The sequence below is a fragment of the Eucyclogobius newberryi genome, unplaced genomic scaffold, assembly GCF_026437365.1.
Source record: "Eucyclogobius newberryi isolate DKJ021-1_F unplaced genomic scaffold, fEucNew1.0.hap1 SCAF_1, whole genome shotgun sequence".
Taxonomy (NCBI): Eukaryota; Metazoa; Chordata; class Actinopteri; order Gobiiformes; family Gobiidae; genus Eucyclogobius; species Eucyclogobius newberryi.
In genome coordinates, this window is record NW_027315723.1 from 30,699,672 (window position 1) to 30,771,760 (window position 72,089).

The 72,089-nt window shown below is 41.7% G+C and overlaps 2 protein-coding genes and 1 long non-coding RNA gene across 3 annotated transcripts; 1 reads left to right on the plus strand and 2 right to left on the minus strand.

Annotated features, from left to right (window-relative positions):
* The first annotated feature begins 6,729 nt into the window (after positions 1–6,729).
* On the plus strand, positions 6,730–22,779 carry unc93a (unc-93 homolog A). The gene is made up of 8 exons (XM_072443494.1): positions 6,730–6,932; positions 7,647–7,828; positions 8,791–9,020; positions 12,599–12,724; positions 18,863–19,074; positions 19,912–20,047; positions 21,729–21,860; positions 22,490–22,779. Exons 1-8 carry the CDS (start codon positions 6,843–6,845, stop codon positions 22,774–22,776), a joined length of 1,395 nt encoding a protein of 464 aa, XP_072299595.1. The 5' UTR covers positions 6,730–6,842; the 3' UTR covers positions 22,777–22,779.
* Positions 22,780–23,231: 452 nt separating this feature from the next.
* Positions 23,232–28,936, minus strand: LOC140358589 (uncharacterized). The gene is made up of 2 exons (XR_011926718.1): positions 26,416–28,936; positions 23,232–26,375 (listed from the first exon to the last, which is right to left on the minus strand). It is a non-coding gene; the product is annotated as an uncharacterized lncRNA (long non-coding RNA).
* Positions 28,937–29,254: 318 nt separating this feature from the next.
* On the minus strand, positions 29,255–57,202 carry ncoa1 (nuclear receptor coactivator 1). The gene is given in 21 exon segments (XM_072443506.1): positions 29,255–29,964; positions 29,967–30,111; positions 30,190–30,358; positions 30,505–30,913; positions 31,105–31,227; positions 31,892–32,200; positions 32,409–32,577; positions 32,683–32,797; positions 33,057–33,218; positions 34,027–34,288; positions 35,551–35,766; positions 35,901–36,807; positions 36,898–37,045; positions 37,230–37,370; positions 37,502–37,591; positions 37,802–37,981; positions 39,218–39,395; positions 39,979–40,085; positions 40,285–40,445; positions 46,620–46,725; positions 57,044–57,202. Coding segments are annotated over 20 exon segments (4,383 nt in total). The 5' UTR covers positions 46,709–46,725; positions 57,044–57,202; the 3' UTR covers positions 29,255–29,661.
* Between the last annotated feature and the right edge of the window lie 14,887 nt (positions 57,203–72,089).

Below are 72,089 nucleotides of genomic sequence, written 5' to 3' on the forward strand. Positions count from 1 at the left end.
GTGCATGTATAGTGCATGTGTAGTGCATGTATAGTGCATGTATAGTGCATGTATAGTGCATGTATAGTGCATGTGTAGTGCATGTATAGTGCATGTATAGTGCATGTATAGTGCATGTGTAGTGCATGTATAGTGCATGTGTAGTGCATGTGTAGTGCATGTATAGTGCATGTATAGTGCATGTATAGTGCATGTGTAGTGCATGTATAGTGCATGTGTAGTGCATGTGTAGTGCATGTATAGTGCATGTATAGTGCATGTGTAGTGCATGTGTAGTGCATGTATAGTGCATGTGTAGTGCATGTATAGTGCATGTGTAGTGCATGTGTAGTGCATGTGTAGTGCATGTATAGTGCATGTGTAGTGCATGTGTAGTGCATGTATAGTGCATGTATAGTGCATGTGTAGTGCATGTGTAGTGCATGTATAGTGCATGTATAGTGCATGTGTAGTGCATGTGTAGTGCATGTATAGTGCATGTATAGTGCATGTATAGTGCATGTATAGTGCATGTGTAGTGCATGTGTAGTGCATGTATAGTGCATGTGTAGTGCATGTATAGTGCATGTGTAGTGCATGTGTAGTGCATGTGTAGTGCATGTATAGTGCATGTGTAGTGCATGTGTAGTGCATGTATAGTGCATGTATAGTGCATGTGTAGTGCATGTGTAGTGCATGTATAGTGCATGTATAGTGCATGTGTAGTGCATGTGTAGTGCATGTATAGTGCATGTATAGTGCATGTATAGTGCATGTATAGTGCATGTATAGTGCATGTGTAGTGCATGTGTAGTGCATGTGTAGTGCATGTATAGTGCATGTATAGTGCATGTGTAGTGCATGTGTAGTGCATGTATAGTGCATGTGTAGTGCATGTGTAGTGCATGTATAGTGCATGTATAGTGCATGTATAGTGCATGTATAGTGCATGTATAGTGCATGTATAGTGCATGTGTAGTGCATGTATAGTGCATGTATAGTGCATGTATAGTGCATGTGTAGTGCATGTATAGTGCATGTATAGTGCATGTATAGTGCATGTATAGTGCATGTATAGTGCATGTATAGTGCATGTATAGTGCCTCAGCCTCATATCACAGAGCGGCACATACCTGACTGTCTGCCTCTCTAATACCTGTAATCCCTCCTCCCACAAAGACATACCAAACCATCCAATCAGGAGCACCTGAAGTTCACATCAAACGCTCCAATCACAATAACCCTGTGTGGTCACATGACTCAAAGGGCATTTCTTTTTGTGAGGAGTTTGAACAATGCTTTTTTATTGCACTGAGTAGATAAAAGCCTGAATGAAAGTGAGTGAGAGAATGAAGTAAATCAATTTATGTGATTTATTTTACCAAATTGTTATGGCACAGATAATTTTGTTTGTTGTAAACAAGGTGCCAAAAAGCTATAACCACCACGCAGACTAATACATTATTTGTATGTGTGTGTGTGTGTGTGTGTGTGTGTGTACGTGTGTGTGTGTGTGTGTGTGTACGTGTGTACATGTGTGTGTGTGTGTGTGTACATGTGTGTTCAACATTCTGTGCAACTGTATTAATATCACCAAACACCCTCCAAGTGTGCTGTTCCTAACAACAACAACAACAACAACAACAACTACTACTACTACTACTACTACTACTACTACTACTTACTAGTACTACTACTACTATTACTACTACTACTACTACTACTACTTACTAGTACTACTACTACTATTACTACTACTACTACTACTACTACTACTACTACTACTACTACTACTACTACTTACAACTACTACTACTACTACAACAATTAACAACAAATGCAAATGATTTATAAACATAACACAAAGGTTTTCTAAAAGCAACAAGTAACAAGCAAAAGCCTGTAACACTTCAAAACAGCAAATAAAACTACTAGTATTTAAGATGATGTACAGTCCACATTGGCCTGTGTCTCCCCCTAGTGGCCAACACATTTGCAAAGATGGTATATACATCATATACTCTCTGAATGTGTGTGCGAATGGATGGTGCATTTTTGCTCTCAGAGCTTACAGCAGCTCTTGCTCATTTGTTAAAGTTATAAATATATATTGTGAGAGCACCTGTGTGTATGTGTGCATGTGTGGCCTGCTGCCCTTAGAATTAAAATGAGTTTTTTCACCAACTCTCACACATCATTATTCAGAAGTGTCTCAGTGTGTGATTTGGATCATGTGTCATGTGATCTTAAGCCCCGCCCTCTGAAGAATGGCCCCTAACAGACCTGAGCAGTTGACCATATTCTATCCCCTAAATTCTATTAGTTTTTGAATAGAAGTGATAAACATAAAACGCAACATGGATATTTTGAAGCTAATATGTGGATGTTTAGGACATAAATGTGTAAAAGCTGTTGTAAAAACCCAGTTCAAGAACAGTCTAAGATTCAACATGAAAAAGATAATGCAAGATTAGCATTCTTAAAAAAAAAAAAAAAAAAGGATACAAATATGAAACAAACTTGAAAGTCATCGACACTGGAATAAATAGATTTATGTATTGTGTACAATGTGCAATCTCAAATACATATTTAAAAACGTCAGTCTGAGAAATAGGTCCTTACATAAAGTGTGCACAAACACACGAGGAACACATTTCAGCCTTTGACATTATGGCCAACAGAAGCTGACATGACCCACATTTCACAAAAACACCTGTCTCTGCCTATTGTGTAGATATTGACAGTGAAAATGGTTTAGGAAAGAAAAGTGACAAAACACATTTGTTACAAAATGACACACTTTCAAAATCACAATCTACAAACACCAAGAAGGCTTTGCACACCGACTTTTAAAGATTATTATGATCACTTTCACCATAATTTAATCAATCACACACTGCATTGTTCACTTCCTACTTCTACATCTGTAAATTAAACTGTACATTTTGTGTACATACTAAGCCTATTTTTGTGCTGCGCAAATGTGTATGTAATATGTAAATATGTAATCTTACACTATCATGAATTATTCTTACTTTTTGAGTGTGCCATGTATCGTGATATGTCTTGCATGCACGTTTCAATAGTGTTGTTAGGTCATGTATACTGGTCATGTATACAGAGTGGCCTCTGTCAAATGATGTTCATGGGTTTTGTTTGCACTGTATTATTTATTCATGTGAATCAGGGACTGCAGATGGAAATGAGCTACTAGTGCGGAACATCTTTGTTTTTACTTAGGACATAGTCCTTTAAAAAAAAGGGAATGTCTACAGAGCCGCGAAACTGCCATGTTATTTTGTGCCGCGGCTCCTGAAACTGCTGAGCTATGTGACCGCGCCGCGGCTCTGCAGCCACGGCCTAAAAAATGCGCATGCGCACATTCTGCCATCAAACCCCATGCATGAGCGCGCTACAGCTCCTACTTACACGTGTGTTTGTTTATCAGAGAGAAGTTGGACTGAAGGGTATGACGTCATCAAATTAAACAAAAAGTTGAAGAACAGCAGAAAACCACTTCTGCAGCAGAAGCTTCAAGCGTTGGATTGTTCACCCACTGGGAACGGTCCAGACTCCATGGAGGCTCCAGGACCCCGCTCTGACACACCCTCTGGAGGCTCCAGCTCTGACACACCCTCTGGAGGCTCCAGCCCCTCAGGCTGGGACCCCGCTCTGACACACCCTCTGGAGGCTCCAGCTCTGACACACCCTCTGGAGGCTCCAGCTCTGACACACCCTCTGGAGGCTCCAGCCCCTCAGGCTGGGACCCCGCTCTGACACACCCTCTGGAGGCTCCAGCTCTGACACACCCTCTGGAGGCTCCAGCCCCTCAGGCTGGGACCCCGCTCTGACACACCCTCTGGAGGCTCCAGCTCTGACACACCCTCTGGAGGCTCCAGCTCCTCAGGCTGGGACCCCGCTCTGACACACCCTCTGGAGGCTCCAGCTCTGACACACCCTCTGGAGGCTCCAGCTCTGACACACCCTCTGGAGGCTCCAGCTCTGACACACCCTCTAGAGGCTCCAGCCCCTCAGGCTGGGACCCCGCTCTGACACACCCTCTGGAGGCTCCAGCTCTGACACACCCTCTGGAGGCTCCAGCCCCTCAGGCTGAGACCCCGCTCTGACACACCCTCTGGAGGCTCCAGCTCTGACACACCCTCTGGAGGCTCCAGCCCCTCAGGCTGGGACCCAGCTCTGACACACCCTCTGGAGGCTCCAGCTCTGACACACCCTCTGGAGGCTCCAGCCCCTCAGGCTGGGACCCCGCTCTGACACACCCTCTGGAGGCTCCAGCTCCTCAGGCTGGGACCCCGCTCTGACACACCCTCTGGAGGCTCCAGCTCTGACACACCCTCTGGAGGCTCCAGCTCTGACACACCCTCTGGAGGCTCCAGCTCTGACACACCCTCTGGAGGCTCCAGCTCTGACACACCCTCTAGAGGCTCCAGCCCCTCAGGCTGGGACCCCGCTCTGACACACCCTCTGGAGGCTCCAGCCCCTCAGGCTGGGACCCCGCTCTGACACACCCTCTGGAGGCTCCAGCTCTGACACACCCTCTGGAGGCTCCAGCCCCTCAGGCTGGGACCCCGCTCTGACACACCCTCTGGAGGCTCCAGCTCTGACACACCCTCTGGAGGCTCCAGCCCCTCAGGCTGGGACCCAGCTCTGACACACCCTCTGGAGGCTCCAGCTCTGACACACCCTCTGGAGGCTCCAGCTCTGACACACCCTCTGGAGGCTCCAGCTCTGACACACCCTCTGGAGGCTCCAGCTCCATTCAGAGAGACCTCCACACAGCTGCGAGCCTTTTGGGAGCTGGATTCAACTTGTCAGGCAAGTTCATGACGACTCCTCAGAGCTACAGATAAAAACTATTCCTTTAGGAACTGTAGTTGTAGTGCAATCTTTTCCTCCAGCTTGTGAGTCTGATCATATTAATGTTATTCTAATTAATGCTCACAATTCATGGTTGATCTCTAACATTTGAAACATGCTGATACTTAGAAGAATATCTTCAGCAAACCAGAGTTGAGTTTTTGATATAATTAAATATACACATTTTTCCCTTCTGTAGAACAAGTAGAAAAAAATACTTAATCAGCCAGAGATTAAATACAAAAGTTCTTTTGCAATGTTGTTTACTACCGAAGACCAATTTATCCATATTCAAATGTAGTCATTTGTGTTAAATATCTATCAGATTAAAAGTTTATATTTAGAAAATGTACAAATAAAGGCATGAAAGCAAATTCTGTCAAAAATATATCAATATATAATATGAGTTATGAATGGAAATTCAAATGATGGATAAATAAACTCAGTCTTAACAAGTACATATAATATGTCCAGACGTCAAACCAGATATTTTCTGATTCAAATATAAATGTTATATCCCCTGAATCTGAGGCCCACAAAGGAAAAGGAACCAAACAACTAGAACTATTGATTAGTTCCATTTGTCTTCCTGGGTATTAGGATCTTAACAGAAATCCAAAGACTCTTCTCCCTGTTTGACCAGGAGCAGTTGTTTGGCCTGGGGACAGGTTCTCCCTGTGTGTAAAATGACACAACAAAACTAACAACGTGATGCCTAAAGGTGTTTTTGAACTATGATTTTAAGAGCAGAAGATGTTCATTACCCTCCGGTTTATTGGTCACACACGACAGTCCTCGATCACTTGATCATAAAACAATAAAGGGATGAGTCCGTGTGGAACCGCCCAGTATTAAAACATCAGGTCAGACGAGGTCAGGAAATGTCACCAATCACATGGGTCAGCTTATTCAATACTAGTGACCCAGTACTTCTGTAATGACACATCATTCTATTCATGTGCGTGATTGTAGCGTATACTATTTGTAGTAGAACAGAAAATGTAACTGCTACTGCAATAACAGCAGTTGCATGGCACCCATGGGTGCAGCTAGAGTCGTGTTGTCATTCATTACTCTGCTATACATGAACCTCTGACCTTTGACATTGCTTTTGTCCATGGCAACAGAAACACAAACAGACTTCATGAAAACAACAAGGAAAGAACTAAAAAGAAGAAGAATAAACTGTAGCGTGTGTTCTTACTGTTTTAAAAAGAATCACAACTGAAGCTGGGCCTTAAAGTGTCTGTACTAGATTGTTTTACAATGCAATGTTTTTTAATGCAGATAATTAAGAGTGAAATAACATAACCAATGCAATTTGCAAAGCATTTTCTTGGATATAACCATTGACTGTAATAACTAAAAGAGTGAAATAGTTTACAATTGTTCGCTCTGAATCATGTAAAATCACTTTCCTACACATTTGATTCTCTGTCATTTCCATTTAAACATGACAAGGCCAGTTTAGTGTGAGTGGAAACACCAGCATGAGACTCTCACAGACAGTTTCCATGTCAGTGTGTGGCCAGCTCAAAACTCAAACACGTTCCAGGATCTAATAAACCAACAAGATTCTAACATTGAAAACCCAAATAAGGCTCATTCTGCTTTCTGATTGGCCAATCGCCTTGAGAAACAAAACCCCCAACGAAGACATCAACAACACATGTATCAGTAAAAGCTATATTTGATTTGAACATGTTTACCTGGAGAGAGCTCATGTTCATGACATTTAAAATGTGGTGGAAGCCTGTCATTGAAGAGATAAGAGTTTCTGTTCTGTCGTGGACTTTGTGCTCCCGTTACAGAAAGTCCAGCTGACAAGCCTCATCCGACTCTCACTGTGTCCAGACCACTCACAGCGTTCGGTTCTCCTGTTTGGTTCTCCTGTTTGGTTCTCCTGTTTGGTTCTCCTGTTTGGTTCTCCTGTTTGGTTCTCCTGTTTGGTTCGACACTTGTTGTCGACACTTGAAGAATATACAATGATCAGCCGAAACTTCAAAAACGTGCTGGTGGTCTCCATCGGCTTCTTGTCCCTCTTCACAGCTTATGGTGGACTTCAGAGTTTACAGGTAAAACACATTTACTACACGCAGTCATTTCCACTAGTGGTTCTACTCAAATAAACACTAAAATGGCATTAGAGTGACACATTTCACAACATTTGTAGAAACTGTGATGACGTTCACTTAAGTTAAAATATAGTATGATTAGGGCTTATTTATATGCTTCATATTGTACTGTTAAAGCACTTGTATTGTCATTTCTGTTGAGGAATTTGTTAATCTCTTGTACTTAGTTTGCTCCATCTATGACCGTGTGATCTAATGTTCGCTCTCTAGCATCAGTTTTCTTGGTCAACAATGCACTTTACAAAGTCCCTCCCATTGTCTCCCAGCGGCCCTTCTATTGTTTAAACTGTTTAAACAGGATTGTGTGGAGGCACAGAGAGACTTGCATAAACAACAATACTACCACCATATTCTATGTCTGCATTGATGCTAAATAAACGTCTCCTGCCTGATTCTCTACAACACTTATTTCCCCTTAGAGTGTTGTGTAGTGTTCTTCATGCTCTCAAACAGGAGCGCTGGAGCCACAGATGAACTGGGCCTAACCCTTTCCTCTGTGTCCTCTTCTCTCTCCCTGACACTCCTCACCTCAGCAATGTCTTTGTATTTGCATTATCACTTCTCTCAGAACCAAGAAGATGGAAGATGTGAAACCGTCCTCGATGAAATAAGACAAGTGTTACCAGCTCGAGAGGCCCTGTGTTTTCTTTGCAGAGCAGTCTGAATGCAGAGCAGGGCATGGGCGTGGCCTCTTTGAGCGTCATCTACGCCTCCATCATTGTGTCGTCCATGTTCCTGCCGCCCATCATGATCAAGAACCTGGGCTGCAAGTGGACCATCGTGTTGGGCATGGCCTGCTACGTCTCCTACTCTTTCGGCAACCTCTACCCCGGATGGTAAATGCTCCACTACGTGAGGCACATGTGTCAGGTCCAGGGCAGTAACCAAACTCTCACTTTATAGAACTCTAGATCCAAATGGCTGGAGCAATGTTTAGAGAACATAAGTGTAGTTCAACAGGATCTCTATGTTACACCTACTTTACAGGACCTGATGATGTCATACGTACACAAGGAAATGTCTTCTTTACCTCGGACAAGTCTAAAAGTTCTACTATGAACTGAATTAAGTTATTATATTAACTGAGGTTCATGTGCAGGGCCACACACACACACACACACACACACGCACACATGCACACGCACACGCACACCTACACACACACACACGCACACCTACACGCACACGCACACCTACACACACACACACACGCACACCTATACGAACACGCACACACCTACAAACACACGAACACACATGTACACACCTACACACACCTACACAAACACACACGCACGCACGCACGCACGCACACACACCTACACGAACACACACACACCTACAAACACACCTACACATACACACACCTACACACACACCTACACACACACGCACACCTACACGAACACACACACACCTACAAACACACACACACACAAACACACACGAACACACAAACACACACACACAAACACACACATACACACACGCACGCACACACACACCTACACAAACACACACACACACACCTACAAACACACCTACACACACACACACCTACACACACACACACACACACACACATACACACACAGACACACACACACACAAACACACACATACACAAACACACACACACACACACACACACACAAACACACACACACACACACACACACACACACACACACACACACACAGTTAGTTAAGTCTTATCTCCATTTGATTGTATTGTATGTATAGTTTGACCTGCACTTGCCCTGAGCATATTGGTTTTAGACTGTATTTTATTTTGAAGGTACACCCTCATCCCCACTTCTGCCATTCTGGGTTTGGGTGGCTCCCCCTTGTGGTCGGCCAAGTGCACGTACCTGACCATTGTGGGAAACGCTCAGGCGGCCAAAGAGGGCAAGAAGGGCTCTGACGTCATAAACCAGTACTTTGGGATCTTCTTCTTCATCTTCCAGTCGTCTGCGGTTTGGGGAAACCTCATGTCCTCACTCATCTTCGGACAGGACACAAACATAGGTAACGCGGATATGTGTATTCGATTTTGTAGTAATCAAGTATTAGAACAACAACAACAAAAATCGACTTTAATTGTTCAGATTTTTGGTCAACAAAAGCTACAGAAGTTATAACTCTAATTTAATTATTTTTTTTTTAGTAGAAAGTATAGATACCTGTTCAAATATCCCCTGTAACATGTAGTAAACTAGAAAAGTACTGATACCTGAAAATGTAAATACTTTTGTACTTGTTTATTTTGTTCGTTTGTTCATTTCTTGCAGTGTTTTTTTGTTATTGCTAAAGAATTTACTGTGAGCAGAGTTGCCTTTCCCTTGATCTGACCTGTAACTAGGCCCGGTACTGTCTCCATGGAGATAGATACGTTTAACACACAGTCCACACACTACACAGTCAGTCCACATACTACACAGTCAGTCTACACACTACACGCTCAGTCCACACACTACACAGTCAGTCTACACACTACACAGTCAGTCCACACACTACACAGTCAGTCCACACACTACACAGTCAGTCTACACACTACACGCTCAGTCCACACACTACACAGTCAGTCTACACACTACACGCTCAGTCCACACACTACACAGTCAGTCCACACACTACACAGTCAGTCCACACACTACACAGTCAGTCCACACACTACACGGTCAGTCCACACACTACACAGTCAGTCTACACACTACACGCTCAGTCCACACACTACCCGCTCAGTCCACACACTACACAGTCAGTCTACACACTACACAGTCAGTCTACACACTACACAGTCAGTCTACACACTACACAGTCAGTCCACACACTACACGGTCAGTCCACACACTACACGGTCAGTCCACACACTACACAGTCAGTCTACACACTACACAGTCAGTCTACACACTACACAGTCAGTCTACACACTACACGGTCAGTCCACACACTACACAGTCAGTCCACACACTACACAGTCAGTCCACACACTACACGGTCAGTCCACACACTACACAGTCAGTCCACACACTACACGCTCAGTCCACACACTACACGCTCAGTCTACACACTACACGCTCAGTCCACACACTACACGGTCACACACTACACGCTCAGTCCACACACTACACAGTCAGTCTACACACTACACAGTCAGTCCACACACTACACGGTCAGTCCACACACTACACAGTCAGTCCACACACTACACAGTCAGTCCACACACTACACGCTCAGTCCACACACTACACGCTCAGTCTACACACTACACGCTCAGTCCACACACTACACGGTCACACACTACACGCTCAGTCCACACACTACACAGTCAGTCCACACACTACACAGTCAGTCCACACACTACACGGTCAGTCCACACACTACACAGTCAGTCTACACACTACACAGTCAGTCCACACACTACACAGTCAGTCTACACACTACACAGTCAGTCCACACACTACACGGTCAGTCCACACACTACACAGTCAGTCCACACACTACACGGTCAGTCCACACACTACACAGTCAGTCCACACACTACACGGTCAGTCTACACACTACACGGTCAGTCTACACACTACACGGTCAGTCCACACACTACACGGTCAGTCCACACACTACACGGTCAGTCCACACACTACACGGTCAGTCCACACACTACACAGTCAGTCCACACACTACACGGTCAGTCCACACACTACACGGTCAGTCCACACACTACACGGTCAGTCCACACACTACACAGTCAGTCTACACACTACACGGTCAGTCTACACACTACACGGTCAGTCCACACACTACACAGTCAGTCCACACACTACACGGTCAGTCCACACACTACACAGTCAGTCTACACACTACACGGTCAGTCTACACACTACACGGTCAGTCCACACACTACACAGTCAGTCCACACACTACACGGTCAGTCCACACACTACACGGTCACACACTACATGCTCAGTCCACACACTACACGCTCAGTCCACACACTACACGCTCAGTCCACACATTACACGGTCAGTCCACACACTACACGGTCAGTCCACACACTACACAGTCAGTCTACACACTACACAGTCAGTCCACATACTACACGGTCAGTCCACACACTACACAGTCAGTCTACACACTACACAGTCAGTCCACACACTACACAGTCAGTCCACACACTACACGCTCAGTCCACACACTACACGGTCAGTCCACACACTACACAGTCAGTCTACACACTACACAGTCAGTCCACACACTACACAGTCAGTCCACACACTACACGGTCAGTCTACACACTACACGGTCAGTCCACACACTACACGGTCAGTCTACACACTACACAGTCAGTCTACACACTACACGGTCAGTCTACACACTACACGGTCAGTCCACACACTACACAGTCAGTCCACACACTACACAGTCAGTCCACACGCTACACGGTCAGTCCACACACTACACAGTCAGTCCACACACTACACGCTCAGTCCACACACTACACGCTCAGTCCACACACTACACAGTCAGTCCACACACTACACAGTCAGTCTACACACTACACAGTCAGTCCACACGCTACACGGTCAGTCCACACACTACACAGTCAGTCCACACAGTCAAGTCATAACTGTCACGTTAAGTTCCCTCGTCAGATAACTGGAAGAGGAGTGTCGATAACTGGAACTGACCAGAACAGATTTATTGAAAAACAAACATTAACTTCTTTACTACTTCCTTGGGTGTGTAAGTTTGTGATAAAAGTCATCATCAGGTTTAATCTTCATTTAAAAGTGAACAAACTGTGACACATTCTCATTGTAAACGTTGTAAACTGAAAGTTGCACGTCTTGGCAGATTTTAGCTACTTGATAAGATCAAACAAGACACATTTATATAATGTCCCTAAAAGATACAAAAACAAAACCATGTTTTATCCAACATGTATTTCTATCTTATATTATCTTGTGCTGACAGAAAAGAGAGTTCATTGTGATTTAATTGTTCTTAATCTAGTTTAAAGTTGCTCTGTGGAACTTTTCTGGCAGAGGGTACGCTGCCACCTGCTTGTTTCCATGGAGATGTTTTTCAGTTTCAGTTTGTGTATTTGAGCAACAAATAAACATATTGAAGTGTCAGAGCAATAACAGCAGATTCTCTCATTGAATCCTTCATGTGTGTGTGTGTGTGTGTGTGTGTGTGTGTGTGTCTGTGTGTTGTGTCTGTGTGTTGTGTCTGTGTGTGTGTGTGTGTGTTGTGTCTGTGTGTGTGTGTGTCTGTGTCTGTGTGTTGTGTCTGTGTGTTGTGTCTGTGTGTGTGTGTGTGTTGTGTCTGTGTGTGTGTGTGTGTGTCTGTGTGTTGTGTCTGTGTCTGTGTGTTGTGTCTGTGTGTTGTGTCTGTGTCTGTGTGTTGTGTCTGTGTGTTGTGTCTGTGTGTGTGTGTGTGTGTGTGTGTCTGTGTGTGTTGTGTCTGTCGTGTGTGTGTGTGTTGTGTGTGTGTGTTGTGTCTGTGTGTGTGTGTGTGTGTGTTGTGTCTGTGTCTGTGTGTTGTGTCTGTGTGTTGTGTCTGTGTGTGTGGTGTGTGTGTTGTGTGTGTGTGTGTTTCAGCTGACATATCTGATGAGCAGCTTCAGACCTGTGGGGCTGCAGACTGTGGGCTGAACATCACCTCGAACAGCACCAGCACCCGGCCGGAGCAGGAGCTGGTGTGGACCCTGGTGGGAGCCTACATCGGTAAATACAACAGTCAAAGGTCATAACACACCCGCACACACTGACAACACACTGAGTTTGGACGCCACATTTACACACTGGGGGTAGAAAACAGATGCCAGAACATCCGACATTATTAACCCTGTTGTATGTGCTTCAGAGAACATTATTATTCACACACAGATAGATCCTCTCGACCCGGCAACGCAGGAGAATGAGAAATAGTCTTGGCTTTGTTCACACATGACCCTGATCTGGCAAAATGCAGGTAAAGTGTCGTGTCACGGACAAGCTGCACGTGTGAAAGAGGCTAATGTGTTTTTACCTGTCCAGATGCCTGTACATTCTACTGCGCACTCTACTGCACACTCTACTGCACACTCTACTGCACACTCTACTGCACACTCTACTGCACACTCTACTGCACACTCTACTGCACACTCTACTGCACACTCTACTGCACATTAAAAGTGCTTCTTTTTGTTATCTGGACCAGTTCAGCCTGAAAGCCTGAGGGCCAGCACAAAAAGCACTAAGGGCCACATTTGGCCCCCGGACCATAGTTTGGACACTGGTCTGGAAGATACAGGCTGAGGCTATTAGAGGTGAAAGAGCTGTTGGTTAATTATATATTATATATATTATTATAGGCTAACGTTGATATACAAGTATTTTACAGGTTATTCACACAAACATTATAAACTCTAAAATGTGTCTTATCACTTACTCATGTTGTTGACTTTGATTTTACCAATAGTTTGTTAGAAAAACTATAACTTTTACAAATACCACTGTGTTTTGCTCCACGGTAACGTAACGTTAGCTTAGCTGCTCTCTAGCCTTCACAAGCTAACGAGCTAGCAGCTAAACCAAACAAAGCTAGTTAGGAAACTAGAAAGTGCAAATAACATTAACAACTGTTTATATTTTTAGGTTTAACTGAACTTTATTTTTACTCTTTCTAATAAACAAGTCCACACTGTGGCTGTAAGCAGAAATGTACTTGAGCCCATTTTATAAGATAAGACTCACTTTATTATCCTGGACTAAGTCAATTAAAGACTAACAGTAATTATAACATGTTCTATATGAAACACACAAACCACTTTGAGTTATAACTTACCATAAAATAAAACACTTGTCATCAACTGTCTCAGGAAACAAACTCTCACTCTGCTGAGCTCACCTGTACTTGAATATACTTCTATAACACATAAGAACTCAACTGTACTTGAATATACTTCTATAACACATAAGAACTCAACTGTACTTGAATATACTTCTATAACACATAAGAACTCAACTGTACTTGAATATACTTCTATAACACATAAGAACTCAACTGTACTTGAATATACTTCTATAACACATACTTGAATATACTTCTATAACCTGTACTTGAATATACTTCTATAACACGTACTTGAATATACTTCTATAACACGTACTTGAATATACTTCTATAACACGTACTTTAATATACTTCTATAACACGTACTTTAATATACTTCTATAACCTGTACTTGAATATACTTCTATAACACGTACTTGAATATACTTCTATAACCTGTACTTGAATATACTTCTATAACACGTACTTGAATATACTTCTATAACACGTACTTGAATATACTTCTATAACACGTACTTGAATATACTTCTATAACACGTACTTGAATATACTTCTATAACACGTACTTGAATATACTTCTATAACACGTACTTGAATATACTTCTATAACCTGTACTTGAATATACTTCTATAACACGTACTTGAATATACTTCTATAACACGTACTTGAATATACTTCTATAACACGTACTTGAATATACTTCTATAACACGTACTTGAATATACATCTATAACACGTACTTGAATATACTTCTATAACACGTACTTGAATATACTTCTATAACACGTACTTGAATATACTTCTATAACACGTACTTGAATATACTTCTATAACCTGTACTTGAATATACATCTATAACACGTACTTGAATATACTTCTATAACACGTACTTGAATATACTTCTATAACACGTACTTGAATATACTTCTATAACACGTACTTGAATATACTTCTATAACACGTACTTGAATATACTTCTATAACACGTACTTGAATATACTTCTATAACACGTACTTGAATATACTTCTATAACCTGTACTTGAATATACATCTATAACACGTACTTGAATATACTTCTATAACACGTACTTGAATATACTTCTATAACACGTACTTGAATATACTTCTATAACACGTACTTGAATATACTTCTATAACACGTACTTGAATATACTTCTATAACACGTACTTGAATATACTTCTATAACACGTACTTGAATATACTTCTATAACACGTACTTGAATATACTTCTATAACACGTACTTGAATATACTTCTACAACACGTACTTGAATATACATCTATAACACGTACTTGAATATACTTCTATAACACGTACTTGAATATACTTCTATAACACGTACTTGAATATACTTCTATAGCACGTACTTGAATATACTTCTATAACACGTACTTGAATATACTTCTATAACACGTACTTGAATATACTTCTATAACACGTACTTGAATATACTTCTATAACACGTACTTGAATATACTTCTATAACACGTACTTGAATATACTTCTATAACACGTACTTGAATATACTTCTATAACACGTACTTGAATATACTTCTACAACACGTACTTGAATATACTTCTATAACACGTACTTGAATATACTTCTACAACACGTACTTGAATATACTTCTATAACACGTACTTGAATATACTTCTATAACACGTACTTGAATATACTTCTATAACACGTACTTGAATATACTTCTATAACCTGTACTTGAATATACTTCTATAACACGTACTTGAATATACTTCTATAACCTGTACTTGAATATACTTCTACAACACGTACTTGAATATACTTCTATAACACGTACTTGAATATACTTCTATAACACGTACTTGAATATACTTCTATAACCTGTACTTGAATATACTTCTACAACACGTACTTGAATATACTTCTATAACACGTACTTGAATATACTTCTACAACACGTACTTGAATATACTTCTATAACACGTACTTGAATATACTTCTATAACACGTACTTGAATATACTTCTACAACACGTACTTGAATATACTTCTACAACACGTACTTGAATATACTTCTACAACACGTACTTGAATATACTTCTACAACACGTACTTGAATATACTTCTATAACACGTACTTGAATATACTTCTATAACACGTACTTGAATATACTTCTATAACACGTACTTGAATATACTTCTATAACACGTACTTGAATATACTTCTATAACACGTACTTGAATATACTTCTACAACACGTACTTGAATATACTTCTATAACACGTACTTGAATATACTTCTATAACACGTACTTGAATATACTTCTATAACACGTACTTGAATATACTTCTATAACACGTACTTGAATATACTTCTATAACACATACTTGAATATACTTCTATAACACGTACTTGAATATACTTACACGTACTTGAATATACTTCTATAACCTGTACTTGAATATACTTCTATAACACGTACTTGAATATACTTCTATAACACATACTTGAATATACTTCTATAACACGTACTTGAATATACTTCTATAACACGTACTTGAATATACTTCTATAACACGTACTTGAATATACTTCTACAACACGTACTTGAATATACTTCTATAACACGTAAGAACTCAACTGTACTTGAATATACTTCTATAACACGTACTTGAATATACTTCTATAACACGTACTTGAATATACTTCTATAACACGTAAGAACTCAACTGTACTTGAATATACTTCTATAACACATACTTGAATATACTTCTATAACACATAAGAACTCAACTGTACTTGAATATACTTCTATAACACGTACTTGAATATACTTCTATAACACGTACTTTAATATACTTCTATAACACGTACTTTAATATACTTCTATAACACATAAGAACTCAACTGTACTTGAATATACTTCTATAACACGTAAGAACTCAACTGTACTTGAATATACTTCTATAACACGTACTTGAATATACTTCTATAACACGTACTTGAATATACTTCTATAACATGTACTTTAATATACTTCTATAACACGTACTTGAATATACTTCTATAACACGTACTTTAATATACTTCTATAACACGTACTTTAATATACTTCTATAACACATAAGAACTCAACTGTACTTGAATATACTTCTATAACACATAAGAACTCAACTGTACTTGAATATACTTCTATAACACATAAGAACTCAACTGTACTTGAATATACTTCTATAACACGTACTTGAATATACTTCTATAACACGTACTTGAATATACTTCTATAACACGTACTTGAATATACTTCTATAACACGTACTTGAATATACTTCTACAACACGTACTTGAATATACTTCTATAACACGTACTTGAATATACTTCTATAACACGTACTTGAATATACTTCTATAACACGTACTTGAATATACTTCTATAACACGTACTTGAATATACTTCTATAACACATACTTGAATATACTTCTATAACACGTACTTGAATATACTTACACGTACTTGAATATACTTCTATAACACGTACTTGAATATACTTCTATAACACGTACTTGAATATACTTCTATAACACATACTTGAATATACTTCTATAACACGTACTTGAATATACTTCTATAACACGTACTTGAATATACTTCTATAACACGTACTTGAATATACTTCTACAACACGTACTTGAATATACTTCTATAACACGTAAGAACTCAACTGTACTTGAATATACTTCTATAACACGTACTTGAATATACTTCTATAACACGTACTTGAATATACTTCTATAACACGTAAGAACTCAACTGTACTTGAATATACTTCTATAACACATACTTGAATATACTTCTATAACACATAAGAACTCAACTGTACTTGAATATACTTCTATAACACGTACTTGAATATACTTCTATAACACGTACTTTAATATACTTCTATAACACGTACTTTAATATACTTCTATAACACATAAGAACTCAACTGTACTTGAATATACTTCTATAACACGTAAGAACTCAACTGTACTTGAATATACTTCTATAACACGTACTTGAATATACTTCTATAACACGTACTTGAATATACTTCTATAACATGTACTTTAATATACTTCTATAACACGTACTTGAATATACTTCTATAACACGTACTTTAATATACTTCTATAACACGTACTTTAATATACTTCTATAACACATAAGAACTCAACTGTACTTGAATATACTTCTATAACACATAAGAACTCAACTGTACTTTAATATACTTCTATAACACATAAGAACTCAACTGTACTTGAATATACTTCTATAACACATAAGAACTCAACTGTACTTGAATATACTTCTATAACACGTACTTGAATATACTTCTATAACACGTACTTGAATATACTTCTATAACATGTACTTTAATATACTTCTATAACACATAAGAACTCAACTTTGAATAAAGGTTACAGGTTAATGTCAGAGTATTTCTCATAGTCTTGTCATACTTTAAGTTATATATTTCTCCATGGAATACACCAGATTCTGCATTACCAAAATCACTCTCACTCCATTTGCAGGGATGGAAAGTAACACATCACAGATACTCACAATGTCACTGTAATGTACCGTATTTTCCGGACTATAAGTCGCACCAGCCAAAAAATGCATAATAGAGAAGAAAAAAACATATATAAGTTGCACTGGAGTATGAAATGTGGTTGCAAGTTTGAAAATAACAAATAATATCACATACAAGTCGCTCCGGAGTATAAGTATAAGTATAAATATAAGTATAAGTCGCACCCCGGCCAAAACTATGAAAAAAGGTGCGAATTATAGTCCGGAAAATACGGTAGATAGATTTGATATTTGAGTAGATTTTACATAACATTTATAGCCATGTAACTGTACCTTTTACTTTGTACTTGAGGTAACGCCATTTTGAAGTAACGTTAACTCCACCCTTCAGTGCATGTTGACCTCTCCGACCTCCCCTGACTCCGCCCCCTCGCCGCTCCCCTTTAGGTGTGGGAGTGCTGGCCATGCTGATCATCGCCGTCTTCCTGGACAACATCGACCAGAAGGAGGCGAGCGAGTTCCGGGGCAAGCGCGAGCCTTTCTGCCACACCTTCTTGGCCACGTTCCGGCTGCTCAGGGACTGGAGGCTGCTCACGCTCATCCCGCTCACCATGTACAGCGGCTTCGAGCAGAGCTTCCTGTCCGGAGAGTACACCAAGGTCAGACGTCCAGCCGTCCAGTGAGAGGGAGCCGGTGTTAGAAGCCACACAGGTCCAACTGCAAACACTGAAGTTACATTACTACAAGAGTACAAGGACTCAGTTGTGAAAGTACTGATACAGCAGAAATACGCACGTAGAGGTAAAAAAGAAATTCTTTAATGTACTTTAATGATAAACAGTAAAAGTATTTCGCACAGACTTTGCGAACTGTTAAAGCGTTTTTTATTTTTTATTTTGATGATGATTTTTTGCGAATATTTGGTCAACAGTAGCAATTTTAATCATTTTTTTTAAATTATTTGAGAGAATTGTGTGTGAATATTTCAGTTTGCTGAAATTTGGGACTTTAACTGGTCATTTTAAGACCAAAGAAAGTACAGAAATTGCTCTTAAATGTAGAGAAGTTACAGTGAAAAGTATGTGCTGTAAAATGCCACCACTGCAAGCGAGTCATATATCTGGCAACATTTTATTGTGATTTGTGATATTTCATGCCAAAATACCACAAAAGTGTAACGAAAAGGTGTATGCAAAGGTTTTACACACTTAAAACTTGTATAACAGGTGCTTGGCCCTATGTAAGTCTACGTGTTTAGAGCTACCGTATGTTCCACACTATAAAGCGCCTTTCATTTCCTCAAAAAACAACAATGTGCCTTATAATCCAGTGCGTTTTATATATGGATTAATTCTGGTTGTGCTTTAACTGACCTCGAAGCCATTTTGTGTGGTACACGTTTTGTTTGGCTTATAGTGTGGAAAATACTGTCGTTGATTTAGTCGTATACTTTGCAGTAACCGCACATACGTAATTGTACTTTGTGTCTGTGGCAGAACTACGTCACGTGCGCCCTGGGGATTCACTTTGTGGGTTTCGTGATGATGTGTTTCGGTGCGACCAACTCCATCAGCTCGTACGTGTTCGGACGCCTGGCTCAGTACACCGGCCGCGCCCCGCTCTTCTTACTCGGTAACGCCGCACGACATAAGAAAATACACACAATATCACAGGGCGGCGCGTAGTATTTCCCCTTGAGGGACGTTTCGACGAGTCGCAGTGGTTGTCTGACACGTTTACTTCTACTTGAGTAATATTGAGTCTGAAGTGACGGTTCTGGGTACTCTTCCCACTGCGAGTACTTTCATATTCACTAAAGCTTTCCATAAAGTTAAATGATGTGCTTCTTACACCCTCCTTCAGATATGAATTGTATTTATTGGTGCATGTCTTGTCTTTGTAAACATAGTAAATAATGCATTATTCAGTGTTTTGTCTGTAAATCATAAATCAAATTACAAAAACACATTTTACATCCAAACTGTTACTCAGTACTTAAGTAGTTGTTTTTTATTCAAATACCTTTTTACTCTCACTTAACTATTTGGTCATTACTTGGTCACTTCTTCATGAGTAAATGTTTTGAAGCTCTATAATGAATTCTACATTTACCACATACGTATATTCTGGACTATAAGTGGCACCAGCCAAAAAATACATAATAGGTGAAGAAAAAACATATATAAGTTGCACTGGAGTATGAAATGCAGTTGCAAGTGTGAAAATAACAAATAATATCACATATAAGTCGCTCCGGAGTATATAAGTATATAAGTATAAATATAAGTATAAGTCGCACCCCGGCCAAAACTATGAAAAATTGTGCGTCGTATAGTCTGGAAAATACGGTTCAGTTTATTCATCTGGACAAGGAAAATGTCGATAAGGCTACCCCAAATAAATTGTCTGTTTGCTGTAACCCGAGTCAACATTTTTTAAGTGGCTCGGACGGTAGGCAAATTCTTTTTTTTTTACTTTGAAGGCAAAAAAGAAGATCCAAATTTGGTAATTTTTTGAGTCGGAGTGACCACCAGGGGTCAGGCTACAACAGTCAATGACGGAAAACGTCTCTATCAAGCCAATCGGGAGACTAAATCTCACGATTTTAAGATATTTCAAACAACCTTTTGTACGCCGCTATCCTTTATTTTGGTAGCTAAGGCGAGCGAGGGAACATGCGGGGGACACGGGCACCGCCATGTTTGTTGTGATGACGCTGCTGGGCGTGTTTCAATCCCAGAATGCATTACATAATACACCGTGATAGAGCGTGACATGTACTATGGACAGTTCAATGGCGCCGACAGAGTCAAACCAACTTGTGAAAGGCAATTCTACAAGCTAATATGTCTATTTTGTTACGGACGCATGTGGTGGCCCGAAAATGAAGACGCAAGCAGTGAGTTATCATTCCTATGGGTTGTCAGATAGGTTTACCAGCGTAATAAAAAAAAAAAGACCAGTCAATGAGTCAGCGAAATAATTGAAAAATAAAAGATTTTGACGCTTTTTCAACAAAATGCTGATAAAAAAATTTCGGTCGGCTACTTTCACACCGGGTCTGTCGGGTTACGGCAAACTGACATATTATTTTGCTCAGCCTAACTTTGACACAAATAGGTTTCGATGGATCATTATAGCAGCGCATGTAATAAAGATAATAAAATGATGCGATGACAGAACACACGAGAGCAGGAAACAAAGTACCAAGCTTCGGGTGAGTGGGCAAACGCTTTACCACTGAGCCACTGCCGCCTGTATTACAGCTCACTTGTTTGGTGATAGAAAAGTGTGCTCTGCTCTTTCGTTCCAGCGGCCGCGCTTAACCTGGCGTGCATCATCGCTCTGTTGCTGTGGCGACCCGATCCAACCCAGCTGCCCATGTTTTTTGTCTTTCCTGCTTTGTGGGGAGTGAGCGACGCAGTCTGGCAAACGCAGACCAACGGTGCGAGCCACTCGTTTAACTGTTGTACAAGTAAACAACAACAACAACAACAACACAAAACAACAAAAACATAACCTCATCTGTGTTTAAAGTGCACACGACAGGTTAGACCACATTTGACTATTTTGCCCCCATTTTTGTGACGTTTACAATGTCACTTCCTGGTTGTACGTGAGGAGCATGATGTGACTCAGGTAATATCCCAACCGTTTCCTAGCAACCACACTGTAAACAAGGGTAAATGACACAATAGATTTGACAAACGATAATACCCGACGACACCTTTTTGTTTCGCTAAATGACGGTTGGGAAAATGTGTCGGTCGTCGCCGCGTTTTGGACGGAGTGTCGCTTATTGATGACATCACAGAGGGATTCAGTTTAACAACTTTCTTCTGTTTTTTCCCCCCGTTTTATTTTATACAAACTTGCAACTGGACTGAAGTATAACTATGACTTACATTTACCACAAAGTAATTATTAAAAAAAACAACGTGAGAACCAGAGGCACTTTAACTTTTGAATGTAACTTGATCTGAACGACTTATTTCAACTTGTGACTGATGTCATTTTGGACTTTCAATACTTAATACTATATATATGTTTTAAGTCGTTTCATTTGTGCTTCAGCCCTGTATGGTGTCCTGTTCGCTCGAGACAAAGAGGCGGCGTTCGCTAACTACAGGATGTGGGAGTCTCTGGGGTTCGTCATCGCCTTCGCCTACAGCACCTTCCTGTGCCTGGAGTATAAGCTGTACATCCTGCTGGCCGTGCTGGGGGCCACCGTGGTCACGTACCCCATCGTGGAGTGGCACGAGCACAAGCACCCGACGCCCCAGATCGAGCAGGCCGATTACTCCGGGCTCGAGAAAGACATTCTGAAGGAGAAGGGAGTGGTGGCCCAGACGCAGCTGTAGATACACCTGAACAGGACTGATATTCAAGTATTCCAAGTCCATCACCAAAACGATCAACTCTTTTCAGCCTCTACAATGTTTATTTTTGCACTTTAAAGTATTGGCCCTTCATCAGACTTTTAATAACACTTCTCTTTAACGTCTAGCTTTGTATCTTTGTATATGTAGTTTAGCTTAAAATTGCTGTTTCATGCCATCATACGTTGGCATGTCAGTGTACTTTTTAATAAAAAGTAAGTTTACAGTGAGTCATTCTGCCACATGTCGGTAGGTAAATGACTGAATAAAGTTAATTCTGTGAATGTATTTTTTATGTTTTTCTGTCAACTAAATTAAAGTGAAGTTGATTTACAATGAGTTTTCTGCATCAAATCTAGCACAGTTTGGGAACCACTGGTCTAAAATGTGACTCTGAGCAGAGGATAATAAGAGTGTAAAAAGTACAGGAGACAAGCTGCATTTCAAATGGTGCTTTTATTGCAATGTGTTGCATTCCCACATTCATAGATGTTATAGATTTGTTAGTCAAAGCATCATTTCCTCAATGTTGGCATCCTCACCTTGGAAATAAAAAGCAGAGGGATCAAATGCACGAGGTGTTTGTATCGAGTGTAGTAGAGAAGTGTGTGTAAACTTGAGCAGCCACAAAACAAATTAATGAACTCAATTTTGACTTCCAGTAGATGCAAATAAAAGTTTGTACTTGTCAAACAAAAGTTTGTTTGTCGCTCGACTCCCTGCAAGGAGGAACCCAGCCTGAGACTGATTGTCTACAACATTCCAAAGAAAAGGTAGATTCATTTCACATCACACACCTGAACAGGGGAATCAGACAGAAGAAAATAGAACATGCAGAAATCTCCCAGATGAACATTGTCACTCATATTGTCTTTAACAGCTGCTCCGATGCCTCTTAAAAACAAACTCTACATGAGTGTAATATACAAAACCGGACAAATGCGTAAAATGTATAATATATATAATATATATATTTATATTAATTTGTACAGGGGAGAAAGTGGAACCTTGGTCTTTATCTCTCAGATACACATCGTCTCAAAGCCGAGTGGGAGCTCAACCCGAGCCTTTGTCCATAAGGCAGCACTTCAGAGTGAGGACCACGTGTGGCACAAAATACCATTCTACAAATAAAGCCCAAACTGTCTTTGTTTTATGAAAAGTATGTACATTTTTTGCAGCAATCTTCCCTGACACCGTCACCGGACATTGGTCTGGTGTTTGCAATAATCATTATATGTTGTTTGGTATTTAACAGATCATCTGATGTATTTAGAGTGGGAAACGTGCAGTATATGCTACATTTAATTTACAGTTTGTTTTGCAGATTTTCTCTAAGACTACAATAGTTACGGTTGGAGTCAATGCTTTTCCTAAACTGATGAGTTACTTGTACAATACATGTTTAGTGTGTTTAGTCTTCCAGAGCTGCTGCATAGACCGTATGTGTCCTTATAACGCCAGAGACATGCCACAGCAGAAGAGCTGAAAGCAGAAGTCACTGAGGAGGTTCAGACGAGCTGAAACAGACAAGTCTACTGCATCGAGGAGAGAAAAGCACTAAAGTGAAGAGGTTATGAGCAGGAATGTAACAAGCACACGATTCTAGTCACGCAGAAGAGTGGACAAAGGGACGGAGACAGTGCCATTACCTTAGCCAGTTAGTCCTCCAGTGGATTGTATCTAAACTACTCTCTCAACAATTTATGTTTAATTAATCATTATTCATCTGCTAAAGGCTGTAAATATGTACTTTATATTATGTTTGTTGATTCATTTGGATTTCATTTATTTTGCGTACAAATTCAGACAGAATCTAACATAAGTAATAATTGAAGAAAGACTCCAAAATGAAACAGATGTGAGCTTCATATTTAACTTTAAATGGTGTTATTAGTGGGTTTGGGTGGAGAAAGTGCGGGCTAAAAGTGTGTTAATCTACAAACTACTCTATTTAGCAGGACTAGATCTACTGGTTACGCTGGTGGGCAATAAAGGACTTGATATTTACTGCGGATTCCTTTGTCCATGTTCGCATACAGACTTGAGTCACACTGAGGACGGACCGGCGCTGAGATAAACGCTCTTTTAGAACTACATGGACAAACTGTACGGCTCACATCACGTTTGTGTACATTCAGGGCAAACGATGACTTAACCAAATATTCCTCTAATGTTCTGATTTACGACTGATGGCCATTTCTCTCTGGGTAAATCGAAGATAAAGTGCAAAATTAGATTGTATTTGCAAATTCCTGGAATAATTTGATTCATCTTGAGTAAAAAAGTCATTTAAAATACAGTTTTTTTTTTTTATAAATGTGAAAAAATGCTTATTTAAAAAACCCTGGTTTAACAAGGTCATTGCAGAAAGTATATACAAGAGGCACCTTAAGTTTGGTAGCGAGTCATGACGAGTGTCTGGATAAAGGCTGTTACCGGGACTGTGGAGGGTCAGAGAGGCTCTAGAAGTGATCTGTACAAAAGTAAATGCTGTTAAGTCTAAGGTGCATAGCTAACGGTGTTTTACTGTAAACGAGAGATAGCACTTTAGGCGCTAAATACCTCTTGGCAACGTGGAGACCTGTGAGAACGATGAGAAGTACGAGGAGAACTGTGGTACAAGACGGAGAACGCAGAGGGACAGAGGAAACCCACGTGCAAAGTGAAAACTGAAGCGAAGCCGCTACATTATGTCTTGGACGGGGATGAGGAAGTTTGCATACGATACCCTTCCCAAATCGCAAAGCTTTGGTCATTTACTGCTGACAAAATGCGGAGAGGCGAGTCCACACAAACTGCACGAAATCATCTCCCACTCGTCGCCCGAGAGGCAACGCATCTGCCCCGAAACCAAGGCTCCACTCTCCCATGTCTGCCTTAAACGTTTGACAACAGAAAATTAAATAATATGGCCTTTTTTTTTTTTTAAATTAACCCGTACAAAAAGCCAGTCCACACTGCTTCTTTCCCAGTAAAATCACATTCAGCAGTCGCTAAACCATTCTCTGGCATAGTTTTCTGAACAGCCACAGGTACTGTGCAGGGTCCATAGAGTCGAAGAAGAACAGAAAAGTCAAAAAGTGGGACATTGTCCACGTTTCCATTTTAGAGAACACCAGATAAACAGTATTAATCACTTACACACGCACACGCCCACTGATAGTCATATACATACATACATCTGCAGAAAAATAAAAAAGTAGAAAATCAAAACATCAAAATCAAAACATGACGGAGGCGAGTAGTTATTTACCACAAACTCGGAGCACTAGTTTTTTGTTGATTCTGAACAAATACATATTCACATTTCTCTGTTATATACATTATGTTTACATTTTGAAAGTTATAAAAGAAGCGAACCATGTACCTGTTCGTCATAGTGAGGAGGATGGGGGGGGGGGGGGGGGGGGGGGGGCGGTGTAGGGGGGGAAGAGGTGTTCCTGTCAATGGCTGTTGCATAAAAAATAAACTGAAGTGTCCGTATGCAGCGCTTGTATTTGGCATGTTGTAGCGGGCGACACCGAGGGCGGAGAGAAGACCTGTTCTGTAGGAATGACTGTCCCGAACAGAGGGAGGGGCTTAAGAGGGAAGGGTTCAAGGGGGCGGGGCGAGGGCGACAAGACACGGACAAAAAAAACAAAAAAAATACTTCGAAAAATACTTCTGACCACTTTGTGTACAAGTCTGGACCAAACAGTGACACAGGACCATCGGCCAGCCTCCGTCCACTACGCGGTATGTGGCCAACGAGGACTTCGATCCGGGTTTTTTCATCTCTCTCGTGTGACTTGCAATCGCGCGGACAAGTTCAAAGTGGAACGAAAAAACAAACAAAAAACGGTCTTTCGCAGTCGCACGCCGGATGCAGCGCCGCGCGGCCATCTTTGAGGTAGAAGGGGAAGCTTTATAACTGGACGCCGCCGCTGCACCCAGACGTCCGACTCTATCTAAGTGCTTGGCAGTCAGCTCGTTAGGCTGCTGAGAAGTGCTTTCCATGAAAAAAAAAACAAAAACAAAACAACAACAACAAAAACGACGGGTGATCAAAAGGTGCTCCGGAACCTACGGGAAATACCTCTGTAGGTGATTCTCAGCTTACGGCGCGCTACGTCCAATCGAGTGCTGGACTCCTGCGACACTGTTTGGGTTTTAAGTTGTTTGGTTCTTTTTTTTGTGTGTGTGTCTTTTTTTGTTTGTTTGTTGCTTTTTACAGAACTGGCATTGAGCTGAAAACACAAAGTGGTTGTCACGTGGATGACGGTGGAATGTAGACCTTTCACCTGTTGCATATGGAGGCATTATTGTGTGGAAAAGACAGAGGAGCCCTAAGTCCATGTTCTCAGCGACGAAACGACCAACAAATTGAAACAAAAATCGAGGCTTGGAGACGTTGTTTGAGTGTCGCGTGCGTCTGCTGCAAAGACTAGATCTGAACATGTGAGGTGAGGTTCGAGGGACCTGCTTTTTGAGGTAGTAGCTGCAGCGCTCGCACCGGCTCGTCGCGGCCAGTTTTGGGGGAAAGCGTTTTGTCGGAAGAAATTGCGAGATAACCGCGGCGCAGGAGGCAGAGGGGGAAACGCGTCACTGTGGCGGACGTGTGCACATTTTGCGGAGGGTTTTCGACTTTCACCCGCCTCTCTTTCATTTCGAACTCGGCCCAATTGGAGTTTGGACACTGTGAAACGCAAATAATATAAACAGGTCTGTTCTTTGAAGCCTAAAAGCCGGTGCTGAAACCTGCCGGATGCACCATTTCCCCTGCCACAATCTGAGGCGTGTCGACGGCAGGTAAAGCATGTATGCCAATTAGTAACTCTTACTTCACATTGAACATTACACTACCAATTAACACGGTTTATCATCTATGTATGCGTTTCTATTTACACTTGTGTGCCCGCTTTCTTTGCAATTTTGAGTTTGTTTGTCCGCAAGGGAAATGTAGAAGATCGGCTGCACCGGTTTACCCACGTGTCAGTTGAATGTTTGTGTAAATATCCTGGTTTTCTCCTTGTTTACAGAGGTTTGTACTCGAGTAGAGACAGTGTCTGACTGAGCGACAGTAGTCCACACGACTGAAGCCAGAGGAGTGAAGTCAACATCGCCGAAACCCAAGAGAACGGAGCCAAACGAAATCCCCTCCGCCCCTGAATATAGATCATTTTGTGTCTTATTTCTCTTTTTCAAAAAAATCAATTTCATCATTAATTATCCATCACATATATATATTTTTAAAGAACTTCTATCTCTAAAGCCTCTACTTAAATGTCAATATATAGGAGAAACACTGGACCCGGCATCGTCCACGCATTTTCTTTCTTTCTTTTTACACGACGGTTACACACACATTCTCTCCGGAAACGGTCTCTTAAAAGCATCGTAGAATTTAAAAAAATATATATGTAAAAAAAAAAAAAAAAAAGGAAAGATGGCTTAACCGACTCCCACAAACGAGGAAGCGACGCAAATCCAACCCGACGAGTCTGAGCCAGCCATTTTATCAATTCCTCTTCACATTTCATATTCCATAATAGTAAAATCTCCCACCTCCGCTGTAACATGTCTACAATTCATTCCGATTAGATCATTTTAAAAAAGAGAGAACGCTAAAAAACTGCATCGAATCATGACCTCGTGCTGTTTTGTGAGTATTCGCGCCATCGTTTTCGCGCGTGACTCGTTCCTCCCTTTGTTGTTGTTCTTCTTCTGTACTGTACAATACGACCCGGCTGAAACACTGATAGGCCAACGAGAGAGCAAATGAGATACGAGAGAGAGAGAGAGAGCGAGAGCGAGAGAGCGAGAGAGAGAGAGAGAGAGAGAAGCCCCCCAAAAAAACAGGGCTCCGTAATAATAATTCACAGCTGCTGAGGTGAGGGCTAAAATGTGACTGACAAAGACAGTTAAATAATCACAACAGTCTTATTCGGACAAAATATATCTCGATAAAAGAAAATTAAAAACTGAGCAGCATCCCATCTGTCTCCCGTCCACACGCACCAAAATCTGGCTTTTATGGTGATGAGGTGTTCAATAAAAAGGTAGAGAGCGCAGAAGTATCTTTTTTTTTTTCAAAACAAACAAAATCCAACCGAGGTTTAAAAAAATACAAACTCAAAAAAAAAAAAATAGACTCATAATATGTCGAAGTAGAAGAAGCAGAGTTACAGGAGGAACTCGCGCTTCCGCCAGGCACTGTAGCTGGATAGACACGTACGCAGTCCCAGACCTGCTGAAACGGAGCCGCTATCCGAACAATGCCAGAGGTCTGTAACCGTTAAAACATTCCCGCATCGCTGAGACAGGCAGAGGAAACGACACGCACGGGACACAGAAGTGAACGAAAAGACGCGGCGAGAGAGCTGCTGGCGGCGCGGGTCGAGTGAGCTCAGGACCCGCCCCCCCGAGACGCGCCGCTGTGTCCAAAAAACGCTCCCCGCAGCAAATGAAATGACAAGAAGAAGAAGGGAAGGGGGGGGAAAAAAACAAAAAAAGACACAAAAAAAAAGAGGAGGCCTGCCCTGATTTGACAGTGACGACAACTTGGCAAATGTACAATTATGAAGCTTTTCTCGTGGGTCAGGAAGCAGGAAGTGTAGGTCACTGAGGGGGAATGAGCAGCAAGACAACACTGCCTTTTAAAATAGGCTGAGGCAGACGGACAGGTTGTCAGACAGATTCGACAGGCAGGTTCAAACGCGCCGCTGCTCTTCCTGACTCCTTCTGTTGACAAAGTTGCCGGGCTGGCACTGAGCACGCGGGGCCCCAAAATCTTCTGGCCCCCCGAATCTGCCCTCCCCCCAAAAAAAACACCAGTGAGAAGTACTAGAGGGAGCAGGAGAGAGGTCAGAGGCGGACGTCCAGGGGTCACTCGGTCAGCAGCTGTTGGAGGAGGCTCTTCTGTTGGGCCTGGTTGTTCTGCGAGGCCTGAGGGACGGCCCCCTTCAGAGAGGCCCCGCCCGTCACCATGGAGCCTGGATTCATATAGGAGTCACTGCCCACCAGGTTCACTGTGCACTGGACGTCTGCGAAGACCTGCACCTGCTGCACCTGCTGCACCTGCAGCACCATGAGAAGAATGAAGACAGTCAATTAATGATAATTACATATTTAATATATGTATAACGACTGTTGAAGCGTTAATGACTCACCTGCTGGTCACTGCACACTGGGCCAATGGCGATGGACTGGCCCATTGAAGGCACAGAGGCCACACCCCCAGAGCCCCCAGCCAGAGACACTGTGCTGCTCATGTTGTTGTACACCTCCTGCTGGCTGAAGCTCTGCGCTGTGGCCGGGCCGGACGGGCTGAACAGACTACAGCAAAACCACAGTTAAATAACCCAAATACAAACACTCAGGACACAGGACAAGTATATGAGTTAAAAATGACACCTGTTGCTGTTGATGGCAGTCTGCTGCCAGCTCTTCATGTCAGGAGCCTGGTAGCTGGGAGGCGGGACTTGTTGCAGAAGAGGACTCTGGGAAGTGGAGTTTTGAGGAGACAATAGTGGGCTGGTAGGGCTCATCTCAGGAGGGAACGCTGCGTCTGGCTGGACTAAAGCTGGAAGAGAAAAAAGGTAATATCGTTGTTTTTGGCCGCTCGTTTGAACACTACTGAAAAGAAACGTAACATATACAGAATATTAAAAAGAAAAGCATCTAAGGAAATACCAAATCATCAACATGAACTTAGTGTGTAGAACTTACAGTTCCCCCCAAGCTGCTGGAACAGTCCTGTCTGCATTGTGCTGAACTGTCCCGGGACACCCCCCAGCAGCGCCGGGTTGCTCAGCGGGACTCGAGCGGTCAGCTTGTTGTCCAGAGGTCCAGCCGCTATGGGGCTGAAGTTACTGGGTGAGGTAGGGGGGTTTCCCGTCATGGGGCTGTACCCTTGTGGGAAGTTGAACTGCTGAGGTGGTTGTGGTGGCTGCTGGGGGGCAACTGGGGCTCCTTTTGGGACCCGCACTGCTGCAATGGGCCCAACGCCTCCAGTGGGACCGGCCATGCTCTGTCTCATCATCAGGACCTTCTGCTGAAACAGTTGTCTCTGCCGGTGCTGGTTACTGTAGAGCTCCCGTTGACGCTGCGCCACCATCTGAGCGTTCAAGGGCGGCTGCTGTGACAAAGAGAACAAGAGTCAACGCTAACATTTAACACAGCAGCATTTGAAGTTTTGACTAGGATTGATATGTACAAATACGAATAAGCTACTCTGTACAGAAAATAATCTGTAAATGATAGTGAATTACTGGTCATGACAAACACATCTACATATTGGACATATAGTGACTCGGTTACACAGCTTACTTGTGAAGCCATCTGTGGAGGCGGGACTCCTTGTCGAATCCCAATATTCAAATGTTGAGCTCCGGCAGGAAACTGGGTCAAACCAGGTGTTCGGTTTTGCATCTGAAACACAGGAGAGAATCACTGAGAAAAAGACAGATGAATGCATTACCCTCATTTCTCTAGAACAAGTGCCCCCGACAGGCACCATCACAGACTTTAGCCTTTTTAAATCAGGCTCAAACTTACGGTATTCAGACACACTTTTAACACTCAGTTTGCCAAATGAATAATGGGCCTCATTCACAAATTCCTTCTCAAATGAGAGTCTATTTTTGCCTCTGCTCTACATGACTCCTGATCACACCGTTAGTATCCAGTATTATTCTTATATCAAATTATTCGTAAATATATATAACTAACAATCATGTAGGAATTATATACGAGGTTAGTACAATTTTAAAACTGCAGAGTGCTCCTGACTATTCCCAGGATTAGTTATTTTGTGAATACCTTAAGTACAAACGCTTCATGAAGGAGGCTCATTGTTTATTGACCAGCAAAAGTAGAAGAATACTTTAATCAAGACAGATGAAATACAATCTAAAGCACATAAACTTGAGTGACAGTATAAGCTCATGGCCAGTGGCAGCTGGTCAAGAGTAGAGGGTCTGAGCGACTCTTTAGTAGGAGCGGGCCGCACCAGGGCTTTGATCTCCCATGACTAAAGAGAGCCAGAGTGACCCGAGGACAAGCAGATTTTCGGCATTCTAGTACTACAATACTTCAAGAATAAGCCTGGTCTCACCTGTGGGCCCTGCAGTCTCTGCTGCAGCTGGAGCCGGAGCTGGTTAGGGGGTTGTCTGAGCTGCAGGCCCAGCCCTGGGGGTCTGTTCATGGGCTGCCTTATGCCCACCGAGGCTGCTCCTCCTGGGAAGAGCCCGCGAGGGTTCCCAAAGCCCAGGACTTGAGTTCCCACGGCCGCCATCTCCAGAGCAAACTGGGCAGCTGGTGTGAACTGAGAGGGGTACGAGGGCAGTTTGGGGTCCAGGGACACCGGAGTCGCTGTGGGCTGCTGTGTGGGGAAGGTCTGGGGCAGAGGGTCGAAACAGCCACCCTGACAACAGAACAACTAGAGGTTCAGAGATTGTGGTAAAAAGGCGTTAGAAAGACATTGATGATTGATAAAAAATAAAAAATACATTTTGTATTTTAGTATCTTGTATTTATGAGTGGAACTGGTTTAGGCAGAGGGTGCCAAGTGTTCTATTGTTTAGTTAAAAATGATTTTATCTTCTTCTCTACTCCAAAGCACTGACAGTCACCTGTACGAGTTTGTCGATCCCCAGAGCTTTGTCCAGCTCAGCCAGTTCACTCTCGTCTGTCCCGCTGAGGAAGGACACCAGCTGTTCGAGCAGAGCCTTCTCATCGCTGCGTGCCTCAGGTGTGGTGGGAGGCCCAAGCACGTCATCCAGTGTACAGGGCACGCACTGTCTGCTCCAAAACACAAACACTCTTACTCACTAACATCATTATAAACAAACACATTTTCACACTCAAAAAAACCCAAAAGAGTGTACAAAAAAAAATTATATTTACTCTTGTGGTGACGCCAGAGGAGCTTGTAAAGGGTTTCCAAGAACGTCAAAAGGCAAAGTGTCAGACAGGGATAATGGCTGGAAGTGGGAATCTGCCACATCTATCTTGGTTAGACCTGAAAAAGAGATAAAGGAGGTTTTAACAAGAAAGTGATCAAGGAAATGTTTACTATCATCTACAGTGGAGCCGTATTATAATACATGAGTTACAGTTGCACTATGAACGTAATATTCACATTAAATCGAGTACAATAGGTTGTCTAACTTGTTATCTAACAATAATCAACAGTATTGTTGTGTTGCAAGCACATTTAAAGACATTGAAACCCGGTGGAGTTTCACAGTTTATTATGTATTGTGAGTGAGGTAATGTACCAGGGCTTGGACTGAAGATATCCTGCTCGAGGAAGGGGCTGCTGTCTTTGGGGGTGAGGAAAGGTTCTCTCTGGCTCTGGTTGGGTGTTTGGGGGCTGCAGAAGTCAAACGATGTCTGACTCTGAAGACTGCAGCCAGATGCAGGGGCACCATCACTCAGTCCTGACATGGGACCAACAGTAAAGAAGGAAACATTAGTGTCAATGTTTCCTTTTCTACTCCTGCCACTCCTCTCAGCAGAAGTACATACATTACTACATTGTTTTACACGCATTATCTATTATACCTTTCTTACGTTCTTAATTAATTCTTTCTAAACTAACCTGTGTGCTCCAAGTTTTTCTAAATTAAAACGCATTACTGAAAGCTGAATAAAACATGTAATTATGTAAATTATGTATAATAAAGTTTCAATTTAGTTTTTGGAGATCTGGAATACATGAAGTATCTATTACTGCACAATAATGTGTGGAGATTTAACGACCAATGGGGGCGTCCAAATTCACGAGAAGCCTGTGATATTAAAACGCAGGGTAAGATTTTTATTGAATTAAAAAACGATCTATTATACATGTGTTCAAAGATATGAAGTAAACATGTTCAAAATAAACACTGCATTTGCTATTAATTGCAAAAAGATGTACAAATCGTTTAAGTTGTCATTTGTTGGTCCTCAAGAGAAATAAGATTTTCCAATTAGATTATGCTATTGGTTGCCAAATGCTACAACTAAAAAAAGTTGTCTGTTTTCTTAACACTGCGAAAAATCCAAACACTGAGAGTAACAGTAAGTATTTGTACTAAATCTGCAGGTTAAAGCACTGGCAACAAAGGTTCTGTGATGATTATAGCACTATTTTGTGACCAGTGAGAGCACAGGCTACATATACAACCTTTAATTCATTTGTTGATTGATAATAGAGTTTCCAGTTCATAAAGACCACAACAGTTCTTCTGGAAAACGGCGTACCTCGGTTGGGCGTGCCCGGGGGCTCTCTCTTCACACTGATGCTGCGAGGAGTGCTGGGCTCGGCAGGAGGCTGAGAGGGGGACTGGAGTTTGAGCTTAGGGGAGGGGGAGTGCATCTGGGGGGACAGCGCCTGCAGGGGGGGCAGGCTCTGTGGGCCTGCTCCAGGAGCAGTTGAATCCTCACTGCTTCGTTTGGCCCCAGTTGAACCTCTGAGGCCGGGGAGCAGCTGGAGGGGGTCCGCCTCAACAGCACCACCCGACATCTGAGAGCAAGAAGCAGAAGATTCATTCTAATCAACAACACATCCATTTTATGAGATGAGAAAGAAAAGTCAGCTTTAGGTAGGATGAGTTCCCATAGTTTACCAGTTTGTTCAATATTGCTTTGGACCTGTCATAATACAGAGCCAGATGGGACAAGCCCAACTGACACAGCACAGAAAGCAGGGTCAACAACAGGACCAGTGTTGTCATTTTAGGTTTTTCATTGGGGTTATTAGTTTTTGTGGAGAAAAGGTCGACATTTCTGGAGCTTCAAAGGCTTCTGGTAGCTCAGCTACAGAGTCAAAGTCCATGAAAATAAACATTCAGCCTGATTCACAGCTGTCAGGAAACTGCCCACGTTTGAGCAGATCTTACTGGAAAAGTCTAGTGTTATTGTCAAACCTTGTCACAAAAAATGTGTGAACTTATGTGCTCATTATTGTATATAATTGAGGTATTACAATAAATTTAGGCAAATGGTAACGTTTTGACCTAAAATAAAAACAGGCAATGATACTTGTCTTAACAGGACAATAAAAAGTAACTTTTGCCGCTTTTCTCATGATTGTCCATGCACTCGTTTAAAGGGACCTACTGTGCAAAATCGACTTTTAGGAGCTTTTAACCATACTTGGTTTAATTTCTCATTGAACCACCCAAAGTTGTATTTATGTTATGTTTGAGTAATCTTTATTTTTATGTGAACAAGACGCCATTGCGCCAACAGCTGCCGTTTCACCGCTCGCCAGATTCACCACGATACAGCATAGCCAAAATCAGCTGCTCGCTATCACGAAATGCAGCTCTCCAAAAAAGGGGCCAAAAGAGGCATATGCTCTGATGACGTTCATAAAGCATAACATATAGCAGACAAAAGCACATTAGGTCTTCTTTGAAGACAATTGAAATTCCAATTCTATACCAACTTGTCCGATCTCATCAGATCTCTGAATCTAAGCAGGCCTGGTGAGAACTTGAATGGGAGACGGTTGAAAGCGAGGTACCACAGGGGGGCAGTATTGCCAAGACACTTCACCCACCTTGAATCCAGTGTCTGTGCATGCTGGTGTATGCATGAGAATGTTGTGAGAGAGAATACTGGACGATGGATGAAAATGAGCCCATGTGACATATGTTTATTAACATGCACTGTCCCCAACAAATGAAATGAAGTGAAACACATTAATTCATAATTAACAAGGCTGTCTGTGCATATGCGTGTGTGGCTGGAGCGCATTGCTCTTGGTGTGTTTTGATGTACCGTGGAGTCTCTGCTGTCCTTGCGGCTGTCTCTGGGACTGGCCTTGGGGCTGATGCAGGACGTGGGCGTGGAGGGGACCCCTGTAGGTTTGGAGGTACCGGAGCCCCCTGTAGGAGGGAGTCCAGGACAGGACTCAGACTCGCTGGCTCTTTTCTCCAGCTTGACTCTCACCGTCTGGAGGCTCAACGCTGAAGGAGGCGGCAGGTCTCCCAAATCCTTTTACAAACAATTTCAAGTTGAAATTTTCAGGAAAACAAGTGGAAAGAGAAAAATTCTCCTCGTAAGCAATGTTGAGTGTAGACACTGAGGGAAACTATTTTATATTTAACATATTTTAGTGGCGATGGTACCTTCTCGTCTGTATCCAGGAGGAAGCGCAGCAGCTGGTGGTCCTGTGGCTCTTTGGAGCTGGATTTGGTGGTTCCGGTGGGCAGAGCAGGGCTGGCAGGGGGCTCCTTCTTGATCTCCACATCAGATCTGTTAATGTTGTCTACTGCGGTGCTGGAGGAGTCGTTGGGACTTGTGTCTTGTAGGAGACGGTGCAATATCTTGTGTCTCTCTGTCAGGGTGCTGTGGGAGGCAGGGCACTGCGGTACAGGATGATGATGAGGTGTTGACGTGTTGTGGGTGGTGTTGGTTTCAGCTCCTGTCCCATTACTGTCCAGGAGCTGACTGAGCCGGGGGTTTCCCAAAGGGGACGCAGATGGAATAGGAGTTCTGACAGAGTCCTCAGCCCCCACATCTGCTCCTTCTGAAGGTTTGGCAGAAGAAGGGCGGGGGCAAGAGTTTGTAAGGGTACTCCCTTGTCTCTGGACTGGGGAGGACAGGGAGAACCCCCCCGCTGTCCCACCGCTAGTACCGCTGCTCCCACCCCCCGCAGGAGAGTGGAGGCCTGCTGTGGAAGGAGAGAAAGGGTTCCCTGGGACTCGAGGGCTGCCCCCCAGCCCAGGACTAGCCCGTGGCATCCGGGGCGATATAAATGAGGTAGGGGTGGCTGTGAGTGGACTGCTAAGAGGGGAGGGGCTGCTGACCTGCTGCGTCCGAATGGGCGCCAGGTTGCCAGTGGGCGGGGTCTGTCCTTGGGATGAGGCGTTGCTGTTGTTTAAGTGAAGGCCTGAAGTGGTGAGGCCTGAACCTTGGGATGAATTACTGCTGGGGGGCAGGGCCGGGGACCGAGAGGGTGTTTGAGAATTACTGTCCTGGGACAGTGGAAGGCTGGGGTTAGTGTTTTCCTGAGAGCTAGCAGTGTTGTGTTCCCTGAAAGAAGACAACAGAAATATTTACAACTGGAATGTCAAGCAACAGCTATGGCCTGTATTGAAAAAGGAGAATGTGTCCATAGCGTACCTGTCAATAGTGTGGACACCCATGATGAAGGGCTGAACGTCAGGGTTGGGGGGGCAGCAGAACTTGCAGCGTGTCTGAGCGCTGAGCGAGGTGCCGTCGCTCAGAGTGAAATGGTAGAGCGGACTGACAGCTGTGCCATGCGTCATCACTGTGGAGCACCAACATGTGAACACAGCACATCAAAACAGGAAACCACTGTGGACTTTGCTTTCACTTTTTAGTTGATTGTTGATTCAAGACAACATTAGTTTGGCAATGTGTTAAAAGTGAAGCATAGAATTGGCTCTGACAGAGGAATACAATGTGATTGGTTTGGTTAAATGGGGGCTCACCCTCGTGCAGCAGCTTCTTGGCGTGGGAAGGCTCTTTGCCTTGAGGCTGAAAGAAAGCATAGATGCACTTCCTGACCAGGTCTTCCCAGCCCGGTCGTCCCGTTGCTCGCAAAGAACTAGTTTCTATGGAGATGATCTTCCCTGAAGGGTCAAAGTACAAAATAACGATTATTACAACACTACTGTAAGTCAAATCCCCATTCCTAATTATTATTGATAATCTTATATTTAATCTTTATTCTCATGGGTGGGACGGGGCTACAGGCCATTACCTGTGGGGTCCTGTTTGGTGATGAAAGACTCGGTGACAGGCTGCGGCCGGGGAACTCGACAGGCGATACAGATCAGGCAGCTCTGGAGGTCTGAAGGCAAGAAGACCAAGACAATAAACCCTTTATGTTAACTATAATGGAAACTGGTGGTTCAATAAGACACTGTAAGGTCTAAACACAAATGCAATCATAATAAATATATTTCAGTTACAGCTGATCTGATCAAGGCCAATGCACAAATCACAAAACACTAAACAAATGAAGCAATGTTTTTCATCATTCTTATGTTTGTGGCTGTACCGTCTCCTTCCTCCAGCAGGGGCCGGGGCTGAGACACGGTGAAGCACTGCATGAACTCATACTGCTGCCTCGCCTCCTGGTTCTCGGTGTCCACTTCGTCCGGAGGCCTCTTCAACATGCGACAGTTAAACGTGTGGCTGCTCCTCCGGCCTTGCTCTTGTGGCCACGGCACACCATTTACTACAAGCATACAAAGCACAGATGAGAATGTAGCAAGAACTTATATACAAACACTTCAGAGGCAGTTGTTAGGAGAAAAAAGTCCAGAAAGTACAATGGCTCCAAACTCGTTGCAGACAATTATCTTTTGTTCTGTACTAAGTCTTAGCCCCGTCTGTTGGTTACAGTCTCTTGGCCATTGAACAAACTGTTTTAATACACAGCACAAAGCTATTGTTTCACTCTTCTATCACTTTTAACAATGGTCCGCCCACACATCCAGTGTCTAAGGTTTCTATCCTCAAAACACAACATGTCTATCTCGCTTCTCTCACATTTGGTAAATAAACTGGCTTTGTGAACCAAGGAGAGATGAGAGATTTATTTTTTCTATTGAAAAAATAGACTTTATTAGCATATTTCACCAAAACTGCTTGTAGCACTTTATAATAACTCTTCAATTCATTATGAGGTTAAGAGTTAGTTATTAAAACATTTGTTCATCATAAAATAAATCTGCAGGTCATAGTTTATTAGGCCAATAAAAGTGGTTATATAAGTATTACTAAAATAAAATCAGAGCAGATTAGTCCAAATACTACACTGTAATTACATATAAAACGGCTTCATTGTTCTGTTATAATAAGTTAATAAACATGAAAGATGTCCGGTGTTTACACGTGTATAAAACCTGGTTTGTTTAGCTTCCTGGTAGGTTTGATTTCATTCAGCCACGAGTCACTGAACTCCGGACACCTTGGCCTGTTTGGACATTTTGGTTCCTACACAGTTTGAATGTTTATAAAGCGTGTATTCTAAATGCTAACGCTCTGTAAAACCAGAAATGATGCGTGACAAACTAGAAAATGTTACAGATGGTTCTAAATTGAAATGGAGGAGAAATGTACGTCCTGCCTTTCTCCACACGTTCAAAACGGGCCTACATAAACACAGTCAGCGCAGTGCATTGTCCGTTTTTACTTTTGACTTGCTCTCTTTCCTGCTGTGTCATGAACGTGTGGGAATATGATTGACGTTTGATAGTTAATCACGTTACCGTTTATTTGTCCAAAGACTTTACAGTGACTTTACAGATCTTTTTTTTGGTAACTGGAAAGCGCTATTGAAAAGCTATTTTGTCAAGTTTGTATCAATATAGTAAGTAAGTTCATGATTAAGCAAAACACATCCAACATTTTGAACTCAGTATGAATATTGTTTAGAGGTCGTTTCTCTTGATGGTCTTTCTAAACTCACCAAGACTTTTGGGCAGCAGGTTGCGCACAAACTGGTTGTGGTCTCCCAGGTGAAGGATGCTGTAGACGCTGGACGTCATCAGCTCCTCCTGTGCGTAGCCGAGGTAACTGGTCACGTTCTCAGAGACAAACACAATGCGGCCCTCGCGGTTGACAACAAAGAAAAAGCCATCGAGGGCCTGAGGAAAACAGTTTGTGTTAATGAAGACAACCATACACAAAGAGAGACGACATACTGGCTGAGCCATTGCTGAGATAAGAGTTAGAAATGTCACAGCCTGGGAAACAAGAAAGAAAAGTGAAATGTGTGTTCTGTAATAAAATTGTGCGACGCAATTCTGAATAAAAAATAAGCATGTCATTTTATAGACGTGGCACATTACCTGCTTGATTCCACAGAAATGGAAAATTTAACCACCCAAGTTTTATGCTATTTTGTGAAATATTAGAGCCAAAGGAACAATATTTTCAGTCAGGTTTGTGGAGATGTCGGCCCGCTAACAGTCGGGATGGGTGTTTGTATTTTTCAGTGCAATAAATACATGAAAAAACAACAAGGTTTTGTTTTAACAGTTCTTTTTGGCTGAAAAGTTACATACTGGGGCATAGTGCCACAATACAAATACATTATGTAAAAATGTTATTATGTTGTAAAATACTGAAATATCTGCTTGCTTTAATGAAGGATACTTTAACGTGTAGAAGAGTTAATGTAACATGTAAAGATAAATACATATGGTTATTGCTGAGGCTAGTGGTCACCTCTAGCAGCATGGGTCCCAGTGCCTCCCTCTCCATCAGCCCCTGACTACTGGACGAGATGTCGCTCTTCTGCACCTCATCGTCCGGAGACAAAAGAGCTGCTTTCTCTGTGAGGAAAATTCATAAATCACCAACACAGAACACAACAAATACATGATAAAAAATACACAGGAAACAATTACTTGTTTATACTACAATCTACCATTTTAGATTGAGATAATGTACAATTGTATTTTACAGGGCCTTTTCGTATAGACCTTACTTCTTCAGCTAAACTTAAAGGAATACAAAGGAGTGTGCTCTGACCCTGCTCGCGCCGCTTGATCTTCTGGATTTGGTCCACAGTGCTCTTGAGGATGTGGCACTTGTCCGGTTTGACGCTGGAGATGTCGCTCATGTTGGACGACAGCAGCTCTGCCAGCTCCTCGATGTAGCGGCACTCCAGCTCTCGCCTCCGCTTCTCCACACTGAACACATACATTCAAAGTTTTCAGAATTATTTGGATATACTAAATACATTAGGATTTGATAGTCTTATGTTACATTGAGTAGGAGATAATCTATTGAATCTAATCGGTTTCTGCTGCACAATAAAGTAAACAAGAAGTTGTGTATCAAGAGATGCGGGACTCAAGCAGCAACGATGCTTTGAAAGGGCAAAGACTATTGTTTCCCAATCACAATCATGACTGTAAAAAGTAGAGATGCACCGATATATTGGCCTCCGGTATTACGCTCCGGTAAGAGTAAACTCTGTGATCCCTTTGCAGAAACAGGAAGAAAACAGGGAAGAAAACAACAGCTCTGTGGAAAGAGACTTTCTGCTGATATAGGCGGTGTCCTGTGAGGGGCTGCATCCTCCGAAGGCCTTGGCTGTGAGGCTGTCCCATTTCAGAGCACTGATCAGCCCATGGTAACTCTGGAGGAGAGATCCACAGCTCAGGTATAATCTCTCATTCGTCCAGGAGTGTTCCATTGTACAACAATTAAGGTTGTGATGGCAACTGAAACCCAGCAATAACCCATCTATATCTAAACATAGTGCTAAATAAATAAAAGCCCCCCCAAAGAAGGGTATTATGTGTTCTAACATCTAACGACGAATAGAAAATATTGGCCCAATATTTTTCCACATAACATCACTACTGGTCTAAATATTTGGTGCACCATCAGTCCAAAGTATTAATATTGTATATTCTGTTATCTCATGAATGAGAGCTAATCAACAATCTTGATTCTATGAGTAAATCTGTAAATGCATGTGAAGTGAAGTCAACCATTTGTTTTTACACATTTTCCATTCAAACAGCCAAGTTACCATTCGTTCCCATATCAGATCCAGTTACAAAAAAAGTTTAATAAAACTTCAGCTTTTAGCCCATACAAAGTGTATTTAGTAAATGTACAACTGTCAACTTCCCATTAATTAGCATACCATCCATTTCAGTATATGACACTTGAAACATATAGTAGCTAACATCTATAGTAAATGTAAACCCTCTATTGTCTGTGCACTATCGCTTCTCTATAATGCAGTAAACATCACAAGACAGGACCTTTCGCTCTGCTCTGTGCTAAAGCCATGTGCTTCATCTTCTTCTCAAATGGCACGAATACACTCAAGAGGCCAGCAAGGAACAGCAAGGTATGTGGTAAACACGAGAAAAAGTCAGGAAGCCAAAGGCATGTAGTGTGTGTAGGACAGTGAGTAAAGTAGGTCAGAAGCAGAACTGAGGGACACGCAGCTCTCATGCACGACACCCGAGCCGCTGTGAATGAACGGGTCAAGTGGACATTAGTAGTTAACTACCATCGTCCTATACAGTCATCTTTTTCCACTTATCCGGGGCTGGGTTGCTGGGGCAACAGTCTAAGCAAGGATTTCCAGATTTCCCTCTCCCCAGACATTTCCTCCAGCTCCTCCGGGGGGATCCAGAGGCGTTCCCAGGCCAGCTGAGAGACATAGTCCCTTCAGCCTGTCCTGGGTCTTCACCGGGGTCTCTTTCGTGTGGGACAACAGATGCCCGAGCCACCTCATCCCAGAGTAGAGCCGTTGCTCCTCCATGTCGAGAGGAGCCAGCGGCTCTACTCTGAGCTCCTCCCGTGTGACTGAGCTCCTCACCTTATCTCTAAGGGAGCGTCCAGCTACCCGGCGGAGGAAACTCATTTCGACTGCTTGTATCTGCAATCTTGTCTTTTGGGGTCATTACCCAAAGCTCATGACCATAGGTGAGGGCAGGAACGTAGATTAAGAGGTAAATCGAGAGCTTTGACTTCCTACATATGGCTGATTTTATAATTAGGGGTTCTTAAATGTCAATTGGGTAAATGTTTTATGATTATTGTGCTGTCAAATGCTTTCCCCAGGTCACCATTGACCACGATCTCAATGTGTTCTCAAGTGGTTATATAAAAGGTTAATAAATAAATAAACAATTGTACAAATATTTCCTTAAAGCAATAATAATGATTACATTTGACCATTGCCCCTTTTTCTTGACCAAATAAGGTCACTCCATCATTATTGAGTTAATGAACAGTCGTTCTGACACCTTTTGGTCACACAGCCGACTAATTATGAGTCGATTAGGCCGAGATGCAGGGACTTTCCCAGTCAGCCTTAAAAACACGTGCTCTTTATTATTTGCATAACATACAACAAATTGGTTGCAAATGGTTGTATTCAGTATATTTTAGTATGAAAATGTATTGAGTAGTGTTTTCATGCCAACTTTTCTTACATTACGGTCATCTATTAATGCTGCGTCACTCGTGTCCCCCAATGTTGGCGTTCTCCGACCCGCCCCAGCCCGCCCTGCAACATGGAATCTATTTTTCAGCTTGCCCTGCGTGTATGGTTGCGTATTGAAATACAATGTAGCTTAATTTGGACTGCACTTTGGGTCAGTCTGAAGAAGCACTTTTTTTTTGCTGGTTACAACATGTGGGATCTGCACCGGAACAGTGAGACATTTTAACAAAATGAATCTGCCCACTACGACTAATAATCATTTACACCTTTACTTTGCATCCTCTCTCTCTCTCCACTCACACGCTCACAGTGCAGCAGGAGCAAATTATCGTGGAGGCAGACAGAGGTAAATTGCCTCAGAGAGAGAGTACATGGACAGTGATGACCGCAAAGTGTTCCGGTTGTATTAGTTAACATACGGCTGCCGACATCCAGAGAATATAAACTAAAAAGTCGTTTTCTGGTCGTACAGGGAATTGGTGCATTGGATATTTTACACAAAGCAATCTACTTTAGAGCATATTTTAACGGCGCCACTTTTCTTTTGTTCTCTATTCAAACCAACGGAATTCCTACTGGAGCGGAAGTGTGATTACAACAGAAGTTTCCATCATCAGAATCAGAAAAGGTTTATTGCCATTGTCAATGAACAGAATTCACAAACAGGAACTTGTCTTGGTGATTCGGTGCAACATAAACCAATGAACAAATGAATAAGTCAGAAGGGACACAATTAAAACCTGCCATGGGATAAAAACATCAATAAGATAAAAAAATAAGAATAAAAAAATAAGCTTGAAATGTACACAAATGTACAGTTGAGTTTACTTAAAGGTTGAATGGACGATTTTTTTGGCATAAATTTGAGTTTGATTTCCTCGTGGCGTGGACTGCCGATTAGTCCTGCCACGTATCAATCATAAAACGTACCTACCGCTCACCTGCAGCTGCGTGTGGCTCGTCCCACATTTCCGCGTGTTTAAGCGCATGGATCTATCATAATATAGTTCCCTCAGTGGACGGGACAAAATGAAGACGGAGAAAGACAGTTCGAGCTGACTCAGAAGTAGACTAAAATCTACGGGAGACGAGAGATGCGATGCGCTCTGTTGCGCTAATAAACAAACGCACGTGTGTGTTGTATCAGTCCGCACGGGGGAGTGCGCATGCGCACTTCCGCCTGAGTTCTCAAATCGCAGAAAAATCGTCCATTGAGCCTTTATGTAGTACAAAAAGTGAACAGTGCAGTGAGAGATTAAATCATGGTAAAAGTGATAATGTGGGAAAAAGAGGGAAAAGTGGGCGGGGCACAATCATGTCAATGCAAACTGCATGTTTTCTTATGATACGACTCAAATACACAGAGAAACAAGTTTAATGAGGAACTGAATTCAGACGTGACTAAATGTAGATCATGTGCAACGCAGATGTGAGACGCAGCGGGAAGCATTTTATAACACGTTTATTTTCTGGTAATCAGTTTTATTTGCGTGTCCATACAATGCAAAGAGTTTAGGCTTTTAGGTTGATAGTTGTGTGCCGTGTTAGTTTGAAAACAGCTCTGGCAATGTAGGGATCCTCGATGATTTAGGCTATAACGGATGCAGAGAATAAAGGTTAAAAAAGTCAATAGGCCACTAAAGTTCGAGCACAAGCGAGTGTAATGACCAATGCACTCACAGATTCAGAGTCTATAGGCAACTTGCTTCTCAAATGTATGAAAACAAATACTATTCTTGTGTTTTATCATTTTACCATTGCAATGTGAATTTTAACGGCAGATATAATCAAAATTATTATTATTATTTAAGATGTTGTTGCCCGTAGACTTTATTAGACAGGAGAGAAGAGTGTGAAATGGGGATGAGAGAGAAGGGAGGACATGAAGTAAACTGTTTGGATTCGAACTCACGACACTGTGGCGGGCTGCGAGCCTGGCATATGTGCGCTGTGACTTAATCACTCGACCACCGGGCAGCACAATATAATCACGTTAAAGTAGCTTAATATTTAAATATTGCGTGATGTATACTTATATTTGTTAGTTATTGTGTTGAAAATTATAAGCATTGAGAATAATGCCTGTAAGTGTTTGGCCTCTTAACTTGTATGGCTATTCAAATACATCACGTATAAAAAGATAATTGGCCTAGTAGTATTTGATTTTGTAAGACTCTTTATTAATAATATTAATAATAAATGCTCCTGTTCGACTGATGATTTCTAATTTATAGTGGCTTGCAAAAGTGTTTGTACCACAGGAACTTTTCCACTTTCTGTTACGTCACGACCACAACCATAAATCGTATTGTCATGTTTTGTGAAAGAGCAACACAAAGTGGAAGGAAAATTGTACACGAGTAATAGATTAAAAAAAAAAAAAAAAATCTGAAAAGTGCAAAAGTATAATTTTCCCTGCGTTCAACCAGTTGTCAGAAGTTTCCCGATGATTGCTGAAAGATTGAATATTGACCTAATGATTCAACAGAGTCCTCCTGTGTGTGAAGCTCAGTATAAATGCAGCTGTTCTGTGACGGCCACAGACGTTTGTGAAGAGAATGTTGAGGAGCAAACAGCGTCATGAAGTCCAAGAGCACACCAGACAGGTCAGGGATCAGGTTATGGAGTTTAAAGCAGGGTTATATTTCCTAAGCTTTGAACATCTCATGGAGCACTGTTCAAAAGTCCATCATCCGGAAATGGAAAGAGCATGACACAACTACAAACCTACCAACACATGGCTGTGCACCTAAACTCAGGCAAGACCAGCTACGTTTATTTGTAGAATTTGTACACAAAGCAATTCAAAGTGCTTCACACAACACAAAAAAAGCATTAAAATCACCAAACAGCTTAACAGATGAAAGTGAAGAGTGCAATTAATTATAACTGGAATTTTCTTGAAAACCTGTGAACTGAGATGGGCGACTGTGACGTATAACCACAAAAAGTAGACCATAAACTATTACCACCACTACTAAACTATTTATTTTTGTCTTGTGATTTATATTGTATTGTGATTTTTATATGTTTTTACAGTTGTAAAGCACTTAAAAGTTACTTTTGTATGAACTGTGCTCTACAAATAAACGTTGATTTGATTTTTTATTTAATATGTGTATTTCTTTAGCCTATAGTTTAGCATTAGCCATATTGTTTGCATGTGAGTTCATTCAGTTCATTCGATACTGCGATCTGAAGTTAAAACTTTTAAAGTTCCCATAAATAAGAAAAACTGGAAACAAATAAAAAAAAAATATGATCAATCAAAAGGGGAAAATAATTGTGATTAATTGTTAATTCTGTGTTAAATTAGTTAAAGGAATAATAGAGGATTTTTGGCGAGCATTCTGAGTCTCGTTTCTTCGTGGCATGGACTACTACTACCTACTGGCATATTTTCCATTGCATAATTTCCTTCCTGTGTTTCCAGTTCTAGTGGTTACAGGAAGATCACTACTACAGGTCTTAAAGTGGATGCACAAATGCAGTATTTTGAACCTGAATCAGGGAGCCAGCACCAAACAAAATGGTCACCAAGTCAACAAACCTGCAAAGTGTTATTTTTTTTAACCAATTCATTTGATGTTGTCGATTGGAGTAACAAAATTGATTAGGTCTTAGTTCTGACAGCGGGTGTGAGCATGCTTTAACTTTTCTTTAACATTATATGTGAATGCAGTGACTAGGGTGATCACCAGCCTGAAAGACCAGCAGCAACAGACGAGAAGGAAGGTGCTAGTCTGTGAATGGCCCAATTTGCACAACCACCGCATATCGTTACCATGGCAAATAGAAATCCCTTACTCGCAAAATGCATTGTACAAACACCAGTGAAAAGTGTTTGAGTGAGGAGGCAATGGTTAAGAACAATAGTATCTCTTGGTACCTTTGGCCTGACGTGTCACATGGCGTGCCCTTCCTCTTGCGTGACTCTGCCGTGGCAGGGTCCAGGGGGCTTTCCCCGACTGCACTCATTTTCAGCGTTGAATGGCCTGAGGATGACAAAACAACTGCATTAAAGACAGGTTTACATACAATACAAAAGAGTAAAGCATTTGACACAATTTTATTAAAGACAGCATGGTGCAGACATTTTTGTGTGAGATCTGAAGCTCATCTGTGACAGTTTGGCACTGAAACAGTTGCACAATACCAGGAATAAGACACAAAGGATTATATTCATTTGAACTGTTCTAAAGTAAAGAACATGTAAATTATATATATCTATATATCCATCTCTCTCTCTGTCCCTGCAGCCGGGAGCGCTACTATCGTTTTATCAACGCGTAAAATTTTATGTGATGCTAGACTTTTTTTTTAGTCTTTTGATGGGTGAGAGGGGGTCCAGACAGAGACCCCCTTTTTAAGCTTCAACCTATTTTGAGATGAGCCCTAAATGGCTCATAAAAGATTGACTTCTATTGTGGGCTTTTGTATTCACTTTTAACCCATCCAAGTCAAGCGTCATTTGCGTTCTGGCCGTGGTGCTGAAAGTGAAACACGTATCGGACCCGGGCCTTTATTCTCTTTAAATTAGGAGTTTTTTTTCAATAATTAATGACTTTATTCTCGTAGTGTCCCGCATTTTTTTCCCCTATGGAGGAATACTGAAGTAGAGCTGGGTTGAAAAAAATCGATTTTCCGATTTTTAATCGATTCGCATATTAATGACCGATTATAGATTCGTACGTCCAAAGATCGATTTTTTTTTATTTTTATTTTTTTATATACGTATTTTTTATTTTTAAATTAAAATTATTTTCTACATTTCCCTCAGTGAACTTCAATCTAGCTTCAAGAAAGATAATTCAGGACTCCTGGATTATCTTTCTTGAAGGTGGATTGACCCTTAACCTTTTCATCAGTCTTCCATCAGTAACTACCAATACTTGTAAGATTTGCTGTTTAATATTGATATAATACTAGTTTTAATATGTTGCTTCTCTACACAGTCATGAAGTGAAGGAAACGGTTCAAATACATTTTTTATTTTTAATAACATTAACCCAGGATCGAATCGAAATCGGATGGAATCGGAAATCAGATCGAAATCGGAGCGAATCGGATGGGATCTGAGAAATCGGAATTTTTTTTTATTTTGAAACGTAAAAATCTGAATCGAATCGATTCTTGAAATTTGAATCGAAACCCAGCTCTATACAGAAGGTTATACAATAGAACAGCTTCACGTTTTCACTGTTCTACCTTTGTTGTGTGAGCAATTTGTGACCTCATGAGTTGTGACATTTTCACGCTCACTCACAACGCTTTAAATCCAAAAACAAGCTCCCATTGTGAGAGCGGGCGCTGTTCGCAGGAGGCTAATCTTTCCTGTCTGCCAGTGTGTAGGTCTCACCTCAAATCACCCCTCTCTCCTTCCTCCTTCAGCCTGCGCATAAAAACCCCAAGTCATCAGCCGCGGCGCAGTAGCACATTAACACTCAATAAAAACAGAAGTGAGCCTCTTTCCTCAGCCGCTCCGCCACCGCACTGTTCAATAAACGCTGAAGAAGCCTGGTTTGTCTATTCATAAAACTGGAATTATGGTTGTGCGCTTGAACTAGCATCCAAGGTTTGTTTTGTGGGCTGGCTCTGGGACTGGTGGGGTCTGTTCTAGCTGTGTAGTAGGAGTTCAAGTGGTTTTATAGTACAGAAATGACACAACATGCTACAACATGAGGAGTACTATGAAAGCGGCACAGTAGCACAGTGGTTAGCGCTCTCGCTTCACAGCGCAGGCTTCCTCCGGGTGCTCCAGTTTCCCTGACCACTAAAAAAATAGGCTCCTCCTTCAATGGGACTTAATAACATCAGCTGCCCACAGACTACAGGTGGAAATTAGCTTGAGCTACAACCTGGGACAAAACATCTCTCCTGTTTCCTCAAATAAATAAACTGAATGAAATAATGAGTATACAGCGCATCAAGTCACTTAGATGGACTCAAGAGAATGTGCATTTTTTAAAAGAGGCTGTACTTGTTTACCGTTTGTCCCATTAAATTAAATTTATTTTTGTAATGCCCAAATCACAACAGCGGTTTCCTCGAAGGGCGTCAGTGAAAAACTGATCAAACAATTAAAAGGAAATTAGCAAATGTCCCAACATCTCCTGTAGCCTTTGGGAGAAAGTAGAAACCTCAGGGTGAACTACAGAGAAGGAGAGATCCTACTCCCATGGACTGACAAGCTGACGCGCCATCTAGTTATAAAGCAATTTCATCTGTTTGCTAATGCTCAGAGAGAAGGCCCTGTAATTATTATAGTACTTATTCCTGGACATTACAGGTGAAATGGTTAACATGTTCTGTACAAGTATCAGAACATTTATATTCTGCATTATGTGCTCTCAAATGTACTGCTTCCCACAAAATGTTTATCATGGTCCAGGTAATTGCACCAATTGTTATTGTATACTATGATTATTGTGTATGGCTACATTTAAAAGCCAGATCAAATAGATTTGCTCAAACAAAAATGGTAGAAATAAAGTCTATGTGAAGAAAACGGATATGTGAAGATGACAGTATGGCATTCAGTCAGTAAAAATAAGAAAAACATGAACTACATAACAAACGAAAGTGGGTGTGTAATAATATGGAGGAAGTACCGTAAAAGGCATCAAACACTTTGGACGTGTTTGCTGCTGTACTCCAGCCTGAGCCGAGTCAAACTAAAGTCAACTATGTTCTCAGAGTGTCCTCCTCATTCACCTGCAACGCAATATCAACAACTACAAGTGTTTTTTAAAAATAATGTGTCACCCAATGTACAGTGGGTCGTGTCACTTTCACGTTTGACCACTCCGGCATTCAGCAGCACGTATACAGTTCAGAGACAAACATAAATAACTGTCCGCCACAACTGCCACAATACAGGAGACTTACAGCCCTGGATTCTGCTGTAAATATACAATTTGTCCCATGATGCCGGGTCAAAAGGTTTAACGGAGCCTAATATCTGACATACATAAGACTGATGGCAGATTTGTTTACATAATACATACATTATGGAAAATTCTTTATTTTTCATATCATAATATTGCAAGGCTAACAAGGGGATTGTTCTGATTATTTATATCTGTAATTCAAGCTGTAAATGAAGGTTTGAAATTATGATTAACCGGTTGCTGTGCTTTGAAATGTTATGTCAGTTTAATGTTGTTAATATAAACCCGGATTGTTATGGGACAAACCGTATCTAATAGTCAGTTCAACACACAATTCACAGTTGTTCACGGTCAACACAATCTAATAAAGAACTCAAGCAATGGCATAAATGTGAACGCAAGACATGCAAAGAAAATTATGTGAAAGTGAACTGTGCAATTGCTGTTGGAATTCATGTGCAATTCATGTGCAATTACTGTGAAATTCATGTGCAATCTATGTGCTGTCGTGACACATATTCATGTGCAATTACTGTCGTGATCACATGCAATGGTATTTATGTATTTATTTATTTATTTGTCTATGGGAGTTTTTATTTATTTATAGGAGATCTTCTACTGAAAGTGTTTTTCAGACTTCCTATAAGTGATCTGTTCTTCTGTATCTACCTCTGTATCTACCTGCGTTGCACCAATGAAATTTCCCCATGTGGGACAATAAAGGAATATCTTATCTTATCTTACAAACAACAGACTGATTACACCAACTATCAGGAGGTTTGAGGTATAGAACAGACGAGCACAAGCGTTCACTGAAGGTACATTGCTAAAAGTGCAAAAGAAACAAACAAAAAGGACAGCTTCCTGGTTGGCGGCAAAACAAACTCATTCTACAACGAAGAAGCGCACACAAATGAACCCTTGCGTTTAAGATATTCAAATTCGATAACAGTACGTTAACTCTGCAGAATACAAATGCAACATAATGACTTCCATAAAGTCGTAGTGCACGTGGTTCTTTGTGACCACCTACGAACACGCCAAGCCACAATCTCTGTCGCAAAGGTAAAAGGAACACCTTTCTATTCAGCACAACATCCTACAACTCTAGTACATCGTGTATTTTAAAGATGGACCCAAGCAGCAAAACAGAGTCCGATCCTTTCCAACGTGCGCGGCATAACAGCACTGCACCTCTGGGGTGAAGTTGTCGATTGGTATCAGCATGTCTCCTCACTTGTCCAGCCTCAGACCTTATGACCTGTGCGTTGGACGTGCGGCGCAGAGCTGAGTGCGACCGCAGGCGCCCGCTCCGTCGCCGCCAGCCGCTCAGCACATCGGCCTTTCTCTCCGGCTCCTTCAGTTTGTGATGCACATGCTTTAGTGATCAGCACATACACACATACACACACACACACACACAGAGAGACATGCTCAGTGGAGATGCACCGTCGCTCGAGAGGGAGAGGAGTGGACCACCAGCGCCTCAGCCACAGGGAGGAGACGGGGTTGTGTCCAGGCATCAGAAAAAACAGGAGTTTTTGTGATTTGAACACTGGAAATCCAGCAGTCATGTTTATTGTCACAAGAAGCCTGTGCAACAAGCCATTGCAGAAAATACTATACTGTATTATTCAAGGACAGTGAACTAGATTTACATACTATTTTTATTTGATTGTTTATTATGTTGTTTTTCTAAGCAGGTATAAAATATAGACTGAAAACACAATGATGAATGTCCTGGTATTTAGTGAGAGCTCAGTTAAAGTGTCCTAATCTTCTTTGTGAGCTAGATGTGGTTACATGATACACAATAAGATATCACTAAGCAGAACACGTTAGTAATATTAGTAATAACCCATATATGTGTTGTATAATGGTTGTATTGTACTTCATATGTATTGAAAATCAAATGAAGACATGGCAACTGTGCATTTTCCACACGTGGACAGACCTGTGCTCTGTGAATGAAGACCCCCCTCCTTGTGTCTGACATGGTACGTCCCGTGCGAAGCTGCTCAGTCACTGTTGCTAAGGCCCACCCTTCAGAATATAGGACATGAGCTCTAATGTACACAGCGTGTCTCAAAGTGTGGGCCTCGCGCACTCAGCGCCTCTGCACAAAGCCTGATTCATTGGATGCACATTAGATCAGTCGAGGATCACTGTCATTCTGGAACTCATTCATCTTTTTCTCCTCAACTGCAGGACATGTGTCTGAACTGTAAATGCATTGATATCCAACCTGCTAGACAAACCTGTCAAAGACTGTATTTATTTTATTTATTTATTTGGTCTGGACAGTGCCTGTTAAATGAACATACATGAAATGCGCCAATTTTCATCCGTTGTCTGATTCATAAACCAGCATACTATTGTCCAAATGTTAACGGCAAGAAAACTAAGGCACAACTGTGAGTGCAACAAAAAGTTTATACAGACCTGTAAAAAGTTTATACAGACCTGTAATTTTTATTTATTGTAATTGTAAGTACTGTGACAGGACAGATACATTAGGCTATATCTTAACAAACACTAGTGTTGGGGATGGAACGCTACAGCTTTGTCGGGATTTGATGCATATCTTCATACACCTGTCACATTATGTTTCAGGTGTCAGAAAGAAAAAGAAAAAGACTCTGTGTTAAGTCAATTTGGTTTAGTGATTTACAGCTCTGAATTTTTAATATGTGGAAATAAAAATGTTACAGTCTCTGCGACATCCACTTTATTTTGACAATTTCTCCCCTCCTGATGGGCTCGACACACAGGAGGGGACAAAATAAAAGGACCAGCGTCGCTCATCGCAGCAGGTTTGGAATCAAACACACGGCAGCGATGAACTGCTGCGGCAAGCAACAGCTTCAGAGTCCACTGAAATAGTTTTATTGATTTCACATTGACAGGAAAGGCTGACCACAGGCCGGAAAGGCAGCCACTTTCTTTCATTAGCAGATCCCAATAGTAGCTTCATAATATATAATAATATTTCATTCACATTGATTCTGTATTTACGCAATTCTCCCTCTAAAAAGAAACTCTGCAGGGGTGTTCCAGGGGTGTCCTGCAGGGGGTGACACTCATGGTCCAGCATAGATGTGAATTTAGCTAGGACCCTCCTGTCCCCCACCTCCTGCACCGGGTCCAGAGCACAGCCCAGGACGGAGCTGGACTTCTTGATGACTCTGTCCAGCCTCTTCCTCTCCCTCTCTGTGATGCTGCTGCTCCAGCAGGCCACACCGTACAGGAGCTGATGCCACCACAGAGTCATAGAAGGTCTTCAGGAGTGGCCGACTCTGGCTCTTCCTGTACAGTGCGTCTGTGTTATGAGTCCAGTCCAGTTTGTGGTTCAGATGAACACCCAGGTACTTGTATGAGTCACTCTCTCAATGTCCCGTCCCTGGTTGTTCACTGGTGAGGGGGCAGTGGGGTGGTGTCTGCGGAAATCCACCACCATCTCCTTGGTCTTCCCCGCGTTGATGAGGAGGTGGTTCCGCTGACACCAGTCCACAAAGTCCTGCTCCAGTCCTCTGTACTCTGCATCATCGTCGTCCGTCCTCAGGTAAATGTATTCCCGTGCGGATGCTCACGTCTGTGATTTGGGCTGTCAGTGAATTATTTCAGATTCATTCAAAATGTCTCTATGGACCATTTTGAGTCCAGATTTGAATTAAACGAATACTATTAATTTGCTACTGACCATTTTTCAATTCAATTATTGTTTCTTCTACAAAAAGTTGGGGAAAAACACAACAAACTGTGGCAAACGTAACACAGAAGTACAAGCCGTTGTCATGGCAACAAAGGGCAGGCTTTTGGTTTAAAATTCAGCTCAAGGGGCTGTGTCAGTGTGAATGGATTAAAAGTTTCATAAGAAATCTGATCACAACAACGTGGTAAAGAACAACGTTTCACACTACCGCACAGGTGCATATAGTACATAACGCTACAAAGTGAAAATAAAGAAACGCTAATGACATGAATTAATTAAATGCTTATTGTCATATTTCAGTGTTTTTAGCAGTCCGCCATTTCCGAAAAGTCCGAAATAATAACAAAATGACTGACATTTCTTATCCCGTCTGAATGCACACAAATAAATTCTACCAGCGTCCCCAGGTAAAACTAATCCCATTAAATAGTGCTTATGACCTTTTCTGTGTAAATATATCAGGCAGCAAAGTACGTGTCACGCTGGGATGTTCATCGCCTGTTCTCCGCACCACAATGCCCTCCATCTTTTTCTCTCTCGCCCCGCTGCGTCGTGAAAGCAAAAGCAGACGGGACAGAGGTCAATGTTAGACTAATTAAGATTATTCAAATGATTATTCACTTCAACTCCACCTTTTAAATTTAAAGGAATAATAGAGGATTTTTGGTGAGCAATCCGTATCTCATTTCCTCGTGGAGTGTCGAGTAGTTCTCCCACATGTCAATCATCACCCTGCATGCTACTGCACACCTGCAGCCTCGTTCCCAGGATAGGGTGAGTGTGCGCATGCGCTTTTTAAAAAAAGAACTTAAGCTTTTAAAAAAGCTTAAGTTCTCAAATCGGCGAAAAATCCTCTATTATTCCCTTAAGTCAATGTGTGGTATTTCTACTGCCTTTCTGATAATATACACATATAAATGAGTATTAAACTTATTTGTTTTGTCAAAATAACCATTTCCACCGGTTTTTACTTATTTGAATAAAATGTGGTCTCTGGAATTAACTTGACCTGTAGACCTCTGGTTAAAGACATTTGACTGCAGCTATAGCAACATTGTTTTTTTTTTATTTGTGTGCAGTGTTTCTGCGACATAGACAAGTTTAAAGCAGGTGAATAACAGCAGCACATCGGGCTGTATATTAGCATTGCTAGGACAACAAGCTCACACTATTTCCTCTGCATGGAGTTACTTTAGGAGAGTTTTATAGCAATTTGCACTAAATCTGCACATGAGTAACATAAAGCAGTCTGCATAGAGTTTTTAAAGAAGCTACCGCAGCGCCGGGGCTCGCGCTGCCGCGTCCATTGACTATGTTTGCATCTCGCGTCTAACAACTTTTCCGAACACTCAAATTTGATCAAAATAAAGCCTCGGATAGCTTACTGAGGGCCACTGATGTGGACAGCTCTGTTCAGAGAACAATCAGGACACACAACAGGAGCAGCAGACTGTCCTGCAGCTCGTCCCTCTGTAGAGGAGCAGGGACGCTCTGTGCACGTGCAGGAAAGACATTATAAGTCATAACATTATGAACAGTCATCTCTCGATCACGCATTTTTTGTAATCATCGGCTTTAATAACCATAATCGAAATTGAAATTCGATCAAATGCACAGCCTTGCCAACAAGATGGTCAGAGTTGTTTCAGGAGAACTGCAAAGTGCAAATAAACAGTTTGTAGGAGACTGCCCTGCCTCTTCGCTCCCTCTGTGCTGCTCAGGAGCCATCAGGGTTTTAACATGTGCCCAACTACACCACTTTGCATTGTTTCTTTTTTTTACTTGCAGAGACGCAACAGACTTAACTGAATTTGCACATTCTAAAAAATAATTTAATGCATAACTGTTGAAGTTAGCGCCCGGCCCTCCATCAAAACTGAAGTCATGCTGCGGTTTAAAGGGGGTAATGTGCAGACTGTCCAAAATGTTCAAGGTGGCGGCAGAATAAAAAGAGGCAACATGAAATGCTCATGATAATATTGGCAATTTGTGTGACTATTAAATGAGTAAATTCTAATGTTTCAAAAGGTTAAAGTTACATAGGATCAATTTGAGAATGATTGGTCAAAAATCCTGCTTAAAAATACATTCTCAAAAATCAAATCCTTCAATAATCATGACCTTCTCCACAAAGCATGTTCATATACAATGTTCATGATTGAAGCATGCAAAACAGTCCATCTCCCATAACACCCACAGTCACTGCTGAGAGCACTTATGCATCGAGTTCTAGCAGATTCATCTTCACCTTGTTCAAACTGCCGCAGAGAGCGCTGCATGGATATTCAGTGTGGTTTTGAGCTGTTCTGTTCTGAGTCTCATTTTAGCAGGATTTGCCAGTGTCCTCGTTTCACCTCGGCTCACACTACGGAAGGCCTACGCTACAGTGCGGGGACGTCCAGAGGAACACAAGCAATCTGAGCCCAGAGGGACACGATATGCTTTCAACGGAGAGTAAGAGCAGGGCTTTATTCACTGCCTGTTCTTAGTCACTACACCTAAGCGTCTGCAGCCTTTAACAGCACAAGATATGAACTAAAACCACAGAGCTTTAAAGACACGTGGCACTTCCACTATTGTTTTTACTCCCATCATGAGTCACTAATAACAATATCCTTGCATCGTCAGATTTTCTTGCGTTTGCTGTGTTTTTGGATGGATTAATAAAACAAACTCAATTAAAACATTTTTTAATTTAATCTCTGCAGTTCAAACAAACACAATGAAACTGGTCGTTTTTACGTAACAGACGAAAACAAAACGTGCTCAGATGCAAAGTAAAACTGCTCATGCGTAGCCAATCAGAGCACTTTTATCTCTAACAACCGAGAGGCCGCCAAGAAATTAAATACTTTATTATTAGTGGCAGACGGCGCACAGCGGTCTCATTTTGTCACAGTGCTGTTAAGTGATGATTTTACAGACAAAGGCATAGTGTTAAATAAAATCATTGATCCATTGTACATTTTCAAAAGTATCATAAATTGCAAACGCAGAAAACATCCCCAATATTTTCATATTATTCAGCACTTTGCAGTTTCTCAGTGGCTGATCCGCCTGTCAATCGTGCCCATCGGAAATAGCTGGTGACAAGAACATGGTTCCAGACTAGACTTTGTAGTAAAAGCATATAGTACCAGTGCTAAGGACTTTAACACATAGACAGGGTCCCAGGGTCCAAGTACTGCAAATGGCACTTGTCCCATTTCTCTAGGACAGTAGTTGGTCCCAAGCATTAAGAGTAAGCTTCAAATAAAAACACAATGTGAAAGCAACTGACTACACTACAAATAGCAGCAACAGCAAATATAAACCCTTTAATTCAACTGAATCAATAGTAAACAAAATGATAATTAGAGCGTTGACACAAAAACAAAGCACCATTCTCGTCAGTAGGACAAGACACATTTTCTTCTTGTTTTTTTCAACGAATTTTTTGGCCCGAAGGCGTTACAGTTTTAGCTTGAAATGTGCCAGGCTCCAAGTGCAGCCGGCCGCAGTGCTGTGAGTTTGAATCCTGACTCTGACAATGCACTGCATGTCCTGCCTTCTCTCTCCGCCCCATTTCTCACTCATCTGTTCTGTCTAATAACGCCTGCAGGCCAAAAAAGCTGTAAAAAAAACAGAAAAACTGACGACACTGCAGTCGGCTGCACAGGGAGCCTGGCACACACGACACATTTCAGGAGTCCAAAGGGAGAGATGACTTACTTGGTCTAGGGCCGGAGTGTGGGAGTCATGGGGCGGCTGGGGTGGCCTGGTCCAGGCTGAGGGGGCAGAGGTGATGGGTGAACAGCGTGGCTCAGGTCAAGGATCCTCGCCCGCCCGCTCACATTGTACCATCCCAGGTGGACACCACGCCCACAACCGCGAGCTGAAAGAGAGAGACAGTTTAGTGGTGGGCCATTCAAGTATATTTTCCATGGGGCCTGGGGCCGGTCTACAATGTTGTGATGTTATTATTCAAGAAATAATAATAATTATATATACATCTGATTGATTTATGTTAAAAGCATAGTCCAGAGTACGGTAGAAAATAAAAGAGCTAAAATAGCGCACTAAGGACACTCATCTTATGAAGCAATATGCAGCGTTTCCCCCAGCCCTATTTAGCGAAGCGGGCCGATAAGCCCTGATCCTGAATCAATCAAAAGCCGCAGTGCTGCCCTTAATCTATCAGCTGTGCGTAGCGGCCGATAGTTCGGTAAAGTTAACATCATATTCACAGATTCGGACTTCCGAGGTCAGCCAAGCGACTACAACCTTGTTTTTAAAAAATCAGATGCATATTTTGGGCGCAGCGACTTATACACTGCTCTGAATGTGCAGAGCCGAGGCGAGTACTTAGGGACCGTCATCAAAAAAGGCCGGTAAAGTTAGCGTCATATTCACAGATTCAAACTTCCGAGGTCAATAGCTCCTAAACGCAAACGTCTTTACAGATCATACACATGCCAAAATACTCATATTTACACTACCAAGCGACTTTAAAAGCGGATGCGTATTTTGGGCGCAGCGAAATACACTGCTCCCAATGTGCAGCCGGAGCAGAGACGAGAGCTTAGGGACCGTCATCAAAAAGCCAAACCAAAAAATGCAAACGTTTTATAGCTGGAAAGGAACGCTACAACTTGAAAAGAAACGATACAATTTAAATAAGAGAGTAAATACACCATAATGGACACCACAGCAACCTTTATTTTTCCATATGAAGCTTTATTTGCGTTTTATTTATGGAATATGATGCAATATGAAAATTAATCTTCAATAGATGTTTTAATATTTTATGTAGGTTCATCAAATTCACAGCACTTATCAATAATGGTAATATCTATCTACTACGACCCATAGTAGCCATAGTTATATTACCCATCAGAAGCATAATACATGCTTTTATGATGAAAAATGATGAATAATGGATACCAATAACTTTTTATTATTGAATGTAGGGTCACCAAATTCACAGCACTTTTTTGCCTTGTTGCACTACCCACCACAAATATAGCATGTAAATAAATACATTGTTGTTGATAAAGTTGGATTATTCTGTATTTGTTTGTGTGCCTCTTTTAAGGAGTAGCTATGTGCCCTTTTTGTAGGGAGGTTTGCCCCCTTTTTTTTTAAATCCCACTACGCCCTTCTGAAATCCTGGGGGAAACACTGTATTATGTGTTCTATGTACTTTAAAAAAATATTGAATTGATCCCTATTTTAGAATCAAATTTAATTATTTTACAGCTATATTTAGTGTTTAAAACAACCAAACAACGTACTGAAAATATCAGCCTAATATCAGTTATTGGCCCAAGGTAAAAATTTCCATATCAGTGCAGTTACTAGTACTTACTATCAGTTACTAGTTATGCTGACGGCGTGAAGGGGTGTGACTTAAAGGCGGTATGGACGTTTTTTCTGCGATTTGAGAACGCAGGCGGAAGTGCGCATGCGCACTCCCCCGTGCGGACTGATACAACACACACGTGCGTTTGTTTATTAGCACAACGGAGCGCATCGCATCGCTCGTCTCCCGTAGATTTCTGTCCACTTCTGCGTCAGCTCGAACTGTCTTTCTCCGTCTTCATTTTGGCCCGTACACTGAGGGAACTATATTATGATAGATCCATGCGCTTAGACACGCGGAAACGTGGGGACGAACCGCACGCGGCTGCAGGTGAGCGGTAGATGCGTTTTATGATTGATACGTGGCAGGACAAATGATTTATCCACGCCACAAGGAAATATGATAAAAAATTTGCTGGAAAAAATCGTCCATACCACCTTTAATGCTGACGGCGTGAACGGGTGTGACTTAATGCTGACACCGTGAAGGGGTGTGACTAGGGATGTAGACCTAAACCCACGTTCAGATTCAAGTCTGGATTCGAATTCAGAGGTTTAGGTTCAGGTCCGGACCTAATGAGTCCGGACCTAAACCATGCCATATTTACATAATGTTATAACAGCGTAAAACAAGCTACTTGGCTCAATTAAGTTGAAGACACATGAACAAGGACGACTATCAAACACAAGGCTTAACTGCAGAGTGAAATAAACTCAACTTGTCTGCTTTATTCACTGTTTATTAACAGAAGTTACAACTTACAAATCACAAGCTACTAGCTAGCAGCTAAACTATAGCTCAACAGTTAACACACATTCATGTGTTTTACTTGAGGAACAACTAAAGACTCAACTCAACAACAAGAGCATGTTGAGTATTGTTGACAGAGTCAGTCTGGGTCAAGGGTCAAAGCAGCTGTTTCATCTGATACAATGTTTTGCCTTTAGACACATTTCTACTCTTTAATTTTGCAGATCCATTGGCATCAAAAGTCAGGTAAAAACCTTCAAACAGACAAAACACCAGTGTAAATAATTAAGTCACAGTGTAAAATAACAGAGTTACAAAAACTAGCATAAAAGTCAACTTGAATCACTATAAAGCATCAACTTGAATTGAACACATTAAAATAATACATCATATTAGCAGCATTAAAAACCAGACCATATTTAACAACTGTAGAATACAAATACAAAATACTATTACAAACTATAAACTCCAATGAATGAATGCAGCAATTAAGCAATATTACTTTGACTTTACTTTGTATTTACTTAATGCCAAATACATCACACCACAACATAACACTTACACTAACACAGTTATTTCATTCATATTTACACCCAGATCAAAGACCCAGAAACCACGCTGACCCCGCCCCTTTAACACACGACGACGCACACAATCCACAACATCGCACAGCTTAAAACAGTTCAAATAAAGCCAGCGATCTTACCGGCTGCCGCTTCAATGTTCATATATACACGGCTCCGCGCAGCTCGACACGTACGAGGCGCTCCTGTCTCACACGTACGAGGCGCTCCCGTCTCACACGTACGAGGCGCTCCCGTCTCACACGTACGAGGCGCTCCCGTCTCACACGTACGAGGCGCTCCCGTCTCACACGTACGAGGCGCTCCTGTCTCACACGTACGAGGCGCTCCCGTCTCACACGTACGAGGCGCTCCCGTCTCACACGTACGAGGCGCTCCCGTCTCACACGTACGAGGCGCTCCTGTCTCACACGTACGAGGCGCTCCTGTCTCACACGTACGAGGCGCTCCGGTCTCTCGCATCTTTAAACTTATTTCGCCGGCTTCAACTTATGCCCGGAAGACGTGTGCATCGCTGTGACTGTGGGTGTTGTGGGACATGTGCATCGCTAATTAGGGTCCGTGTGCGCTATTGACAGCTGCGCAGGGCAGTGTTTACGTCTTTTCCAGCGCAAATTTCGCGATCGATGGAAGGTTTAAGATGGTCTAGATTCTAGAACAAAAAGGATATAGTATTTGAGCGCTATATTTTATATGAGTCCAGAACCGAATCACCGGGGTTTCGTTTTTTTGGACCTGAACTGAAATGTTTTTACAAGTCCAGATCCGGTCCATCGTAGCGGTACGCATCCCTAGGTGTGACTTAGTGCAGGGACCAGGAGGAGGGGAGAAAATCCATACGTCAAAACTGGAACCATTTTAATGTTGTTTACGGCAAAGCATTTTAAACACAAGTTAGCATGGTGATCTACATCAGCTATTTAATACCCCATAGAAGTGCAATGGAAGTGCACACTCAGATCTATGTTTCACTGTCGGCAGGTGAATATGACCAGTAGATTCACTCTGTCACTGCATCCAACAGATCAGTTTGTGGATGCAAAACAACTTTCTCCAGCTGAACTCAGACAAGACTGAAATCATCGTTTTTGTCCCACAGAAACAAAGAGAAAGTGTTAGCGGTCACCTCCAGAGTCTCGCTCTAAAACCTACAAACCAGGTTAGAAATCTGGGGGTAATAATGGACTCAGACTTGAACTTTAATAGCCACATCAAATCAATAACATCTGCAGCTTTTTACCATCTAAAAACATTGCCAAAATAAAAAAATATAGTGTCCAAACCAGATTTGGAGAGACTTATCCATGCGTTTGTCTCCAGTAGATTAGACTGTAACGGCCTGCTCACTGGCCTCTCCAAACGAGCTGTAAAACAGCTGCAGTACATCCAGAACGCTGCTGCTCGGGTCCTGACTAGAACCAGGAAGTACCATCACATTAGTCCTGTTCTCAGGTCTCTGCACTGCCCCCTGTGGCTCAGAGAATAGACTTTAAAGCAGCTCTGCTTGTGTACAAGTCTCTCCATGGCCTAGCACCAAAGTACATCTTGGATATGTTAGTGCCATATGAACCATCTCGGACTCTGAGGACCTCAGGGACCGGCCTCCTGCTGGTGCCAGAGTCAGGACTAAACATGGACCAGCCTCCTGCTGGTGCCAGTCAGGACTAAACATGGACCGGCCTCCTGCTGGTGCCAGAGTCGGGACTAAACATGGACCGGCCTCCTGCTGGTGCCAGAGTCAGGACTAAACATGGACCGGCCTCCTGCTGGTGCAAGAGTCGGGACTAAACATGGACCAGCCTCCTGCTGGTGCCAGAGTCAGGACTAAACATGGACCGGCCTCCTGCTGGTGCCAGAGTCAGGACTAAACATGGACCAGCCTCCTGCTGGTGCCAGAGTCAGGACTAAACATGGGGAATCTGCATTTCAGTTTTATGCAGCTAAAATCTGGAACAGTCTTCCTGAAGATGTGAGACAGGCTTCTACTCTGACAATGTTCAAATCTAAGCTAAAAACAGTTTTGTTTAGCTGCGCATATGACTGAAAGGATTTTTATTTGCATTCTTCTCTTTTATTTATTTATTTGTGATTTGAATGCATTTTTTCCTTTTGTACTTGGCACTTTGAATTGCCTTGTGTATGAAATTTGCCTTTCCAATACACCCACAAAAAAAAAAAAAATCACAATTAGCGCACTCCCCAGATGATACTTATATACCAGCTGTCACTGATGCAGATAACAGGTATAGGACACCATTTTTATCCCAGTTGGCTGCTTTTAGGGGTGCAGCTATTGATTATTTTAGTAATCAAGTAACAGGTAATCTATCGATTCTTTTCTTTGATTAATCAGTTATTTTTTGTACATTCCGTAAACCATTTAAAAGTAAATTAATATTTTTTTAAATAAACGTATAATTCATAGTGGAAAAAAATATTTGTTTAGAAAAACAAAACGTTTCGACTCACATCCAAGAGTCATTCTCAATCTACAGATCGAGTCTGGAAACTCAGGTTTATATCCTACTCTGTGTAAGCCCTGCCCAATGGGCTGGAGCTCTTGATGAAGGGAGTTTTTGGTTTCACTTGAGACTGCTCTTTGTTTTCTAACAGCCCTGTAATGCTATCTACATCCTATTGTAAACTGACTTTCGCTCCCTCCTCACCAAGTACCTGATTAGCATCAGAATTCCCCGGGCGCCTCCTGCTCTAGGGTTTCAAAACACTATTATATACAACCGGAATGTTGAATCTTAAACCTTTATTTGGGTAAATAGGTGAGACAGCCTCCAAACCGAAATGGAGGTTTAAGATTTTCTGTAACAGTAAGACTAATTTTACTTTTAAAAACATTATTATTTTATTGCCTTGATGTTTTGTTTAAAATACATATCAATACAAAACAAAAATACAAAACTGTATGAATCTGTAGCACATGGAGCGCACAGAAATACTTGTGAGATTGTTTCTACACGGCGTCTGCAGTAACTTCAGTAAAAGAGAGGAGAAAGCAGCATGTTTGTCGATGGAGCAGAGTGTTGTGTGAAAGAGCATGGAAGACCACGATGAGGAAGAAAGTCCACACCGAGGGGCTAGAAGAAAGGTTGTTGTGCCCTTAGGCAAGACACTTCATCCCCATTGCCTAGTAAAGCATGCTTCTCACACAAAAATTCAAATTCAATTATTTCACCTCACAAGTTGGTTCAGGACAAAGAGTTTAACGATTGATTCATATTTGACTCAATTTGGATTTTACATGTGCAAATGTTTACAACAATGCTGTTTGATCCATCGTGCTTTGCACAAACTTGTGGATCTAATAGGCCTCTCGCCAGCATGTTGGGCCTAATAATAATAATAATAATAATTAAAGCCGCAAGCGGCAATGATCGGCCCTCGCCACGCCGTCGCCGCAAGAGGAGGGGGCGCTAACGCGCCCCAATTGTCCTTTTATTACGCCTACTGCTGAATCTGTGACGCTGTCACATCTTCTCCCCTTTGTTTTACCATCAAAAAGCAATTTTATTTTGAATTCTTGGCAAAATGTGCGGCTTTGCCGCACAGAGACCGTGACTTTTTGAATAAAAATGTGGATAACTTTTGATGGTCCACCCCTGAAGATGAGTCTCACCAAATTTCAGGTTAATAGGGCTAACGCCCTAAGAGGAGTTTGTGAAAGTCTAAAGTGTAAACATGTTCTGGCGATTTCCCCATTGGAATAACATGGAAGGTTTCGGTCATCGTTACGGCAAAGCCATAACAATTATGACATGGGTTTCATTGACTTTTTTGATGGGGATTCTAAAATTGAGTTGTGTGTCAAATTTCATATAATTTCGCAAAACTAAACATTTAACCTGCATACAAAATCTGTAGGGGGCACTGTGGCGCCAAATTAATTTATTTCACTTCAAGTAGGTTTAGGGCAAAGAGTTTAACAACTGATTCTAATTTGACGCAATTCGGACTTTATCTGCGCAAACGGCAGAAATGTAAAATTTGGGAGATTTCTGAAATTCTAGCTAAAGTTTGCGGCTTCGCCGCTCAGAGACCGTGACAGGTATCAATGTAATTTGAATAACTTTTGATGTCCCACTCCTCAGTAGCATTTTCACCAAATTTCAGCTTTTTAGAGCCAACGCCCTGGGAGGAGTTCGTAAAAGTACGACATTTGGAAAAACTCTGACGCATGGCTAAGCATGACTGAGTCATGCTTAGCCATTTTTTGAACCAATATGGCCGACATTTGGTTGGGCGGACGGCGTTGCCGTAATAATATTTTTTACTTCTCTTGCCACCATCTACCTCTGCGCCAAATTTCATGATTCTACGATCAGATTTTTTTTGGGTCATTTCCTATCTCTCAATGCATTTTTGGTACATTTGGGGGCGCTGACGCGGCAATTTTTTTAATTTTAGAAAAGGGAAATAGCCAGAATGTAGAGAGGCACGAGAAGAAGAAAGAATAATATTCCGATGCGAAAACAATGTTTCCCATTTTTCAAATATCATAAACTATACATTTTCGGAAAGCGCTCGCGCTTTCCTACCTCATGGTGTGGGTCCCTGGTCACTGACGGGTACTTTCGTTAATTTTGAGTGGGCTCCGCCCACTTTGTGTTTTTGGCCCTCTATACAGTAATAATGTTAAATTTTTGCATTACATGCCTATATGCACGGAACATGCAAGAGATGGGGAACGTATTCGTGAGCTACTTAGCGCAAATGAGTGCTTTATATGGGTAAAGCAATGTAAGGTGCTTGTTTAGTGCGCACGTTTGCACGGGCTTTGCCCGTTTACAACGGTAATGTTCCATTTTCCTACTACTAATTAGTATGCACGGGGCGTGCGTGAGCGAAGGAGTGCGTTAGTGAGTGTTTGGAAGTGGGCGAGCGCTTCGCGCTCGATTTCGTGCGCACTACGTGCGCACTTTCGCAGCCGTGCTTTGCCCGGCCTTACGAGATTAATAGGCCTCTCGCCAGCTTGTGGCGCTCGGGCCTAATAATAGTAGAAGAGGCTTCTTCTCCTCTTCTGTTTACAGGTGATTTGTTTGAACATGACAGAACTATGACATAATGTACTGTTTGAGCCATTGGTCTGAGCAGGGCACACTCGTGCACACAGTCTACGTGGTTTGTTTGTGCTGTTTTTTTCCTCATTGACGTGGATATGTAAAGCCAAGGAACCAAAAGTTGGCACCGAATGATTATTTTTCCAGTTCCTACTTTGAACTGAGTCACGGTGCCCAGCCCTAGCCTCACGTAACAAAGTTTTACAAACACACGTGAATGTTTCTTCTATCTTCTTCTTCTATCTGACATACACCGCAAATTCATTCATAGCTACTGTTCCTGTTTAATCTGGCCTGATTACAATAGTCTAGTGACAAGTAAATTAGACATTTATAAAGATTCTAATGATTCTAAATGAATGCAAGGTTGTTGTTATTCTTTCTTTTCTAGTTGTGAAGTTTCTGTGGAAGACACATGGATCCCTGTCCATGGCTTCAACACTCCAATCAGAACATACTGTTAAAAGAACAAATAAGAAGTAAATGATCTCAATGAATGAAATGTGTCAGACGCACTCATCATGGACATGGACTGGTGTGACTGTCTATAGAAGTTATAATGTTGTCTAGGGTTAGGTGTTAATTAAATCTTATTTGTTATTTATTCATATTGGGTTAGGGTAATGTCAAACTGTAAGTGCCATTTAAAGCATTTGAATGTCTGAACACAGTAAAATAAGATCCAGTGGTAAACACTCAAAACAAACGCACACAAAACATAACGTACAGTTGCATTCATTAGAAACACTAGAGGTAATATTGTGACAGTGCAGAGTCATGCCTCAGCTCACAGCAGCATCATTACAGCCAAGTAGGTGAATAATTACACCTCGCCGCATTCAATAATTGTTTATATTCATTCTGCCGCATATGCAAATGTATTTACTTCACATGTGCGTATAAAGACATTAAGATCCCATTATCCAACTTCATAAGCATCGTTTAGACACAGCCCACTTTTCAGAAAATTTAAATAAATGTATTCACAGTTTGATCTATTTAAGACTATATTTTCAACTCAATAGATTCTGCTTTAAATCTCAGTTATACAAGTATGCTATAATATACTCTTATATAACAATTGAGTTGGAAATATATTGCATCATTGCCCTACATTGTCCTTGACCTTTTCTACCATCTTTGGCTTTATACAATGTCCATGCAAACGCAGGTCAGAGGTCATGCTGGACCTGCGGCAGCCCTGAGCCACATCAACAGGAACTGTGAAAACACTACGAACACAGTGTTAAAATCCAGGAGAAAACACCAGATTCTTGAAAATAGTTTGATACAGAATAATGTGTATTTAATGAGTTTCCCACAGTGACTTCTCGTATGCGCCACATGAAGCGGGAGGAAATGGTACACGATGTACCTTCAGCGGCAACAAAGAGGTAGGGCGAGATGTTGATGATATACACACTTACAGCCCATGACAATATCTGCTGAGCGTGTGTTGGATTCAAATACAATAAATGAGAACAATACAACTGCATTTTACTATGAACCACAATCTGGTCACTTACGGCTCATGTTGGGTTAAAATGGGGCCATTCATTAAGTTGACTTGCTTTCTTCATAGATGTGGTTTGACACAGGTTAAAGGGACCACTGCCTGCATTTTAATTAAGGTTTGGAAATGTCTCCCAACAACAGCGTCCACAGTTTTACACTTGACATTCACACTCACTCATTTCCTCGTGCTGATTGCACACCTCACACTGGAGCCGTCACATCCACACACCTCCTCGTTTACTCTCCATTGTGTCTCTGAAGACTCCAACCACTTTCTATTCCTCTCTTGTTCTTTATCTACCTCCCAAACTTTAAATGTATTGCCAAGATGCATTGTGGGTGTTGGAGTTTACTTCTGCAGCGCGTAAAAACCCTTAAAGTCAACGCGAGGCAGTAAAAGCGGAGAAGCTCCTGTTACTGTGGCTCAGCCTTCATCTTGAAATTAGGCCATTAGGGCTCCACCGTAAACTACCACGACAACTACTCAAGACGGGTTCCTTTTTCCCCTTCCAGAGATACCCATTTCTGTGCCCCTGACGTCTCTGCATTTCCTCTAAAGCAGACCTGCTCATTATGTGGTCCTTGGCCTGTTTTTGTTTTTGTAACTCTTTCTATTTCTATGTTTTGATTATCTTGGCTATGAAACTGCGTCTTTAATAAATATGACATGAAATAATAGATGATAAAGGCCATTTGTTACACCAATGATCACGGTCCGGCCCCACGCCACTCGCCTGCATGAAACTATGATGGTAGAGGAACTAATTTTTGCCCACCCTAGCTCTAAAGGTTCGCAGATACGCACACGCGCAGGTACTCGCAGGTACTCGCAGATAGTCACAGATACTCACAGATACTCACAGATACTCACAGATACTCACAGATACTCACAGATACAGTTTGCAGCAGTGGAGACTTGACAGTATAGGCCAATGTGCTGACAGCAGGAAGGCAGTGAGGATTGTGCACAAACACTACGATGTAGAATGGCCTCGCTATTGGCAGAGAGTGATGAGCAGCACTGAGATGGGACTTTTAGTGGAAGTTATAGAATTGTGAGTTCACAAACTCATGAGAATCCATCTTGCACTGCTACCGCTACTGCATTTGAGCTAGAATCTAACAGATGATTGGAGATTGGACCAATCACAGATCAATCACATTTTGGTTTGGAAAGGAGGCCAAAGGTCAGGTGCCCAAACAAGCCAACAAACTATTAGCAGATATGCATTTCTTGAAGCGCAGAGGGAAGCGCTTTGTGAATTTACAGATAGGAAAGATCTCAGTGCTTTTATCTCAACGAGATTTAACAAATGTTGGATTTCTCTCTTTGCTCTGCTTTTGGCTACTCAATATATTTAGGTAACGTTAGTGTTTGTCATTGTACAAACAAGATGGAATACAAACTTGTGTAGACTAGCTGTATAGTGGATAACTAATGCTTAGCAATAGCAGTAGAAGTAGTAGTAGCAGTAGCAGTAGCTGTACAAAAGGCCCGCGGCCCCGGGGTTCCTATGCTCTTGTAGTTCATGGGGCGACCACTTGGGGCACGCCAGCGCCACAGGGTGCTTTATGACATCACTGCATTTCACTCTTTATTCTTCCCTCCACCCCATCACCGGGCGCCTTATGATGTCACTAGTGTTCCGCCTTTGTTCCTTTGATCCTGGGGCAGGGTATAGAGAGCTCTTGCCGACGTCACAAAAGTATCAAAGCCTAAAGAATGAAGCCTAAAGAATAAAGCTGTGCGGTGGAAGCACCGGACGTCAAAGAAGGAGAGGAAGATGAAGAAGAGTCTCCCTGGAATAAAGCCGGTCGGTCTCTGAAAGCTGTACGGTGGAAGCACCGAACGTCAAAGAAGGAGAGGAAGATGAAGAAGAGTCTCCCTGGAATAAAGCCGGTTGGTCTCTGAAACAACAACAACTATTTTAGTCACAAAGACATATCATGACCTCATGGGCTTTGTAACACCAAAGCAATGGAAGGAGTACTTTTACGGACTACGACAGAGTCTGAGGACTACGACAAAGTCTGAGGAATAAAGTCTGGCGGTAATGCAACACTTGGATGCCAACCGCCATAAAACAACAACAACAACAACAACAACAACAACAACTATTCTACGACACAAGTCACAAAGACATATCATGACCTCATGGGCTTTGTAACGCCAAAGCAATGGAAGGAGTACTTTTACGGACTACGACAGAGTCTGAGGACTACGAAAAGTCTGAGGAATAAAGTCTGGCGGTAATGCAACAATTGGATGCCAACCGCCATAAAACAACAACAACAACAACAACAACCACGTGATGCGCATACGTTGCCGCCCCCTTGTCATACGTTGCCACCCCTTGGCCGTCACTTGTTGCGTTCCTTTGCACTGATAGAGCGCGGAAAGTGATCTCAAACGTACATTATGGAGCCCCCAGAGCTTTCAGAGTCCACAAACTCCTTGGATGAGCTACACAGAGGTCAATATTTAGAAAAGCTGCGATCAATCAACTCAGATCCATATGTTATGCCTAAATCACGACTCTTCCAGATATCTCCAAGCACACTGGGTGTTCTGGGCGCTGAGGTCCAGGTTGTTACCACTGCACCAGGACACCTGTAGACAAAGAGAAGAGCAGAGAAAGCACACAGCCCTGTTTAGAGCCTGTGCTAATAGACATCCTTCCACAGCCGCAAAAATTGCCTTCGGTCTGTCAGGAAGTCAGTGATCCACCTGCGGGTGGAGTCAGGCACGTTGAGCTGGGAGAGCTTGTTCTGGAGCAGAGCTGGGTGGATTGTGTTGAATGCAGAGGGAGTCAGCTCCTCTGCACACTCTGAACTGAGAGGGTGGTGAAGGAGACCAACCTCCTTTTATTCAGGAAGGTCAGCAAGCTTCAGATAGTCAGCAGCGTGGGGGCTTATGGGCTTGTAGCAGTTGAAATCTGGAGCCGTCTCCACACAGAGGCAGGGTTGCGGTCGGAGAACTGTTCTTCTGGATGCATATTGTACTTAGATCTCAAACCTCAGCCCAGCAAGAACACTGCACAGGGGGAGCCATAAATTACAGTGTGGATTTAACCAATACAACATCATTATAAAACTAAAGTAATGTATCATCACAATACTACCAGTGGCGCTGGTGTGTTAAAAGGCAGTTGATAATAATAATAGATTTAATTTTTATAATCCTCTTGCTGTAAATGTTGTGGAGAAACCTTTTATGGCTACGATGACGCGAATAATTGAACAATTAATTAATTTTATAGGAATAAGATATACAATACGTATAAGAATAGTAAAAAAAATATGTATGAATAAAAAAGTTTTTAAAATTTTAGTTGTGTTTTTAGTTTGGATTTTAAAACAAAACATTGCTAGACTAATGTGCAGCTTAAACCAGGAAACGACTGTTTGTTTGTTTGTTTGTTTGTTTGTTTGTTCCGAGTGAACTACTTAGCACAAAAATACATTTCTCCATTAACTTGAAATTCTTCACTTTAAATTGCACTGTTAAAATAAATGTTCTATTTCCGTGCATTTTTTATGAACATTTTAATTGAAATTTGATTATTTAATAGTTCAATACTTGTTGAATTACTGCTATGTTTTTTTATTCATAAGAAAATGGACTACACGTTTATGGGAGGGAAAGGATTATGATATGCTCGTTTTGGCTTCAACACTGTTTGGCTGCATCCTTCTCCCTGGATGGAGGATTTACAGTCAAGTGTTGATAATGTCCGTTTTGGCTTCAACGCGGACAACAGACCGTGACGTGGATCTACACACAGCGTGCAGACTTTGTGTTTTTTGGGTGGATATAAGGGCAACTCTGGACCTTCAGTTCTTCTTTATCGGTATTAGCTGATAAACTGTGTGGCTTATGTTTAAACATCGTGCCGTTTGTGCAGAATGCTAGGTTTTGCACAACTGCGCTGTACCTATGTCACATCTGCTGCTCATGTCTAACCAGGAAGTAAAATTACAAATGTCGCCAAAATGGTCAATCTGGTGGATAAATCTAAAGTCTAACCTGTCTGGTGCATTTCAAACCCTGAACCCCAATGCTCTTCCTGGTGCATGAATGAAAGTCGAGCGCCATCTGGTTTATGCGCTTCTGTTTGTCAAAATATGTCAAACCACAGGACACCCTTTGGATTACAGCATTAAAACTGTTTTTTTCATTGCAGATTTAAAGTGAGAGTAAAGGTGTAGCTATAGAAAACATACTTGACATTATCTAACGCCTGTATTAACGGTCTCTGACACAAGTGACTCGTTCTAGTCACACGCAGGATATTTGATTGCAGTACACATTCGCTGTGGCAGAGTTTCAATAAGCTTCTGCAAGACTTATAATAGAAAGAATTTTTAGACAACACGACATTCCTGTTTACCTGAGTACAACTGCATCTTTTTCTACTATTATAGCTTGTGGTTTATGCTAATTTACAGCAGTTATGTTTTACTTTGCCCCAGGTCACCCTTGAAAAAGAGGTCTCGATCTCAATGGGTTATAGAAAATACAGATATAAAAGTACAGACTATAATAAGCGTATCATTAATTTAATAACTTGACTTAAAAAACAGTTTGATTTCATAAACCTGGTCACATACTGGAGGGAAAATCAAGTGTTACGCTGTGGTTCCGTTGTGGTGTCCATAATCATGAGTAAATTGCTTCTTCTCACAATAATAGTAACACTAAAATTTGACATTACAACCACTACTATTGTTCAGTGAAAATGCAGTTATTTTAAAAAGCACTTCTATTATGGAAAAATGGAAAAAAAATACAAAAACTCACTGTCCAGGCAAGAAATCTTAAAAGTGACAACTCATCCACACCATCCAACCCAAATAACAGGTCACAACACTTCTCTAAAACCTAATGTAACAACAAATAATTATAACATTGTATTGTATTTTTTGTATAGGCTCATATCGCAAGCTTTTACAACTTACTGCAGAGTCAAACTCAAGCGGGCAACAGGTGGTTTGTAAAATGAGGCAGCACAAACAGGACAAATACTTGAAAAACCATATTCCAATGAAGAGCAATTTATTTAAAGCCCAAGTAAAAGCCACATAAACCCATGTTGTTACTTTAGCTATAATATTACACAGTATAAAACATATCTAACTGCAAGTGTAGTTTTAACTTTCTGTTTCCATAGAATCATGGAGGTGACATGCCAGTTACATGTACGCATGTTACTTTCAACTTTAAAATACACCTGCTGCTCATCACTCACCAATAACATTTTTACTACATAAATTCATTCTTAGACCTACATCTGACAATCTAGTTATTAAGGCTGCAATTAACAATCGTTTTGCTAATTGTGAATTGAGAATACAAAAGTGATGAAAATATTTTTACTAAATTTGACCCGGTCGAAGCTGAAGTGAAGCGTCTGAAGATCCTGATGGAGCACATTTACGGGGAAAAGAGTGTTTTCATCAAATACACTGAATATGCCGGTACACTTTTTTTTGTG

Coding starts and splice junctions, on each gene's coding strand:
- unc93a (XM_072443494.1), top strand. CDS start 6,843: ATGATCAGCCGAAACTTCAAAAACGTGCTGGTGGTCTCCATCGGCTTC. Junction 7,829..8,790: donor GGCAACCTCTACCCCGGATG/GTAAATGCTCCA, acceptor TTTATTTTGAAG/GTACACCCTCATCCCCACTT. Junction 21,861..22,489: donor CTGGCAAACGCAGACCAACG/GTGCGAGCCACT, acceptor TTTGTGCTTCAG/CCCTGTATGGTGTCCTGTTC.